At 41.7% G+C, this 60,948-nt stretch overlaps 1 protein-coding gene, 1 non-coding gene and 1 pseudogene across 2 annotated transcripts; all 3 read right to left on the reverse strand.

Moving 5' to 3' along the window:
- Positions 1-23,228: 23,228 nt before the first annotated feature.
- Positions 23,229-25,100, reverse strand: LOC150012795 (60 kDa heat shock protein, mitochondrial pseudogene; annotated as a pseudogene).
- A 5,869-nt stretch (positions 25,101-30,969) lies between these two features.
- Positions 30,970-57,840, reverse strand: HSD17B3 (hydroxysteroid 17-beta dehydrogenase 3). Its single transcript, XM_090275769.1, has 11 exons — positions 57,670-57,840; positions 52,947-52,993; positions 45,963-46,038; positions 44,138-44,245; positions 42,743-42,810; positions 41,363-41,398; positions 37,759-37,793; positions 36,595-36,676; positions 35,843-35,908; positions 33,534-33,683; positions 30,970-31,389 (listed from the first exon to the last, which is right to left on the reverse strand). The coding sequence occupies exons 1-11, from the start codon at positions 57,821-57,823 to the stop codon at positions 31,279-31,281; spliced, it is 933 nt and encodes a 310-aa protein (XP_090131895.1). The 5' UTR covers positions 57,824-57,840; the 3' UTR covers positions 30,970-31,278.
- On the reverse strand, positions 46,937-47,042 carry LOC150012797 (U6 spliceosomal RNA). The gene has a single exon (XR_016510935.1). It is a non-coding gene; the product is annotated as a U6 spliceosomal RNA (small nuclear RNA).
- Positions 57,841-60,948: the final 3,108 nt, after the last annotated feature.

Genomic DNA, 60,948 nt, shown 5'->3' on the forward strand with positions numbered 1-60,948 from the left:
AGATGGACTCCAAGGGATTATTGTGAAAGAGTCAGTCAGCTTTCATAGCTAGCATGGCAGAAGAAAATGACCACATTCTTCCATCAAAGAATTCATGATACCTTGTTTCTAACAACACCCTGGACCAGCAGGCTAACCCAGGCTAACCCAGGAAGGTTTTTTCACTGGGACACCAGCCACGTCTCTTGGGCAATGTTTAGGTCTTTACTTACAGGTCTGGTGGATCACTTCCACATGAAACCCTGGTTTTCTCTAAATCTCAGTTGTCAAATGGAGATATATTTACTTTACCCACTGCTCATGACTAATCTGAGATTCATCTGAGTTTATATTTAAAAACTGTGAAAATTTTAAAATGTGAATATTATTATCTTGATATTGTCTATGATTTTTCTTGAAGTCTAAATTACCCTTGTGAGAAGCTGTACTGTAAAAACTCACATGGCTTGAGGGTGCCATCCCCATGACACACAACAAGGCCTTACAAATGAGTCGGGCAGACCAGAAGCACAAAGCCATCTCCCATTTAGCTCTGGATTCCCTGCATTTAGAACAGAGAACCTAACCCAGCAGATGTTCAGCACAGGCAGAAATGCAATTAGTCCAGATGGCAGTGCCCAGTGGCTGGCTTCAGAGCCCATCCACATGCCCCCTCTACTCAGATACCTAAAACAACCCAGTGTGGTATATGTTGTTACTTTCAACTAATGGAGAAGTTAAATAAATTATTTCAAAATCACTCAGTAAGTAGTAGGGCACTTCTGAGTCCTAAATTTTGTTCTGCATCCACCAGTCTAAAGGATTTGTCTAAAGAGGGGCTCTGGTGAGAAGTCTGGTGGACAGCAGAATTCTGAGTCCTCTGTTACCTGTAGCAGACACGCCTGCGTGTGCGCGTGCGCACCTGCACACGCACACACACACAAACTCTAGAGGACTCGTAATAGTCCAGTGGCTCTAGGAATGATTGTGACAGGCACAAAACTGTAATAATAAAATGAAGTCCTCCTTTCTAGGGATGAGCTGGGCGAGTTCTTTAACCCTTTGAGTGCCATGCGTAATTCGAAATTTGGATCAACATGAGAAAAAATTATATCGATATATAACCTGAGGTACAAAAAAAAAAGAGAACAAAATATAAAATACGAATTATTCCATTGTTTTTACATTTATAGCCATCGGAAAAAAAGTCACTGGGACTGACACTGGCACTTTGGGGGAAATTTGTCAGCATTGCTCACAGCGACGTTGGCACTCAAAGGGTTAAACCTGGTTTAAAGCCAGGTGAAGGGGAAAATGCAGTGTCTTTGGGATCCTGGTCAAAAACCTTGGGTATAAAGTCCTGTGTTAGACTCTGTCTCATGTCTCCAGCAAAAGAACATTGTCTTTCTGGAGCAAGCGTTGTCTCAGATCTCTAGAGTAGAAGCCCCTGTTTCCAAACAAGCCTCTTGAAACATCTTAGGAAGGGAGGTATAAGGGAAAGAAAGCTGTTTCCCCATGACAACCAATGCTGCGATCACTAATAACTCACTGCTTGACCCAGCTGCTTGAGTACTCAGGAATCACCCAGCTCCTGAGTCACCATAGAATGCTCTGATGGGGAGTGGAGGAGGTAAAATCCATTTGAAGCAACACAATTTCACTTCCTAGCCACTGTCCATGTGACTGATAAGGTGCAAGACCCAGGGGACAGGTGACCAGCATGAAGGTCTCAGTGAGGAGTTGCTAAGACTTTTGGTGCTACAGTTGGCTAGCATTTAACCCCACCTCCCACCGAAAGAACCAAATAAACTGATAATTTTTTCTTTTCCTTTTACCTTTTAAGAGTATCAAAGATTGATCATTATCACACCAAATCTAAATGAAACCACAAACCCGAAGAGATAGCTGTGATTTGAAGCTCTTTTCCTCCAGGGTTTTGCTGAACTTGGCACACTTGAGCTCCAATTTTTAAGCCTTGTGGAGCTCTGGGGGAAAAGATGACACCTAAGGACCACCCAAGGTGGGAAGTCTAATACAAAACTGTGACCCATGAGGCTGCCCCACCCCTCCCCCAGAAGCTGCAAAGAAAAGCTGTCTCTATGCTGAGCAGGAGGGAAAATCTTTCCTGAAAAGTTGACCCACCAGGCTCACTCTTGCTGGCGTTTGCAGCCAAGTATGCAAAACCTCAAGCTGTGAATTTAGTTAAAAGTGTTCTAGAGGGACAGTGGCCTCGGGTGCAGAGGAAAGTACAGGTGCTCCCTGGAGACATTCCATCATTTTAAGCCTCAGAGAATCCCTACAAGCCCTGGCCTGGTGGTTCAGTAGTTTGGAGCATCATTCCGTACACTGAAAGGTTGCAGGTTCCATTTCTGGTAAGGGCACATGCCTAGGTTGTGGGTTCAATTCCCGGTCGGGGCATGTTGAGGAGGCTAACGATCAATAACCAAGCACACCAGGAAAGGGCATCAAGAGTGAGAAGCAGCAGAAAAAGGGTTAAGGTGCCAGGCTTTCACTTAAAGCTCATGGGGCCAATTACAGGAGAATCCCCAGGAACCACATCTGACCACACCAAGATGTGAGGACATTTTAGCAGAAAGAGACAGAGTATTATAACAGGGGACTGTCCCCAACAGGCAGGTACATATTAGTGGACTGGTAGCCTAATTCCCTGACATTGACAATGGCTGGAAAATTAAAGATGTGATCTGGGTGGCTTTTCTGTCCCTTTCCTCATTCCCTCGTTGCTTTCACTCACACCTGAATCACAAGAGAAGCTACTGCACACCTTATGTTTCCAGCTATTGGGGCCCTCTGCTACTCCCTGAATAATTGATCCACTTTGCCTCATTAAGGAGCCCACCAGGACCTGCTTAGTGCCCGAAGACCTGGAGGGGTCCCCTAAATCATGATACCCTCAAAATTAATCTGGCCAAAATTCATTCCATGGAAACTAATGACTTTTCTGCTAACCCAAGCAGTTTGGCTAATGGTAATCCAAAATCACTTTTATCTGCATCAAGATCTTCGCATGTTTTTCTGAATAACCATTTTCCACTTCATAACGGTGTCCATAACCCCATGAGGTCCAGCTTAGAAGCTATTTTCTTGACTCCTACAAATTTCACTCACACTGGAGTCAAACACCCACAGTACCACCTCCCCATGACTCCCAGAGCCAAGCAGCACCCCACCCCCCCCACCCAGCCCCCCATCACTCTCCCCACACCCCACCTCACCCTACCATGCACCCTGCTCTGCAGCAGTGCCCACCCACCCCTCCACTGCCTCGGGCTCACTTTGGACTCTACATTTCTCTTTATACAGACTCCACCCAGCCTGACTTCCTGGCCCTCTCAGGGGCATCTGTGCTCAGGTCTCTAACCTCTGACCTGAGATCTGAATGCCAAGTGGCAGCAGCTGTGCATAATTGGAGGCAGGAGCCTTCCAGGCAGAATGGGAAGCAGGTACACAGATCCTGAGGTGGGAGCCAGATTAGCAGGCCCCAGGAACAAAGAGGCCATTGCCCTGGATGAGTGAGGTGTGGTAGGAGAACAGGATGCAACACTAAATAAACATATGTGTGTAACAACATAGCTCAGGGACCAGCACTAGCATCTGCTCAGTAAAACTGTATTCCCTTGCATGGTCTGTCCAAGAGCACCCAAACACTCGCCACCTTCTTGCATTGAAAGTAAAGTCGGATGCGGCCTGATGGTGCAGGGCCAACAACAGGCAAGGGCAAAGCCCTGGACCCCACCCCACCCCCATGGACAGCTGGGGGAGGGTTTCAAGCAAGGAAATGGCTAGTCTGAATTATAGTTTTAAAAAATCATTCTGGCTACTCTGTGGCAAATTCACTGTCAGAGTGAGATCCAATAGGAGGCTCCTGCCTCAGGACAGTGGGCAGGGACAGTGACTTAGGCCAGGATAGTGGCCCTGGCAGCAGTTGAACTTGAGAGAAATAAGTGGACAGGATGTACTTTGGATGCAGAGCTCACTGGACTTGCTGACAAGTGGTGTGCATCTCATAGTCCCACCTACCCCACCCTCACCTCTCAGAAGTCACTCTGTCCCCCAGAACCTCAGAAGTCAATCTGCCATGTGCCAGCAGCAGGCAGGAAGTCTGGGGAGTTACCACAACCCAGCCACCCTCACTAATAGCTCTGAGTCAGTGACTTTCAAGCGTGATGTGTCAGTCGCCTGGCTGCCTTGCACCTTGGATGGCTAATTCGGTGATGTGAGTTTCCCTCAATTTTCCCATGGAACTATGCTCCCATCTTCCACTGCATTAGCTGGCTTAGTGCTCACCTGTTACTGGCCACCTTGCCCTCTTTCCTATCAGGTCCTTCCAGGAGGATGGGCAGGAAGTACCAGGCTCCCTGGTGCCATTCATGGACATACAGTTGGCCAAGGCCCTTCTTTAGTCTTCAAGTGAGGAGGGCCCAGGTTTTCTGAGTGGCTGCCTTCACTCTTCTTTTCTCCACCTGAAGGGAGGCCCCAGGGCACTGAGTTCTAAGGAACTAAAAGATTTCACCCACTTAAAACATCTCCCTCCTCCCTGTGCCAAACCTAAAAATTCTATTAGAATCTCACCTCTGCTTCAGGTAGTCTCCACAGTGCCCCACCCCCCACCAGGAATGGGACCAAGTTGGGAGGGGCCACTGAGTACAGCATATAGGAATACACTATCACTGGTGTTAGAGGATTAGCAGCAAAAGAGAACAGAGCCTCTAGTGAAAGTAAGAAGAGTAAATACTCACTGTGAAAATAGTGATAATGGGGGGTGGGGGGAGCAGCTGTTGGCTATGAGTGGCATTTTTCCCTTCTCCTTGACTACACTTGCGAAATTATCTAAAATGTACAAGGTGTATGAGAAATAGAATATTCATTAGATACTTACTGAATATGAAGGGAGAAACTGTAACTTCACCTTGGAGAAACCTGGCAGACACCACTTAATCAAGCAAGGACATTATGTGCCTCCTGACAGGATGTCCTGTGGGATTCTGCCCAGAGTAATCCTGAGAGAAGGTCAGATGAGCCCAAATTCAGGGAAGTTCTGAAAAATAACTGGCCTAGACTCTTCAAAAATGTCTAAATCATAAAAGAGCAAGCCAGTGGGGAGCTATTCCAGATCAGAGACTAGAGACCCAACAATGACCCATGGTGTAATCCAGGAAGGGACATCAGTGGGGCAATGAGAGAAACAATAACAGATCTGTAGATGACACAGTGTATCCACGTTCACTTTCTGACTGGGTCAGCAGCCTGTGGTCACAGCTTTAGGAAATACAGATGGAAGCACTGAAAGCTAAAGGGGCAGCATGTCTGCAACTCACTCTTAAATGCTATTCTTGAGGGGCTCCGGGGAAACGGTATATGGGAAGTCTTTCCAAAGTTTTCCACATTTTTGTAAGCCAAAATTTATTTTAAAAGAGTTAGTTTAAAAAATAATAATAAAGTGTGTATTAACTTGATAATTAAAAAAAATAAAAACTTTTCAGAAAGAAAATGTGTTCATATTCATAGGCTGTGCTACAGACTCATATGAGAGATTTTTGCTGTCAGCAAAGTTCCCAACAGCAAAAGCCCTGCCCTGCCCTTGAGCTGTCAGAGTGCCAGACACACACAAAGCTAGGCCTCCGAGGGACTTTACTGAAAGATAAGTGCTGATAAGGCCTGCAGGTCATCTCCGGCAGCCTCCGGCCCCCCAGCTAACTGAGAGGAAGCCAGCTCTTCAGTGCTCTGTCCGACATAAGCCAGAACAGAGCCAGTTTCTTTTTAAGTTGAAAGCAACAGCTGGTGCTCCCCCCAGGGTCTGAACAGCCCCTGGGCGGGGTGCCTGCCAGAGTGGGGACACTGTTGGGCCCCTTCCCAGGGAAGCCAAGAAGGTCACAGCCAAAGTCTCCTTCAGATTTACAAGGATGGCATTCTGTTTGGATCCGCTCAGGAAACCAGAGATGGTGTGTGTATGTGTAAGTTGGGATGGGGAGGGAAGGTGCTAGACTTATTAGGGAGATCGTTTCATAAGGTATATACAAGTCTATCCACTGTACACCTGAGGCTAATATAATATTGAATGTCAACTGGAATTGAAAACAATTTTAAATTTAAAAAACCAACATTATTCATTAAAAGGGTAAGCTACAAAAGCAACAAGTGACCTAAACCAGTGCTTCACTCATCAAGCCCAGTGCAGAGTAGACCTAGGAAAATGTGTCCTTTGCCAGCCTCTGGGCAATGCCCACCAGGCCTGGAAAGAGGCTGCAGCATGTTCAGTGGCGGCTGAACTTGGACGTTGCTGCTTGTAGGGCAAAAGACCAATTCCCTGGGCACCAAACTGTCCCCCACAACCAAGAAAGTTTTCCCCAGCCCGGCTGACCGCACTGGAAACAGTGTCCAGTCGAGGTCTGTGCCTGGAGCTAAACGTCTCGGTGGGACCCTGGACAGACTGGCCCCAGCTGAATCAACAAGAGCAGAGGCCATGCTTACATCAGATGCAAGACGCTGCTCTCCCCCACTTTAATTGGGGGGCCCCTCTATATCCAGCCCCCTGTTTTTTTAACTTACTGAAGATGTACCCATGAAACAAACCTGTTCTAATGCCACACAGTCATCCTGTGAAAGGGGAATTGAGTAAACTCTGAAGCCGAAGACGGCTGTCTCGCGTCTGGAGCAGTAGCGCGGAGGCACACTGCCCTCGTGCGGCGGCTCCGGGAGCGACAGGTGAAGCGGGCGTTTCCAGTGGGGCCCCTCACTCACCACCCGGATCTCCCCAAGATATGGAAGTTAAACTACAATGTGGCTTGTCTGCATTATAACTAAAGACTGGTGTGTGGGCATCTGGTCGATCTGAGGCTGGGAAGGAGAACATTCCAAATGGGGGGTTAAAACCGTAAGTTTAAGGTCTGGCTCTGGAACACTAGGCAAGGTGCTGGAAAGCTGTTCTCCTCTGCAGAGGGAGGGAAAAGGATTGAAAGCTGTGTTGTTTTCATCACAGGGTTGTTATAAAGATTACATGAAGTAATGCATGTGATATGTAGGTTTGACCACTGCCTACACATATGTGCACACAGCAGGATAGTAAGTGCCCAGTTTCCAAGGGATTGTAAACAAAACGCTGTTCTTTCTAACGGCCTCCCACACAGCTCAGTCCAGCTCCCCCGGGGTCTTTGGTTGTATGGAATGGGGATCCCACCCACCCCCACGAGGCTCAAGGATGGTGCGAGGTGTGCCCTGTGGGTTTCTGAAATGAGCCCTGGGGAAATCTCAGGATAGAACCAGTCCTTCAACTGCAACGCAGGCGTATTCTCCGGGGTGCCCACGTCATGCCTCCTGTAAGTGCACTTCCTCCACCTGACTCACAGCCTTGCTGTGCTCGTGACTTCTACTTTGGAGAGGCTGTGCTCGCCTTTAAAGTACCCTATCTGTTCACATGTAGCATTCACAAAACCTGCCACCGGCCTCAGGCTCTCCATTTCGCATCCCCAGGCTCCTGAACCAGAAATCTAATCAGCCCTGGTCAATGCTTAGAGCCAGGCCACTGGGGTCACTGAATGGACCTTACTCAAGTACCAGGAAATGGTGTGACTTTTCTTTAAAATGCTGTGCTGTTCTACAGAGCCATGAGACAAACAGCGAGGTGACTTGGGCTAAACACCAAGGTGGAACCTGGGAACAGTGAAGGCCACACCTCCTTCTTGGATGCTGACGATGTATGCTTTTCTCTCTGATTTTCCTTGAGTTCCAGGAATTATAAAGGTACCCAGCAGACAGCAGAGCTCCGTGACTGTGAAAGGTGAGGCCTACTACACTTGCCAACGTTCTGTAAGCCTCTGAGATGGTTTCCTGAGGGCAGACGGCTTTCCCAGGGACAGCGGTGGCCTTGATGGAGGGGAGCCAGGTAGGCCTGTCTTCCAGCGCCCCCTGGCGGAGCAGTGCCTCTGAGTACATCGGCGGGCGTGTTCTAAAACCCGCTGGGGAGGTGAGAGGACAGACTGACACCTCTCAGCCTCACTGAACCAGACCTGAGCCCTCGGCTTCATGCACTTCGTATGTCCTCGCCAAAGATAAAAAAGATTCCGATTATCAAGAACCACTTTTCCTAAATCCCATTCTTTTTTGCTCACAGCACAATAATAGCAAACTTCTGTGCCCAAACAGTGGCTGACCTTTATTTCCAACCCCATGTAAAAGAAACATCTAAAGCTGAGGCCACTAAGGCCATGAACTTGAGCGTGAGTACTCAGATTTTGGACTTGAGGAGCCTCACCTGACTTGCTTAAGTCCTAGCCCTGTTTCTCAACCTCCTTCAGGAGCACAAATCGCTAGAGGACTTGTTGAGCACTGGCACCTCTTCTATGTCGTGCTTGTCATGGCTGTAATTCTACCTTTGTTTCTATGGTGAATTGGTGGTGTCTCCCCAATTGGACCATCAGCTCCAGGACAGCTTCACCAGATCTTCAGCGCCTTGCACACTGACAGGTGTACATTAGACACACAATAAACACTTGTTTATTGAATGGGGGTAAAAAACTCAGCAAGATGACAAAACCTGTGGAGTAGGGTCAGAGTCATGAGACTGGGGATCCCAGGAGGGCAGAGGATTCTAATGTCCCCCAAAAGATGTCATCCAAAATGTCTTAGCCCACAGAGAAAGATCTGGCAATTTCTTCAGATATATTTCTCCACGCAGCACATCTTTATCCAGCATGTGCTGTGGGTACACAGAGTCCTATGTAGGCAATAAATTTGGGGAGGTGGGACTCACTTCCTGCCCTTGAGGGAAAAGAAGCCAAGTACATAAATATCTAACTACAGAGCAAGTGGTAAGGGGAGAGAGATGGCATTTGTTGGGTTCCTCTCATGAGCCAGATCCCAGAGACTTCACCAGCCTGTGTTATTTCACAAGAGCCCCAAGTGCCACATCTTATCTCCATCCTGCAGCTAAGAAACTAAGTATAAGAGATTAAATAATATTTAATAGTCACATGTACCTAACTCTAAACTTTATATTATTTTCCCGGCATCATGTTAAAGAGATGCCAAGTGAGAAGTAAATTCTGAGAGACAAGATAGAGAGAGAATTTGAGATAGGCTTTGATGTTAGGATTTCAACTAGCAGAGATGCTAGGGATGTTCTAGAAGGAGAAAACTGCAGGATATTGCAGCAGCCCACAACTCAGGTATATGGGATGTTTCATCGTGTCTCAGCTGGAGGCACTGCATTTCAAATCCTCTCCACCCCCGCCTGCCTCCACCCAGCTGACTGGCGTCCCTAGAAGCACTGCCTTCATCTGTGGTGGCCCAAGAATAGTCTCAGACCAATAAGGGGCCTGTTGCTTTGCAATCACTGGGGAGTTAATTAAAAACTCAGATCCCGCAAGAATGTGGAGCAGCTATGGAATCCTCACACATTGTTGGTGGGAATATAAAATGGTATTAACTGCTTTGGAAAACAGTTTGTTAGTTGCTTAAAAATATATAAACATATACCTATTATATGACCCAGCCACTCTATTCCTAGGTATTTACCCAAGAGAAATACAAATATGTGTCCATACGGAGACTTGAATATGAATGCCCATAACAGTTTCATTTGTAATAGCCCCAAACTGAAACACCCAACTGTCTATCAACTGGTGAATAGACCAATAAATCAGTGTACAGCCAATCCATGGAATACTACTCAGCAGTAGAAAGGAATGATCTATACACAAAACAACATTTCAGAATTATTATATTGAGTGGAAGAAGCCAGACCAAAAGGAAGTACATACATACTGAATGATTCCATTTATATAAATTTTTTAGAAAATGAAAATTAGTCTATAACGGCAGAGGTCAGATCACTGGTTTCCTGGGATTGGTATGGGGCACAAGGAAGTTTGGGGGACTTCATTTGCTACAGTGGTCATAACAAAATACCATAGACTGGGGTAGCCTAAACAAGTTTAACAGGTAGCAAACAAAATTGTGGTGATCATGATTGATTTGGTGATAGTTTTAAAACCTATCAGATTATACACTTTTAATATGCACAAATTTATTGTATGGGAATATCACCTCAATAAAGCTGCTTAAAGAAACAATAACAACAAACATCAAATCCCTGGGCTGTACCCCTCAGAGAGGGGCTAATTCAGACGGTCAGGAATATGACCTGCAAATCTCTATTCCCAACTTATCCTATGACTCTAGTGTACAGTCAGGTTTGGAAACCAATGGTTTATGTGGACCAAAGAGGAGGGAGCAGCAGCCCAAAGTCCACACCCAGCACAGTCCTCCACACCCAGTCATTCTCAGAAATGTTTGTGGACAGTCAACTGCCTGGAGCCCTGACAAGCAACACCAAGCAGAGGAAACACAACTGCAGAGGCAGTTTAGGAAAGTAAACCTTTCAAAAACAGCATCTCCCCACATCCTAAGCCACCCCAGTAACATGTAATCCTTAAGTAAAAGTGTGTGTCTAGCCTCAGCTCCCACTCTCTTAAATAGAAATCCTTGGCCATAATGCTCTTTCTCGTCTTTAGGAATTAATTCATGCCTTGGTCAGTAACACTTCTACCACTGCTCACTACACAGTGATTCATGACCATAAGTCTTCTGAGAAATAAAACATCCTTATCTAGTCCATATTGCTATCATTATGGAGACCCATTATCTTAGAGTTGCTGAACATGCACACATTGACCAGCAGGGGGAGTAGTGGCTAGATCTTTACAGCTCCCTCTTAGCTACAGAAAACTTCCCGGCATGCATTGTGTTATCTTTCTGGGTGGGAGGTAGTCAGTAAAGCATTTTCGTATTCAAGATCATGTTGTAATGGTTCTGGTCTTGGTTCTGACACTTAGGGTAGAACTTTGGCAGTCTACTTAACTTACCTGAGCTTCAGTTTTCTTATCTATCAATTTAACATAATAAGATCTTTGGGACTGGCTGCCATAAAGCACTGATGCTGTTAGTGTAGCAGCTCCCTCTCCTTCAGCTATTCCTGTTACCTTTACACTATTTAAAACTTCTAGTGACATTTCTTAATATGCATGAGTTTTGTTTTGTTACTGTGGTAGTAGGCAGAAGTTTAGGTTCAGGTCATGCAAATCAGGCCCATTCCAAACACCACCTACTTGTCAGCCACTAGGCTTAGAATAAGAGCCACACATCCCATATCAAGACACCCTGCTTTACTGGGTGTCTTGGTGTGCTTAGCTGCCATAACAAAATACCCAAGACAGGGCAGCTTAAACAACAGAATTGTATTTCTCATAGTTCCAGTGCCTAGAAGTCCAAGATCAAGGTGTTAGCAGGTTTTGTTTCTTCTCTTCCTTCGGCTTGCAAATGGCTTCCTTCTCCCAGTGACCTCCCATGGTCTTTCCCTCTGTGTGAGCACCCTTCCTGTCTCTCTGTGTGTCCAAATTTCCTCTTCTTAGAACGATGCCAGTCAGATTGGATTAGGACTTGCCCTAATGGCCTCATTTTAATTTAATCACTCCTTTAAAAATCTTATCTCCAAACACAGACATATTCTGAGGTTCTAGGTGTTAGGATTTCCACATATGAAATGTGGAGAGACACAATCTATCCCATACCACTGGCAAAACTTGATAGGAAAAATCAGCATTATTCTCACAAGATGGGTTCCAGGGCCAGGGCACTCTGCTGGAGACTTAATGTGAACTTACATTCCAGAGGAAGGTCTCCAAATTCCATTGCCCTCTGTTGTAAGGAAAGCACCAGAGGAACCAGATCAGCAAAGAAATATGCAAACCAGTTAGACACAAGTTTGGATTTGGTGCCAGCAGTTTAAAAGTTATCAGGGAGAGCTAACCACCCAACACCTAGGGATCTGAGGAGTCATAGCCCTTCCAACCCAGGGAGGGGAAGAGGCCAAGGATCCTGTGGGAGACTGAGCCTAATGCAGTACCTCATGCTGGGAGAGGTGAAGTCCCAAAGAGTTAATTGTCCAAGCAGAGCAGAGCAGAGTCCCAAGTTCATTCTGAACAATTCTGCAACTTGTGCCAGACGGAAAAGGAGTGTAGAAAAAACCTTGAAAATCTTACACTTTCTTTTATTTCCCTTAATCCTACAGTCTGTGTGGGAAAGATTCACTGCTTAGCATTGCAGACATCCTCATTCATCTTATAGAACATCATCTTCTAGACTGACTGAAATAAAATAAATTAGGATGAAAAGAATAGAGTTCAGTAAATGTGAAATAAATAAATAAAATTGTATAAGCTAGCAGTCATGCTTTAGGTCACTATCCAACGAGTAGAGAAGAATCAGGCAAAAGAAAAAGAGAAAAACATTGATTAATTAATAGGTATGTGTTAAGCTGACTGTATCAACTAAGAATCATCTCCAAAAAATACACTGATCCAGGGTAGTTTTAGAAACAAGTTCTTTAAAACCTTCCAGGTATCAGGAAATGTCTTTGTTATATAAACTGTTCTGTAAGTTATAAACAAATGAAAAACTTCCAAATCCATTTTATTAAATTAATGCAATCCTGATGCCATGGCTGGTGAGAGGATCAATTACACTGGGGAAGACAATCTTCGTTGAGTTAGATCTGACTTGTTTTTTACTAACTTTTGGCATCTAAATCCAAAAATGACTCCAGTTTTTCTCTCTCACGTCAACTTTTTAAGGTACAGGATAACCCTCCCTTTGTCACAAAAATCATACAAAATGAACATATAAAGGAAAATAAAGAAAAAATTACCTGAATATACTGTTTACTTAGAGTTATTTTATTTATATAAAAGCTATATATTGTTATGGTAAGTCAAATTGTGTACAAGTAATAAAGTTCTGCTACCAAACATACATATTAAGGTATATTATCTTTTCAAATGACAGGCTAGGAAGTGCCAAAATGAGATATTTGATACAGTCTCATTCAATTGGCAAAGCTTTAACAGATTGCTTCATGAGACCCAGTTTTATGTGAAGAGGTGGGAATAGAATGTTCTTTCTGTCAACAAGTGGCTCATGTAGAATGTTTGGATCACCAGGTTTGAGGTCAGATCTTGGAGGCCAATTTGACTCCACCCAATGCTTCTCATGAGCTCTGCTGTCCACATACACAGAAAACAGGGATACTTGGTGTATCCGCATTGCTGACCAAGAAGGAAGCAGACCATTTTAAGGTCAACACAGATGATTCAATTGTTCTTGTGATATTGCAATAGATCAATGACTCTCTTTGTGTCTTCATATTCTTTGCAAAAAAAAACTGAATGGCCAATTGGGACAGCACCAGATAAATTGCCATTGTGGAGGAGGACACACTTCAAGCTCCACTTTGAGCTATCGATGAACAGTTGCCATTCAGTTGCATCTAGATTGGAATTCCCGATTCCTCCATTAAACCATGTATGTTATGGCAATACACAAAGCCACTGTCACTTCGAAAGTACTGCAGAAATATACTTTCTCTTGATCGAAAGTAGGATATCTTTGCTCCTTTTTCAAGGAAGTTTTTCTCATGCAGTCTTGATGCTACGAGTTCTGAAGCCTTTTTGGATAGTCCCAAATTTTGTGCCAAATCATTCAACTCATGCTGATCAAATCTCTTACAAACTGAGTCATCTTCAGTTTCAAAATCTTTGTCGTTGCTGCCACTTAGTACTTCACCATACTCCTGTTTTTCAAAAGCGGGTAATTCCATGAAAACTGGCACTGGCATTTCAGCTGAATGAGGCACTGGGTGTATAGCTAATGGTAGAACAGGATACTTTATTTTACATTATTTTTCTTGTTATATCCTGATGTTTTCACTGTACAAAAGTTACAGTCACTTGAATGATCTCTGGGCTCTCACCAAACCATAGGTATACCAAATGGCAATTTATCTCGTGTTCCCTTCGTCCACATCCGTAAACTCACGACACACTGCTTGCACACCTTGTGAGGGGCCCAAGACTTATCTTGATTACCAAGTTTTTAAAATATGCAAAATAGGTTTGCCTGAAAAATGCACTGATGCTTGTCCTTTGACTGGGAATGGTGAAACTGCCACATATAGAACAAAACGAATCAGGGTTGTTTAGGCACTTACGATGAGAAATAATAGGCAGACATAATCTGAAGGAAAGGAAATAAGTAGGTATGTAAATTAAAAAATAAATTCTGCTAACTCCTTGTATACAAACAAGAACTCAGACTACACTTCGGAATACACTTCACTATATAGAGCAGCACACAACCTCTCACCACACTGTCTCATGTGTAACTGAATAGCCTAGACAAGTATAAACCTGTCACTGGTCTCCGAGGTTGTCCCCCACCCCTCCCCACTCAAGTGAGGTTTTCTCTCAGCCAACAGGAGAGCACTAGTTTTTCCCCTGATCCAGGCTCCACCTAGCCTAGAGTGGTCACATTAAGATAAGCTATATGGAAAAAAACTTGACGTGATAGAAGAAAACTAACTGCAGTTTTGAAATCAGCATGGCTATTTAAGTCTAAAGCAGCTGAAAAATTGAACTCAACAGGAATTATGTTAAGAATTGTTCCTCTGTGTTAGCAGATGTGTTCTGCAGCAGCCAGTAAGATAGAAAGAAACTAAGGTGTGGTGTTATGAGGTCACATGAAGAAAGTGTTCCAATAGAGTCAATGGGTGACCATCAAAATAAGAGCCAAAAAGTGAGCACTGGATTAGCAGCATAAGGGTCATTGCCAACCTTGGCAAACTTAGTCTCCATGGACAAGTGAAAACAGAGGCTGATTGGACAAGGCTGAAGAAAGCATGTGAAGTGAGGAAGTAGAAATAGTGATGAAGGAAAACTCTTTTGAGAAGCTCCATGAAAGGCACAGAGAGAGAACACAGAAGTTGAAGAATAACAAAGAGATGAGGAAGGAAGATTTTTTAATGGCACATACTAGAGCTTGTTTGTATGACAATGAAAAGGATCCAGGAGTGAGAGAGAAACTGGTGGTGAAAAAAAGAAAGGAGGTAATTATATGCAAGATGAGAGGGAAGCCAGAGGACCAGTGGCCTTGCATGAGAACAATGACTTTTAATCCACAATAAAGGGAGGGAAGTAGAGAGTGTAGATATTTGGTGGTGTGCAATCATGATGTGCATAAAGCTTTTGCTAAATATCCCGGAATATTATGTGGCCATAAAAAGTGATATTATATACCTACAGCTAACATTTTAATGAATGGTAAAGACCTGAGACTGAGACTAAGGCAAAGATTACTGCTCTCATCATTGTTCTTCAGCATAGTGTCAGAGGTCTTAACCAGTGCCATAAGGCAAGAAAAGGAAATAAAAGGCATACAGATTAGGAAGAAAAAAAATAAATAAAACTGTCCTTTTTATATTTTAGGTGGATAATTACTTATGTAGAAAATTCAAAGGAATCTACAAAAAACTATTCTTAATGCTAATAAGTGGTTTTAGTGAAGTCAGAGGATACAAGATCAGCACACACAAATTAATTGTGCTTTTTTTGTACTAGCAATGGGCAATTGGAAATTGAAATTAAAAACACAGTACAATAATAATTGCTTGGGGGGGAAGAGAAGAAAGACAAAAAATGTTAGGTATAAATCTAACAAAACATGACAGGATCTTATGCTAAAAATTGCAAAACTTTAATGAAAGAAATCAGAGATCTAAATAAATGGAGAGACATATCATTTTTGTGGATTGTTAAGACTCAACATAGTAAAAATTGCAATCCTCCTCAAACTTACCTATAGGTTTAGCACAATTCCTATGAAAAATCCTAGCAGGATTTTTTGTAGACACAGACAAGTTATATCTAATATTTATATGAAAAGGCAAAGTAACTAAACCACTGAGATGATGTTTTAAGAGTATAACCTGATTTTAAAACTTACTATAGCAACAACGATAAAGATAATGTGCTTTAGCAGAGACACAGACACATAAATTAATGAAACAGAATAAAAAGTTCAGTAATAGACCCACACAAGAATGGCAAACTTATTTTTGGCAAAGATGCAATACCAACTCAATGGAAAACAGATCGTTTCTTTTAACAAATGATATTTGAACAATTCGACATTCATAGGCAAACACATGAACTTCAATTCAAACTTTACCTGTTATACAAAAACTCACTAAAAATGAATCATGGATATAAATATAAAACTTTCAGAGGAAAATAGGAGAAAATGCTTGCGATCTATGATTAGGCAAAAGAAATTTTTTAGCTATGACACCAAAGGCACAATTCATAAAAGAAAGTAGTGATCAATTGAGCTTCACCAAAATTAAAATGTTTCTTTGGCAAAAAACCACAAGCCACAGACTGGGAGGGAGATTGCAAATCAAATCAGCAAAAATCAAAGTGCTTGTATAAAGAATACATAGGAAGCTTTCTAGCCTCTACAATAAGAAAGCAAAATATCCAATTAGAACATTGGGAAAAGACTGGAACAGACTTTTACCAAAAAAGATATATGGGTGGCAAAAAAAAAATTCATAAAAAGATGCTCAATATCATTGATTTTTAATTAAAAGAAATAACTACACGAAGTAAAACAAATAAAAAACCAATGTGTTTTCTACAAACTCACTGGGTCACTCTGATGAAGCCCTGAGTTACCAAGATCTCTATGCTGTGAGGAAGTCCAAGCTGTGCAAAGAGGCTTCAATTGACAGCCCCAGCTGAGGTCCCAGCCAGTAGTAGCTCACATCAATTGCCAGATGTGAAATCAAGAGGCCTCCAGATGACACCAGTCCTCAGTCATTGTCACCTCCATCCATGAAGACTTCCCAGCTGAGGCTCCCTGTGTCTTAAAGCATACATAAACCTTTTCCACCAAACCCTGTCCTAATTTATAACCTGAAGAATCCATGAGCATAATAAAATAGTTGCATTAAGCTGCAAAATGTGGGAGTACTCATTACCCAGTAACAGTAACCAGAGCAAACTGGCATTCTTTGTTCTCTCTGTAAAACAGATTGACTGCATATCAGTGAGTGTGCTTACTAAATATCTACTACCAAGTGTAAAGCTCTTTCTCTCCGTTATGTACCTTTTCATTTCTTCCTACCAGTTGCATTCTGTGCTTACGAAGAAACATTGCGTTGTTCCCAAACTTCTGTATGTTAGTTGTATTTATTATTATACATATACAATTGAACAAAAAAATTATATAAACCAATAAAATCTAGGTATGAAAATTAGTATTATAAAAACTAAGGTGAATGCTTTTGAAAGAATCAATAAAGGCAAATTGATAAAAATATTACAGAAGAATTAGATGTGGACAAGATAACTATAAGAAATTGTAGGGACTTCCGGCCAAGATGGAGGCGTAGACAGACATGCTGCGTCTCCTCCACAACTAAGGAGGAATACAACTACCTCAAAACTAGAAACAACCAGAAGTTCCAGATAACCAAACTGCATAGAAGTCCAGCAAACAAAGATATAAAGAAGAAATACTCATCCAGACAGGTAGGAGGGGCGGAGCCAGGGCAGAGAGGATGCGATGTGGTGGTGGCAGCTGTGGCGGCAGCGGCAGCAGCAGTGGCAGTGGCAGGCCAGTAGAAATCGCAGTCACAAGTTTTAAAAAGTCAGGAGGGACACCTGGGGAGCGTTCCCAGCTTCTCACCAGACTGCCCAGCTCACTGTTCCAGCACTGGGGAAAATCAAGCCTCATTGCTTCTGACTATGCAGACCAGTGGGGGTTGGAGTGGAGGTAGAAACTGCCGGTCTCAGCAGAGTCTGCTTGTTTAAAGGGCCCCCACAGTCTTAGAACGTCCTCAGACCCACCAACACTGGTAACTACGGCCAGGGCAGCAGTCCGGTGCGGAAGTGGGAGAGGGGCCTGGAAAAGGGGTGAGTGCTGGGCAAGTGGCATTGTTCCCTCTCGGACCACTCCCACACACACAGCGCCATAACGTGGTGAAACAGGTCGCCCTGTGCTGACGAATCCCTAAGGCTCCATCCCTTAAAATGTAACACCATTGACAGCTCTACCTGGGACACGGAGACAAACAAACACAGGAGCCTGTCAGAAAGAGGAGACAGAGAAGGATGGCCCAAAAGGGGAAAGGAATCAAGGTTCCAGTGGGAGAACGAAGCAACAAGGAGATAGCCAACCTAACAGATGAGGAGATAGACAACCTAAAAGACACAGAATTCAAAACACTGGTGATAAAGATGCTTACAGGCTTGACAGACATGCTTGAGTACAGCAAACGCATAAGAGAAGAAGTGAAGGCTATGCTAGGTGAAACGAAGGAAAATCCACACAAAACCAATGGTGAAGGGAAGGAAGTCGGGGTTCAAATCAATGATTTGGAACATAAGGAAGAAAAAAAGTCAACCAGTGCAGAACGAGGAAGCAAGAATTGAAAAAAAATGAGGAAAACTTCCCAAATTTTGTGAAGGAGATGGACATACAGGTCAGAGAAGCACAAAGGGTCCTGGGTGAGCTGGACGCAGAGGGGACCACACCAGGATGCATCATGACTGAGATACCAAAGGTGAAAGATAAAAAAACAGAGTTCTGGGGGCAGCAAGAGAGAGGAGGAGAGTTGCCTACAAGGGGTGCCTACAGGACTGTTGGCTGATTTCTCAGAGTACACTTTGCAGGCAGGGAGGGACTGGCAAGCAGTATTCAATGTGATGAAAAGCAAGAATCCACAACCAAAACTACTCTATCCAGCAAAGCTATCATTTAGAATGGAAGGGCAGATAAAGAGCTCCCCAGACAAGGTGAAGCTAAAGGAGTTCATCATCACCAAGCCTTTATTATATAAAATGTCAAAGGGACTTACTTAAGAAAAAGAAAATCAAAACTATGAACACTAAAATGACAACAAACTCACAACTATCAACAACTGAATCTAAAAAATAAAAACAAAACCCAACTAAGCAAACCAGAATAGGAGCAGAATAATAGGTATGGGGATCATTTGGAGGGTTATCAGCTGGGAGGGGGAAGGGGGAGAAATGGGGAAGTGGTGCAGGGACCAAGAAGCATAATCAGTTGGGACAAAATAGACAGGGCAATGTTAAGAATAATATAGGAAAGGGTGAAGCCAAAGATTCTTTATGCACGACCCATGGACATGAACCAAGGGGGGTTGGACTGCTGAAGGGAAGGGGGGGGGTACTGGGCAGAGGGGAACAAAGGGGGAAAAATTGGAACTACTGTAACAACATAATCCATAAAATATACTTGAAAAGAAAAAAAATTGTAGGAGGATTTTGAAAATTCGAAGAGATTATGCATTCAGATTGCTCTTAAATGTCTTTAAGTTCTCATTTCTTTTTAAAGAAATAAAAACTATATCTTGTAGTCAATGGGTGATTTATGTAAGAAAGACAAGCTGCAGTTCCAATCAGTGGACCCACACTTAAAAAAAAAAAAAAAAACTTAGCCTTACATCAAAAGATTGGCGAAGAACTATACTTTTATGTGTTTTAAGTTAAAATAAAATGTTTAATACACCTACCCTTTGACCCAGTAAATTCACTCCTGGGTATAAACCGAAGAGAAATGAAAACATATGTCCACAAAAAATCTCTAGGCAAAGATGTTCATAGCAGCATTTGTCATGATAACGCAAAGAGAAAACCAAATGTCCATCAAGAGGAGAATGAACAAACTTTGATATATTTCTATATGAAATAATACTCCACAGCAAAAAAATAAAACGAATGCAACAACATAGGTGAATCTCACAGACATGACACTGAGGAAGAAGCCAGACATAAAAGATTCCATACTGTATGACTTTATTTATATAAAATTCTGTCACAGGCAAAACTAATCTATAGTGACAGAACTCAGGAAATGTTCAATATCTTGAAAGGATTATGGATTACACACTCTCTCCATTTGTCAAAACTGTAGGGTTAAGATTAGTGTATTTTAATGTATGTAAATTTTATCTAAAGAAAACAGAATTTGAAAACTTGATTGGGGATGGGGAAAAGATGAAGTTAGAGACAAAGCAAGAATGGCAAATGTTGGTAATTGTTGAATAATACCATGAAGGCACATTATACTATTGTGCTTTCTTTGTGTTTGGAATTTTCTATAATAATTTAAGTAAAAATATTTAAGGTATGTGTTATCCTCTATTTTTTCCAGATTTAACCAATATTTTGTTGTTTTTTAATCAACCTTTTTGATGAGCTGCCCAACTCCTTGCCCCAGCCTCTACCACTCAGGTTCCTGCATGCTCTCTCCAGAAGGCTAAGTCACACCTCTAATGTGAGGTTGGCACATGGGAGCTTTTAAAACCATAGCCAAGACTGAGAAGCTACTGCTCTTTACCACAGAGCCTAACTCTTTAAAAATATCTGCTGACTTACGGTCAAGATGGGGCATAGGTAAATATGGCTTGCCTCCTCACACAACCACATTAAAATTACAACTACAGAACAAGCATCACTCAGAACTATCAGAAATTGAGTTGAATGGAAGTCCAACCACTACAGAATTAAAGACACCACATCCATTCAGACTGGTAGAAGGGGCAAAGACAAGGAACAAGCTGGACTCATATCCATGTGCAGTGAATAAAAATTCAGGAGGGATAGCTCAGGACTGAGGAGTCCCAGCCCTATACCAGGTCCCCCAGCCCAGGGTTCCAATGCCAGGAAGGTAAGTCACTATAACTTCTGGCTGCAGGAGTCAGCAGGGACTGAGTCCATGGAAGAAACTTCCAGAGCCTCAAGCAGTTCTTCTTAAAGAACCAGCACACAGACTTACTCAGACACAATCCCTCTAACTCTGGCACCATGGTAGCAGCTTGAAAGGCACCAGTGGCATACAGGGAGGAATTAAAGTGTCTGGCATTAAGGCAAGAGCTGGGGGACAGCTTTCCCCCAGACAGAAAGGCAGGCAGAGGCCATTGTCCCTTTTCTGAACCCTCCTTCAACAGAGCCACAGAGCCAGCAGGCAGGTGTCATATCTGAGACTCCATCAACTTGGCTAACACTGTTTGCCCAGTCCTGGCCATCCCTTGAGACTCTGTCCCACTTAACTTATGGGCCCACCTCAGTGACTTTTCCATACTAATAGCTGGTCTTGACTCATGTTTCACAACTCCCTGAATCTTCCCAAACAAGCAACAGTCAGCCTCAATGAGCCCCCAGCCCCTGTACATCTTGCTAAGTGGCCGCAGGCATGGCTCTAGCAGCAGCCAGCCCAGATTCACAGTTTGGCTTTGTCTGAGAACCTCCAAGCCCAGCACAGGAAGCAGCCATCTCAGATTCCTTTGTAGCTCACACAGGGTGGCCCTGGGCAGAACACAGGTGAAGACTGATCTTGGCCTGCACCACCCAGGAAACCCCAAAGCTGTGCATCCAGTGGACAGCTACAAACCACATCAAAGCACCACCACCCTACCCTTGCACAGCTGATCCTCCACAAAAGGTAGAGGTTGGTGGTCAGTGGTAACAGCCAGTCCCTGTAGCTGACTGGCCTAGATAAATCCCTCCCATTGACTGGCCAAGAGAAATCAAAGCTCAACGGCAAGAGGAGGGGTACTCAGCCCACAGGAAGGGTGCATGTTGTGTACCCAGCTTGGGTGATAGGGCAGGCTGTGCCACTGGAACCTACAGGACACCTACTACATTAGGCCATGCTACCAAGACAGGCAGTCATAGCAACTCTACCTAATACATAGGAAAAAAACAAAGGGAGGCCACCAAAGTGAGCAAAGAAACATGGCTCAAATAAAAGAACAGATCAAAACTCCAGAAAAAGAACTAAACGAAATGAAGATAAGCAATCTATCAGATGCAGAGTTCAAAACACTTGTTATAAGAATGCAAAAGGAACTTAGTGAGGACCTCAGCAGCATTAAAGAGATCCAGTCAGAAATGAAGGATACACTAATTGAAATATTTAAAAAAATTTAGAGGGAAACAACAGTAGAGTGGATGAAGCTGGGAACTGAATCAATGATTTAGAACATAAGGAAGCAAAAAACAACCAAACAGAACAACAAGAAAAAAAAAAAGAAGAATCTAAAAAAACAAGGATAGAGTAAGCAGCCTCTGGGACAATTTTAAGTATTCCAACATTCCCACCATAGAGGTTCTGGAAGGAGAAGAGAAAGAGCCAGAAATTGGAAGTCTATTTGAAAAACTAATGAAAGAAAACTTTCCTAATTTGGTGAAGGAAATATATATGCAAATCCAGGAAGCACAGACAGTCCTAAACAAGATGGATGCAAAAAGGCCCACTCCAAGACACATCATAATTAAAATGTCAAAGGTTAAAGATAAAGAGAGAATCTTAAAAGCAGCAAGAAAAAAGCAGATAGTTACCTACAAGGGATTTCCCATAAGACTCTCAGCTGATTTCTCAAAAGAGACTTTGCATGCTAGAAAGGATTGGCAAGAAATATTCAGTCATGAAAAGCAGGGACCTACACCCAAGACTGCTCTACCCAGCAAAGCTATCATTTATAATCGAAGGACAGATAAAGAGCTTCCCAGACAAGAAAAAAACTAAAAGAGTTCATCATCACCAAACAATTATTATATGAAATGTTAAAGGTACTCATCTAAGAACAAGAAGATCAAAACTATGAACAATAAAATGACAACAAATATATATCTATCAACAATTAAATATAAAGTACAAATTAAGCAAGCAAAACAGAGACAGAATCATGCCTATGGGGAGGGTTTTGATCATTGCCCAATGGGAGGAAACTATGGGGGAATGGGTGAAGAGGTGAGGGGATTAAGAAGCACAGATAGGTAGTTACAGAATAGCCACGGGGATGTTAAGTACAGTATAGGAAATGGAGTAGCCAAATAACTTATAACATGCCCCATAGACATGAACAATGGTGGGGGGATTGCCTGAGGGGTGGGGAGTGCTGGGTGGAAGCGGACAAAGGGGGGGAAATCAAGACAATTGTAATAGCATTATCAATAAAATATAATTTTTTAACTTTAAACAAATTTTTATTACACAAAGGTCACATAATTGGATAATTTCTCTGCTTTGTACACAATTATTCTTACTCTCCACAGAAAGGCTGCTTAACTTCTCATCAGGTGATGGCAAGCACTGAAATCCTGATTTTAACAGAATAGTAGTAAAAATACCTCAGTGATTTTAGTTGCAAGCAGTATATTGGTACATGGCTCTTGCACTTAGTTATCAGGAACGTACAAATGTATTTTTATTCAAAAATGCAAAATAAATTATCTGTAGGCATGGACAATGACAGCAGTAAACCATTTTGTTTGTCAGCTGAAACCAGTGACTGATGGTTATAGTGATTTTCTTAAACACCAGCCAGCCTTTTCTTCAGTCATGTCCTTCAACTGACATCTCTGAAGTCCTAGGTAAGGAGCACCACCTTGAGCTTCCTCTGACAGTTCTCACTAATGATGGTAAAGCACTGTTCCAGGATTAGAACATACCACCTCCCATACCACCTCCCATTCCACCCATCCCAGCCATCCCAGGGTCTTTCTCTTCTTTAGGAATTTCTGTGCCTACAACTTCTGCTGTTGTTAACAGAGAGGCCACTCCAGCAGCATCCAATAATGCAGTTCTTACAACCTTAGTTGGATCAATGATTCCTTTTTCTACCATGTTCATAAAATCTCCAAGCATAGCATCATAACCAACTTCTGAGGAACTTTGCATAATTTTCTCAGCTATCAACAATCCCTCAACACCTGCATTCTTAGCAATGGTCACTGCAGGAATTCTGAGTGCTTTTTAAATAATTTCTATACCAATTTTTTGATCTTCATTAGCTGGACTTAATGAGTCCAAAGCTGGAATGCACCAAAGCAGGGCACAACCCCCTCCCAGAACAATGCCTTCCTCAACAGCAGCTCATGTAGCATTGAGGGCATCTGTTACTCTGTCCTTCTTTTCATTCACTTCAACATCATTTGTCCCACCAACCTTCAACACAGCTACTCCATCTGAGAGTTTTGCTAGACGTTCATTTAGTTTTTCCTTTTCATATTCACTAGTTGTGATAGCTAACTGCTGGATGATTTCTTGAATATGATTTTCAATTTGAGCCTTGTTACCTTTTCCTTTCAAGAGCATGGCATCATCTTTGGTCACAATGACCTCTCCAGCTTTTCCTGTCATGAGGCTGAACATCTTCAAGATTTAGAGTCAATCCTTCTTCTCCAAACACTGCACCACCAGTAGCAATAGCCACGTCTTTAAGCCGGTTCTTTCTATTGTCACCAAAACCTGGAGCTTTGACAGCTACAACCTGAAGACCAACTTTTAGCCTATTCAAAACAAGTGTACTTAGAGCTTCTCCATCAACATCTTCAGCAATTATGACCAAGGGCTTGCGGTGAGAACTGGCAATTTCAAGAACGGGTACAATGGACTGAACACTAGAAATTTTCTTTTCACTTAACAGAACATAGGCATCTTGGAATTCACATTTCTGACCTTTTGCTGTATTAATAAAGTATGGAGAAATATAACCCCGGTCAAATTTCATGCCTTCAATAATTTCTAATTCATCATTCAGTGTTTCTCCATCCTTTACTGTGATGACGCCCTTTCTTTCAACCTTTTTCATTGCATCAGAAATTATGTTGCCAATTTCTTTGTCTCTATTTGCAGAAATTGTAGCAACCTGAGCTATTTCTTCAGGGGTTGTCACAGGTTTAGACTGCTTCTTAAGTTCAGAAATTACAGCATCGACAGCTAACACCACACCTCTCCTGATTTCCACTGGATTAGCACCTTTACTAATCTTCTCAAAGCCTTCCTTGGCAATAGAGCGCACCAGGACAGTAGCAATGGTGGTGCCATGACCAGCCTCTTCATTTGTATTATTGGCAACATCCTGAACAAGTTTAGTGCCAATATTTTTATATTTATCTTTTAAGTCAATGGACTTTGCAACAGTCACACCATCTTTTGTTACTTTGGGACTTCCCCAGCTCTGTTCAATAATTACTGTTCTTCTCTTTGGCCCCATAGTAACGGCTACAGCATCGGCTAAAAGGTCTACACCTTGAAGCATTAAGGCTTGGGCATCTGCACCAACTTTTACATCTTTGGCATAAGCCCGAATGAGATGAGGAGCCAGTGCCTTGGACACTGGCCGAATCTGTTGAAGGACTTTGTGTAATCGAAGCATTTCTGCGAGGCAGCGGCGGGGTGTGAGTGAGGCGAGGTAGGCTGTCGACGGCGAGTAAGGGACCAATAAAATATAATTTAAAAAATAAAATAAAAATGTTTGCCTTGTTTTATAATTTTCATGTCTGAAAATATCATTAAAATTTTAAGTGAAACATGATGTGATGTAACAAAAAAACATGAATTTTTTAAAATTCGTATTTATTAATTTTAAAGAGAGAGAGAGAAAGAGAGGGAGGGAGAGAGGGAGAGGAGAGAGAGAGAGAGAGAGAGAGAGAGAGAGAGAGAGAGAGACGTTGACTTTTTGTTCCACCCATTTATGCATTCATTGGTTACTTCTTGTATATTTCCTGACGGGAGAATGAACCTGCAACCTTGGCATATCAGGACAATACTTTAACCAACTTCACTACCCAGCCAGGGCAAAAACTTGACTTTTTATTATCAGACAGAGCTAGAGTCAAATCCCAGGTCCAGCATTGTTAATGCACGTAACAACTATCTAATGTTCCTGAATTTCCATGATTTATCTGTAAAGGGAGGGAAAACCATGCATAGACTGCTGTTGTCTCCGCATATCTGTTACCCTTTTTCCATAGTAATAGAAATCTTGAGATGTGTGTCTGGTGTTGCGGAGCACCGGCTTTCCTTGCAGCTAAGTGTGACTGCATGACTAAGTTCTGCTTATGAGAAATAGAAGAATGTATCATGCCATAGCTCCTAGGAATCTTCCTTAAAATGAAACTGGCATACACTCTTTGCTCCTTTTTGCCATCCTTTCCTTTCATCTTGCTGCCTGAATGTGGATGTGATGGCTGGAGATCCAGCCACCATCTTGGATACCCCAGGAATAGAGGTTAAGCTGGCAGGAACCTGGGTGCTTTAAAACGTCATCCAGCAGAGCTGCCATTCCTGCTCTAGGCTGCCTTTCTACAGACTTTTATACAAAAAAACAACAAATAAATGTCTTCCTTTTTTAAGCCACTGTCAAAGTCTCTATTACACAGTTACAAGTTCACTTGTGAACTTAAACCTAACTAGTACGATACCTACTTCATAGTGTGCTGTGAGGAGTGAAAATGTCCAGGTTATAAAACATATTAGGTATCAAAAATAGTAGCAAATAATTGTTGTCATTACATTCTCAGTAATAGTCTTGTTGGTTTTCTATAACCCACTGTGGGTCTAGAAGTAAGTAACACATAGTAGGTCTCAACAAATACTAATGGGAGTGAATTGAAAATATTGCACTCCAGTTTTTATTATTGGAAGACATATTGATCCAAAGGGGAATAATTAAAAAGTATAATGGTTAATCATTTGAACAGGCAGTATTTAACATAATTCTAAAACCAAGACTTAATAGGTGAAAACAGTGGTTTATTGAGACAAACACCCTCATAAAACAAAGGTCTAATTTTCTCAACATTAGCACTATTGACATTTGGGACCAGATAATTCCATCTTAGCTGCAGGGAAGGGAGCTGCGTTGTGCAGTATAGGATATTGAGACGCATCCTTGGCCTTTGCCTATAAAAGATACCAGTCATGTTCTGGCCAGTGTGGCTTAGTTGGTTGGAGTATTGTCCTGTAATCAAAAGGTTGCGAATTCAATTCCCAGTCAAGGCAGATACCCGGGTTGTGGGTTCCTTCCTCAGTTTGGGTGCATATGGAGGGCAACCAATCAATGTTTCTCTTTCACATCAATGTTTCTCTCACTTCCTTTCTCACTTCCTCTCTCTCTAAAATTCAATGAAACAATGTCCTTGGATGAGGATAAAAAGAGAAAGCAAGAGATACCTGTTGCATCCTCCTTCCCTAAGTTGGGATAACAAAAAATGTGGTCAGATATTACAAAATGTCCCCTTCAGGGATAAAATCACACCCTGTGTTGAGAACCACAGATATATTTATACAACTTTTCTAGAAACAATTTGGTAATAAGTATTAGGAACTCTAAAGAAATGTTTAGATATTTTCATCCAGAATTCCTACTTCAAGGAAAAAAAATCAGAAATGTAAAAGATGCACACACATCAGTAAAAAAGTGACTACCTCCTCTAAAAATGAGCAAACAAGCGGAGTATTTATTTCTCCAAAGAAGACAGAGAAATGGCCAACAAGCCCCTGAAAAGGTGTTTCACATCACTGGCCATCAGGGAAGTGGAAGTCAAAACGACAATGAAATATTACTTCACACCTACTAGGATGGCTATAATCAAAAAGACAGATAAGAACAAGTGTTAGTGAGTTTTTTTATCCTCACCCGAGGATATTTTTTCATTGCTTTTAGAGAGAGAAGGAAAGAGAGGAAGGGAGAAAGAGAAACATTGATGCAAGAGTAAAACATGGATTGGTTGCTTCCTCTAGGTGCCTAGACCGGAGATCACACTTCCTGACGGGAATCAAACCTGCAACCTAGGCATGCACCCTGATGGGGCATTGAACCCACAACCTTTTGGTTACTGGACAATGCTCCAACCCACTGAGCCACACCAGCCAGAACAGTATAACCACTTTGGAAAACAGCTTAGCAGTTCCTCAAAAGTTTAGAGATAGTTACCCTACAACCAAGCAGTTCCACTCCTCGGTATATTCCCAAGAGAAGTGAGAACACATATGTACACAAAACTTATACATGCATGGTCATAGCAGCATAATTCATAATAGCCAAAAAATGGAAACAACCTAAATGTTCATCAACTAATGAACCAATAAACATGGCCTATCGATACAGTAGAATATTACTCAGCAATAAAAAAGGAGTACTTATACATGCTACAACATGGATGAACCTTGAAAAAATTATACCTTGTTGAAGAAGTAAATAACAAAAATCCACATATTATATGATTGCAGTTATTTTAAAAGTCCAGAATAGGAAAATCCATAGAGACATAAAGTAGATTAGTGGTTGCCTGGAGCTCAGGAAGAGGGATGTAGAATGAGGAGTGACTGCCAGTGGGTATGAGGCTCCTATGTGGGGGTGATGAAATGTTCTAAAACTGTTATAAAATTGATTGTGGCAATGTTTGCACAACTCCATGAATATAATAAAGATAATCGAGTGTACATGTTAAGTGAGTGAATTGTATAGTATGGGAATTAATAAAACCACTATAAAAATATTCAAAACAACAATGAGGTGATGCACATGCAAGGATGTAGATTGTATGTTATCGATAAGATTATAAAATCAGAAAATACCTAAATGCGAAGCAAAAATAATGGTAAAATATATTACATTTAGTCATGTGAATAAGTATTAAGTAACAATTGCTAATCATCTTTTAAATACTTTTCAATACCAGGATATCTTATGCTATAATAATAAGGGAAAAGAAAAAAATGTAAAATCTGCGTGTAGACACACACACATACATACGCACACACAAAAAAATTATAAAAGAAAATCTGCAATCAATGAAGAACGCATTGGGTGGTGAAACAAATGGTGATTTTTATTTTCTTCTTTTTCTTCTATACTTATTATATTTCCTACCAAATATATGTTTATAATCAATGAAATTATTTTTTAAAGTTTGACAACCTCCTTTATTTCAACAAATTTTATTTCCAAAACTTACTTGAAATGTATGGACTGTAAGAGCTTAATAGAAAATTAGACCGTGTAGTCAAACTTTTTTATTTTACTGATGAAGTAAGCAGAATGCAAAAAGCCTAAGTATCCCGGCCAGTTGTCAGCCATCTTGTCAGAGTATGTGAAACTCAAACAATTTCATTCCTCTTCTCTCTTCCTTTTCTTTCTTTCTTGATAACCACCCTATATACACCCAAAGGTAGCTAAAACAAACAAACAAATGAAAGAACAAAAAACATGAGGAATGGACCTTGGAGGCATTATGCTAAGACAAATAAGTCAGAAAAAAGAAAGACAAATGTCATATGATCTCACCTCTCTGTGGAATCTGAAAACAACAACAGCAACAACAATACAGAGAGCAGATTGGTTGTCACCAGAGCGGGGAGTGAGTGTGATAAACATGGGAAAAGATGGTCAAAATGTACAAACATCCAGTATAAAATAAATAAGTCCTGAGGATATAATGTACAGCATTGCGACTATATTTAATAATACTTTATTGTATATTTGAAAGTTGCTGAGAGCAGATCTTAAAAGTTTTCATCACAATAACAAAAAATTGTAACCATGTGTGGTGTTGGGTGTTATCTAGACTTGTGGCGATAACCTTGTAAAATTTTACATCGAATCATTATGTTATACACCTGAACACCTGAAACTAATATAATGTTATATGTCAATTATATCTCAATTTATTTAGTCAGGGCTAATTTTTTTTTTTTTTTTTTTTTTTGAGGGATTTCTTTCCCCATATTAAATTCTGTTCTAAAATTCCTGGAAGATTAGCTAGTAAGATCCAACAATTTCTCTCCCAGACCGTTAGAGGGCACTAACAAGTCAAGCCAGGCTGAGTCCCAAGCACAGTGGATAAACTACAGTGAGAATAATCATCTTTTTTTGGCATCAGAAGCAGACAAAGATTATTAAAATCATGCTGGCCCTGGATGACCATCTTCAGCTTTTTCTGGCAAGCATTAGCTAAAGGAGTCTTTTTGAAATGGGGCATTCTGGTTCCTATCCCACAAGAACAAGAAATGAATGACACACCAGGAAACAGCCCCAGCAACAGCTTCCAACTTTTTTCAGAGCAGCAGCCCATAATCACCTTATTTCCCTGCTCCAAGTGCTGTCAGAGGGATCCTCTGGCCTTCAGCATGCTGGGAGGCAGCACAGATGGAAAGCTGAAAGAACAGAGTGATTGCTTCTATCAAAACGACCAGCTGCTGATGGTCATTTGGAGGGGTCCCACACCCTCCAAACAAAAAGAAGAGAATCACACAAGAAACAAAAGCTCAGTGCTCCTCAACAAAAATTAAAGTTCAATGAAATTTGGCAAGCCTCCCTATTCTGAAATGATTCCCAGACAATGGTAAATTGGGAAAGTGGTCAGTGTTGAGTGAAGACACGTGGGCCTGGCTGCAAAATCCAATTCCTCACCTCTTTTCACAACATACGAAAGTAAAAAAATGCCGAGTTGGGAGAAATATGGCTCACCCCTTTCCATTAAGTCCAATTAAAGAACCTCATCCCAGACAGGTAGGGCTCTATTATTGTGCTTTAGTCTACATATGCTGGCAGATGACTCATGTTCAAATCCTAGCTCTGCCACTCACTGTTCAGGTGAACCTGTGCAAGTTACTCAGTTTTTCTGTGCCTCATTTTCCTTATCTTTAAAATGAAGTAGATAATAGTGATAGTTCCTACTTCCTAAGTTATGAAGATTTACATAGTCCCTGACACATTAGTGCTCAACAAATGTTAACTATTATGTAGTGCTAGTGGTGGTGGGTATAAAAATTTTTTAATATTGAGCTTTTCTACCCTTGTTTATACGCCAGTCCATCATCTTTGGGCCTTTATTTTGAGGAAATTATCTCTTAATTTAAAGAGCCTTAAACAGGTTATAGATAATCATTCAAATCAAGCCAGAATTAGTACATTAGGAAAACCCCTATGTCACACAACTAAATAGTATTTCTAAAATTTACCCCAGGCTGTATAAGCTAAAGTATATTTCTTTTTTCACTTAAGCTGCTGGCTCTGGCAGTTCTTCCCCAAAGGCAAATTTACCAGGGTTTGATGTGATGGCTTAGAAGTGCGATGTCTACACTTTTATAAGTTGCTCCATCAATAGTTGAAATATCACGTAATTCCTCATAACCGATACATGCCAGGACAAACACTAAGAGTAAGATTAATTAGTGTGGTTCATTATGTTTTCCAAAGATGGTCACAACAGTATTTCCTATTAGATGCAGGGCAAAGAAGGGTCAGAGTACCCTTGCTGTTCCTTAACTAACTTTAATTCAAAGTAATCAATATTCCAAAGTGACATATTTTGGGGAGGCCGGCCCTGAATCCCATCACTAGTAATCTGGCTTTATCTGCTCAAGGAATCTTCAAGGCTGGTCTCCATTTGTCCTCTCTTTTAACATGAGCAAAATGACACAAAAGCTGTATTCTAGGTACTGTATCTGCGGCATGCCCCTCCAGCTTCAAAGTGTGTGGGGTGACGGTCTGCTTCTTGGTCTTCTGCAGCCTATGAAGAACTTGTTGAAGAAAACAGTGCTGGATGGCCTAACAGCCCACCTAAACTATCTGATGTTGGTGTTCCGCTTGAGATAGTTGGTGTAATGAGTCAGGACTAGCTTCTTGAACATGCTGCTGTAGATGACACACGATGGGATCAGGCACAGAAAATTCGCCTTAAATAGACAAAAACATGAGTGTCTGGGTGAAAAAAAAGAGCAAGGAAGTTATTACTAAAACATCTCAGTTTATATTCATCATGTTTTTAAATGTTTTTCCTAACTACTAAAGTTAAGTCCCAAATTCTTTTAGTACAGTCATGTGTCACTTAACCAGGAGGAGACATTCTAAGAAATGCATCATTAGATGATCCTGTTATTGTGCAGGCATCATAGGGTGCACCTGCATAAACCCAAATGGTATCTCCTGCTACACACCTAGGCTGTATGATATAGCCTATTGCACCTAGTCAACAAACCTATATAGCATATTACTGTATTGAATACTGTAGGCTATTATAATCGTCGGCAGCCGTCCGTCTCGAGAGACGATGGTGTAGCTTCTTAAGAGTCTATCTGCACCGCCGAGAATGGCTGTGCAGTCCGACTCGGGAGTGACACGGTATCTGTCTCCTCCCGTGTTGAATCGACATCTTGCGATGACGCTGGAGTGTCCTCTCCAGTGGAGCTGAAGCTACAGAGCCTGGGCAGGGTGATATGGAGGGTCTGCTGTTGCCCATGCAGCAGACCCCCCCTCTCTTCGCAGCTGAAGGGTCCAAGGGAAAGACAGAGTCAATACAGCTTGGTTTCAGGTGCGCCGCAGGAATTGCCGGTGTTGACTACAACGTCAAACCGCCTTAGGGACTCCGGCTCCGGATTTTCCTTCGGGGTTTACTCCCTTAGCCTTTTCCCTGAAGAGGTATGCCGCAAGGCAGCGGAGGTTTTTTGGAGTCAGAGTTTTCCTTCTCTGAGGCTATTATAATACACAGTAAGTATTTGTGTATCTAAACATAGAAAAAATACATTGAAAAATTTTTAACATGGTTACAATACAGTATAAAAGATTTTAAAAGCTGCATCTATATAGGGCACTTAGCATGAATAGAGCTTGCAAGACTAGAAGTTGCTCTAGGTGAGTCGGTGAGGTAGTAGCAGGTGAATTAGAAGGTCTAGGAAAATACTGTATGCTACTGTACACTTAATAAATACTGTATACTTAAGCTACTCTAAATTTATTTTTAAATTTTCATTCTTCAATAATAAATTAAACAGCTTACTATAACTTTTATAAACTTAGTATTTTTAACTTTCAATTCTTTGGCAATAACAACTTAAAACACAGACACGTTTTACAGCTGTACAAAAATATTTTCTTTCTTTATATCCTTATTTTATTAGCTTTTTCCTATTTTTAAATTAAAATTTTGTTTTGCTTTTTAAAATTGTCTGTTAAAAACTGAGATACAAACACACATACTAGTTTAGGCCTACACAGGGTCAGAATCCTTAATATCACTGTTCTCCCCCTCCACATCTTGTCCCACTAGATGGTCTTCAGAGGCAACAACACGCATGCTGTTGTTATCTCCTATGAAAACGATGTCTTTTTCTAGAATAACTTCTGAAGGACCTGCCAAGGCTCTTCTTGAGGAAATATCACTCTTTTCCGAAGTATGTCCATTATGCTTTGTTTAATTTGTTTCTTTCTTTCATCATAGATGTGTTTGTAAGCAGATAATGCAACATGAACATTCCTCTCTATAAATGAAAACCATTTGGTGTTTTTTAAAATTAATTAACAACACAAAACACAACAACACATTTCTGTCCCAGTTCCAGCAACTCCTCATTAGTCAATTCTTTAGGAACCACTTCTAGGAGCTCCTTATTGTCATCCACATTCACACCGAAGTTTAAGTTGTTTGCCCTCTCAACCGCAGCCTTGTTGATTTTGCACCCATTTTTGGCAAATCCTTTTATTTAAATAATGGAAATCAGCAAATGCTACAAATTGAGGTGTCTTGTTTTACTTTTTTCTGGAGAGCTAGAGAGTTCATTATTTACCAGCACAGAGGGTCAGAGCTGACGGCAGCCCCACGAAGAGGCTCCTCGTGTCTTGGTCAACTCTTCCCAGGAGCTCTGGGAGCCACCTCACCTTCTGAGGGGAGAGGTGAGGCAGCCAGGGGTGAGATCTGCAAACTTGGAGGTTATTTATGGGCTGAGCACCCAGGTCTCCAATAGCAAGGAAGACCTAGCTCAACCCTGCGAGAGCCACCAGCACACCTGTCCTCACTCGCTGCAAGAAAGAAGTTATTGATTACCAAGATTTCATGGACGAGGCAACCACAGGTTTCATCTCCAATCATTACATAATTTAGTGATTCTTTAACAAATTCATCGGCAGTCTTGGTTGTCATGCTGGTATTGAGACACTTTGTCATTGGGGTTGAAACAGCATATGGGGTCAGCACCTACAATGGGAAATAAAGCCATAACACAGGAGCAATCTGCCCAACCCTGAGACATGAACCCCCATTTCACCATTCCTTCATTTCCAACTCTGTTCTTTCTTTAAAAGGTTCAGGATCCAAAACGATAAGGGAGCACTGAAAAAGCGTAGGGTTGGCACAGAGCAGGCAATCGGGTTTCTAGTTTCACTCCACCACTAATCCAAGGGGAGGCCTTAGCCACACACCACCAGCTGGTCCAAAGGCATGACTGAGGACACAAGGCATCGCTCAGAACATGGCTGCCAGACTTTGAAAATGAAAGTGCAGGACACTCAGTTAAATTGAATCCAGGAAAACAACAACAAAATAATTCAGTATAATTCTGTCGCAAGTATTCCATGGGCTATACTTATATTTTAAATGTTATTTCTTATTTATCTGAAATTCACATTTAATTGAATCTCCTGTATTTTATCTGGCAGCTGTATCTCAGAAGTTTATTTCTAACCTATATAGCCAAAGTTGGAGCAATTTAAAGCCCTCTGGGTTCTTACTTTCACACTTCAGTTGGGAGCCAGGAGTGGCAAAGATCTCATAATCTGTCCTATTACGGTAAGAAAAATAAGCCAGCCACACATTTCACCCTCCATATCTGACACCGTGTTTCTACCCATGGTCTCACCACTTGTGGCATGAGGTTTCACAATGCGGTTTTTTACTTTATTCCTGGACATAGAGACCTTGGCAACTTCAGAGAGAAAAAAAGATGCATGCTTTTTGTTTGTTTTATTTTTCTTCAAATCACATTTGCAATTTTTATCTTATCACATTTTCTTCGCACCACACTTGAAATGACATTGTTCATAATTGAATCTGAAACAATCAATCCAATTAAATTTGTTCTCATGAAAATGAATGTGGTTGTTAATTTGCATAACACTTTTCCTACAAAGATCTCAAAATGTTACTCTTAGAGAGACATAGGAGCATGTATTCCCAACCCATTGGCTGATATGGAAATAGTATTTTCATTCCTACAGTGAGATTTGGTTGACAAAACACCTTATTGTAAAAAATAGTGGTGAGACTTGCATACCTGTTTATTCATTAGATCTTTATAATAATCTAGAGAAGTGAGCAGGTGTTGTAAACCCCTTTTTACAGATGGGGAGGCTGAGGCCCATGAAATTTAAGCAGGTTTTCCAGATCACTCAGATGATAAGAGGCAGAGCTGGAATTCAAAAATCAAACTCAAGTCTATACTTCCTTGCCTGTTTAACAAATTTTTATTTATTGAGCACCAATTATTTAAGTGCTTGGAGAGGCCAGTTGGTTTTTGAAAGTTTATAGAGTCTTTTCACCTTCTCATACTTGCTAACGCCAAGGTTTCTGCATCAAGGAAGGGGCTCCCTTCCCTGCCCACCTCCGCCCATCCCTGCTGACCTGCGGAACCCACTGCCTTGGCAGCCACAGCGTCTCAGGACCACAATTATCAAGATCAAGATGATGCTAAGACTGTCACATGGCTAGTAAGCAAGTAGCTCTGGTAATCATTAGTGTTGTTCCCCAACTATTTCTAGTTCTTTTTTCCTTTGTACACAGGACAGAATTGCACTTCCCTGACCCTTGTGGTTAGTTAGGTGGGTCCATGTGACCAGATCTGGCCCATGAGTATGAGCAAAAGTGACGTGTCTTTTCTGAGCCAGAGCTTTTAATTATCAAAGCAAGATCCTCTAAAGCTCCTACCATTTTTTCTCTGGCAGGTCAACTAATGATATCCAAAACAGCAGCCCCATCAGCCTGGGTCTCTGCGTCACAACAATGAGCTAACCCCCTGTGGCAGCTCACAGTGAATGTGCATCATGAATGGGAAACAGATCTCTGTGGTTTTAAGTCAGTTTCTGTCTTGATGCAGCATCAGGTAGTAAGAAGTTCTCAGCGTCCTGAGCGCTCACTCACCTTGCTCCAATTCCTGCTCCAGCTCCCAGGCATGGGGGTGGGTGGCAGCAGGTGGTACCATGGTGGCCCAGTGGCCACCAATGGTCGCCAGAGCTCCTGTGTCATCCAGACCACCTTCCTTCTGGCTGCATTTGCACCGCCAGTCTTGCAGGAGGCAGTGGCCCCAGCTTAATAGGGATCTGGGGTTCCTATTCCCATGGACTCAGAACTGTTAACCTCACCTGGATAATGATTCCCTTCGCTTTATATTCCTCTTGCAGTGCCTTGGAAAAGGTGCATACGAAAGCCTGGAGCAAGAAGAAGAAACACCTCAGGGCCCAGAGCTTGCTTTCTCTATCAGAATCCACTTACTCAGATTTTTAAGGGCACCACAAGGAACCTACCACTTTATCTTAAAATGGAGCAGCTTCTCTTGATGGCAGTTAGAATTTCAATTCTCAGTCTGAGAAGAGGCTCCTCAATCAGTGGGAACATACATTTTGGGATCAATGCACATAAGTGACCCAACCCAGGGGAGCTATCCCTTGTGTAGAGCACCCCTTCCTCTGAGAATTTGTTTTTAAGACTAGGGTCTGGGGACACCTGGCTAGACCTCCAGGGCAGGAAGGAAACTACAGTGTTACTTGCTGGCAGGAGGCAGCAGGGCTCCCCAGCAAGGGGGCGAGGTGAGGGCTGGAGGCCCCCCCGGGGCTGTGCATGCCCGGCTGTGCTGCTTGCACCAGACACTTGCTGACTAAAGCTCCACCCTGTACACAGGAGAGTGCCTGGGGAGGTACCGAGCTGAGGAGGGCAAGGGGGGGGTGGGGTCAGGACAACTGTAATTGCATAATCGATAAAATACACTTAAAAAAAAAGAAGAAGAAGAAGAGTGCCTCCTGTCTATCCACCAGTCAGATGATCCAAAAGAAAATGCCAACTGGAAAAAACAAGAGGAAAAAAGAGAAGGGGACACAAAATACATGTTATCACTCACCTTGGAAGCTGAATACATGGAGTATAGAGGCCAGGGAAAGAGGGCCACCCCAGAGGAAATGTTCAAGATGAGCCCTTTCTGCCTAAAAGGCAAAGAAGCAAAGTTTTGGTTCCTTTGCTGCCTATCACACCTTGAGAAGGAAGAAAACAAAGGGGCTCATGTGAACGTGGGGGAGACTCCATCTTCTAAGCTACCAGGTGCGCTATCTGTTCTGCTTCCAAGGACTGGCAGTGGAACTTCCCTTTGTCGTGGACTATGGCACCATACAATGATGTTACTCGTCAGTTAGTTGACATCAGGGCTCGTGACTGGAAACAGGCTCCGGTGCAGCAAAGGTTCTCCCACCGAAATTCAGAAAACCAGCTGAGCTCAGACAAGATCAGGGGAAGAGATCCTTCTCTCTCAAATGTGGCCACAGGAGCTCAAGGTCCCCTCTGACTCATAAAGATGACCCACAAGACAGATGCCATATGTCTCGGGTGGAATTTGACAGTCTATCATCTGCTCACACAGGCACCCCACACAAATCTCTGGGGTCCTTAATTATCCTTTTGAAATTTAATCTCTTTAATTCATCCCAATGAGATGGGTTCGATTCAGAAAAACCAAGAGACTGCACTTTAGAATCCACAGCCAAGCCCCTTCTTCCTCTAGGGAAGATAAAACTATCTACCATTTGTTTTTAATGAGTACCATCTGAAGAAGAAAAAAAAACAGCTCCCAAATGGGTGTTGTAATAGGGTGATAGAAACATGAAATAAATGGAGGCACTGATGGCGTGGTGATTTTTACCACTAAATTAGAGTATTCATTCTGACAAGAGCTGAAATTCATAATAACAAAGAGATGGTCTTGGTCTCAGGCCAACTTCTGAAGTTTCTTTTATGCTCAACATAAATTATTTTTTTAATACGATGTGTGCTGAATCTGCTGTTCTCTTCTTCCCTCCAGTATGTGTTACATTTGACCCTCAAATATGCTTATCTGTTTGCAAAGCTGCCTAGCTCAGAACGTTATTTTTTTTCTGCACTCTCTATGTCCTTTCACCATGGTTTTACCATTTGTCATAGTAGCAGTCATATGAACTCCGCCCCCCAGGCTCCACGTTGACTGTCAGACCCGGGAGACCTTGCTGCTCCACTCCTTTTCAAAGAAAGGCCTTACCTTGATTCCATGTGTTTCAGGACTAGCTGTGTCATCTACAAGAAAAGGCCAAAGTTAAGCCTCAACGAAGTAAGGAAACAGCAATGGGCAGGCAGTGTGACCTGGGGGAGCGGGTGTGGGGGGGAAGCAGGAGAACTGCTTCATCTTCTCAGATGGCCTTGGAAGTCTGCTGGCACTTACTGGAGGTAATTCTGGCCACACCAGAGTCTGGGTGGAACCCACAGGAGGCAACCTAGACAAATAGCAAACTGCTCAAAGGCTTCTGGTTTCTCTCCCATAAAGCTAAAGTCTTCCTGCAAAATGAGGACAGTGGGAAATTATGGAAATTGGCTTCTGGTTGTGGGACCAACACTGAGATTCCCCAGATACTCCTTCCTCTGGGAGACAGGCAAAAGTAGACTGGTCACCATAAACCTCAGCTGTGAGTTAGGATTGGGGGACCATCAGGAAAACACACAAGTGTCCATAAGCATCTCAAGGGATGAGGTGGAGGACATCTGTCAGTTCAGCAGCAGCCACATAAGCAACCTGCAGGTGGTCTGTGAAATATCTCCCTAGACACAACACATGTCTGTCTGTCTGTCGCAATTACAATATTAAGAAGTCCCTTCTCCCTCCCAACTTTTTGCCCCCCAAAGAGGTCTTCTCTGCAACTTCTGGAGCTTAAATGTCCCATGAAAAGAATGTTGCACATCCTAATTATAAGGCACACATTTTAAGAATTAAGGAGGAGGCAACTGTGTGCACTAAAATGTTCTCAAATGTATATTTGAGTGGACTCGGTCCCTGCCTGAGGAGCAGGTTTGAGATGGAGATAAACCACACGGATGGGGAGAGGCAGAGAAATAAAAAAGACTGGGGGCCAGAAGAGAGGTTTTGCCTGTTTCTCCATGTTGCCTGGAAGCCCTGCCACCACTCCGTTCCATAGGCCCTTGAGCCCATCTGCAGGAGTCTCCAGAACAATATTTTCACTGCACTGGGTTAGCAGCAAGGGTGGGAGTGCTAGGGCGAGTGCTCCCTAGAACCCACGCGCCTGCCTCCTGAAATCCTGGATCTTAAGGGAGGTGAGAGAAGGATAAGGGCTAGATTTTATCGCCACCCTTCCTTGGCTTTTCCACCTTCATTGACGGTGTCAGTGGAACATGCCTGCATATCCTCGAAGTGTCCTGAATGAATTCACTAGCCTCCTTGGGCAAGTAATACCAATTAGAAAGATAACATCAGACTTTGTGTGTCTCTGTCACAAAGCTCCCAATATTTAGTCTCTGATCTCACCTTTCTTTGCCATCAAACTCATCTCTAATCTCTGCCCTTGACAGAGATTGCTACTATTTACAGATGACTCCTTTGGAATAATTAAGTGATACTTGTCATGCTTCCAACCAGCGTGGACAGCCGAACCTGTGGTGTGTTTTCTCTGTTTTTAGGGAAATTAGTATCAAGCAATATATAAAACAATTTTTTAGCAAACCCAATTTCTCTGCTAAAGTTAGTCAGAGGTTATCAAATACATTTGGGAAGCCCTGTGACCAATGGGTAAAATAATGTGAAAAATTTTAGTGGTAAGACTGCCAACAGTTGGATATATAAAACTTACAATTATATCAACTGGGAGTTTTAAAAAGCCATTGATTGCTCAGCAAAAAAAAAAAAAAAAAAAAAATGTGTGTACCAATAAAAAATGAGCAGGAAACTATAAAATACCAGTATGCTTACAGAAAAATAACCAATGGAAAAAATTGTCAGCCCAACTTGGCCCCCTGAAAAAAAATTCTTTTTGGTCTTCTCAGCATCCACCTCCTCTCCTTAGGTTGAGAGCAACTGATTTTCCTTTGGGAAAGGAAAGTCCATGTTTTTAAGATGAGACAGAACCTCCTCCTGCTCCCCAACTAGGGTCCAGATCCATGAAATCAGGGATCATACCTGATTCACTGCTGCAGGTCCACTGAGCCTAATGGAATGGTCACAAGGGCTGCCACATGCAGTTGAGAATTCGGTGCATTGAGCCAATTGCCCAGCTGTGGTCTACGTAGGAGCTGAAAGCCTGGGGTTCACCCACAAGCCATTTAGAGGGCTCTTGCCATTCACAGGAAAGGAAAACATTGTGTCCACACAAAAGTACCATCTACTCACCAAGCAGCATGTTGAGTTCACGCTCAAGCAGCACCTGTTCCCAAACTGTCTGCCCCAAAGGGGTGCTTTTTTCTTATTCAATCAAGGGCACAGTATAGAACAGCCTTGTGGTAGTTATATCTATAAATTCTTATGCTGCATGGCACCTGACACAACACTTAGTCCAACGCTTTTTTTTCTAATCCTCACCAGAGGACATGCTTATTGATTTTAGAGAGAGGGGAGGAGAGGGAGAGAAACATTGATGTGAGAAGGAAATATCAATCAGTTACATTTCCTATGCACTCCAGCCAGGTACTGAACCTGTGACCTTCTGGTTTACAAGATAACTCTCCAGCCAACTGAGTCCCACTGGCCAGGGATTAATCTAATACTTTTAATAGCAGACAAAGAATCTGAAATTCAAGGGAATTAAATAGCATGCCCAACACTGTCCAACTAGTAGCTGAGCAGGGATCAGAAATACATATGAATGTGAACTTCAGTTCAACAAATACAAGGGGGAGGACCAAAAAAACATAATTTATTATTAAAAATTGTGTATTTATTCTTACATGACTGAACTTCAGTCACCTTCAAATTACTTTCCATTTGATGCAATACACCTATCAAGATGTTTTTTCCACTGCTCAAAAAAATTTTTGAACTTGTCAATTTTGATGGCTTTTAGTGCTTTTGCCATTTTTGTTTTACCTCTTCCACTTTGGCAAAACATTTCCCTTTGAGGACTTTTTTCATCCGGGGAAACAAAGAAAATGTCACTTGGGGTAAGATTACGTGAACAGGGAGGGTGGAGCATGGGAGTCATGTCATTTTTGGTCAAAAACTGCTGAACACTCAGCACAGTGTGGGCAGGTGCTCTTGTAAATTAACTATAATGAAATGGGCAAATGTATTGAAACAATCTTCAAAAAAATTCACTGAAGAACACAGCCTCTCACAACACCAGCTGGTACACTGATACCAATGGGTTTCTACAACACTCATCTCATAGATGAAGCCTGTACAACAAGGGGCCCACACTTTAGAAGGTAATTTTGGGTTTTTTTGGTTCCCCCCTCATATTTATTAAACAAACAAGAGTCCATTAAATCCATGCCATGCCCTCTGTCTTTTTTTCCAAACAATGGGTTTTCTTCTATTTACAAGAATAAAATGAAGACATCATTGATTTTTTTAAAGAAATCACCTTGGAATCCAGAATCAGTTTCACCATCACAGGTCTGATATGCTCTGACATATGACAAAACTGTATGCAGAAATAGGATTTAAATACTAGTGAGAATGAATTCATCATTGTACTTGATGAAAACAGAATAAGACAATTAAAAGGCCACTACATGACCTCTCAATCAAGTGCAGTTCAATTTCAGAGAATTCTCCTTCTACAGGGGAGGGTCAATCCTCCTGAGTTGCCACATTCTGATAGCTGCTACATTTTAATGCATTAGCACACACATTTATCACATACCTTCACTACTGAGGTGATGTTACAATGGATGAGGCTCTGTAATAAATAATCATAACCACAAATTAGTCAGATATTTCAGAAATTCTCTTGATATGCAGTCAGTGCTAAAGAACCATAAAGTGGGAAAAGCACGTGTCTGAGCTGTTTCCTCACTTGCTTAGCCAGCCTATTAGGCTCCTAATTGATGTTCAGCAAGTATGTGCTACAACTGGGAAACATCTGACCTCGATACTGTGTGCTTCTATAAAGTGTGATCTTGAACAGAAGTCCATTAAGAGTGTCCTCAAAGACTTCAAAAGGAATATGGACACAGTTTTCCAAAGGGACATTGTTAATTTCTAGCTGCAGGAAGAGAGGTTAGCACACTTGGTCTAGAAGACAACAACATAGAAAACAAGAAGGCAAATGATTGTATAATACAAGGTAGAGGTTCTGGGCTGCAGAGGCCAGATAAAGAGACTACTAGAATCACCCGAGACAGACCAAGAGAGAAAGAAGGACAGACACAGAAAGAAGCACAAATACAGACATAAATAGAGAAAGAGAAGCAAGAATGGAAACTGCTTAATGGAGAGACACATATTTATGCCAGAAGCAAAAACCACAGAGCTAGGGGTATGACAAAGAAGGGTTTGGTGAGGATATGCATTGATGTCCAAGCAATCTGGCATTCTATTTCCATGCAGTAGACTCAGGGCTTACATAGGAACATAGGAATACCTGCAGAATTATGAATGGAAACATGACGCATGACAGCCTGCTCAGAATTGGTATAAGCCCATGACCTCAAAAGTCAGGGCCTGGGGAAGACTTAACAAATAGTACCTTCGAGGACTGCTAACTGCATAACAAATGTATTCGTTATCAACAAGGGTAGCCATGGTTCTGAGCCAAGCTTGCTTCACTTACAATATCCTCAGCCACAGAGTTTGTGTCATTGACTTCCTTCACAGTGAAAATTGAACAAATTTTATTACCTAGGAAGATGAAAGGAAGGAAGGAGAGAAGGAAGGAAGGAAGGAAGGAAGAAAGAAAAAGAAAGAAAGAGCTAGCCTTCTCCCACTTTCATACGCAAGTGCAAATTTTTCAGGCAGTACTACCCCTTATAAAGCAGAGCACAGAGCCCAGAAGACTGGGACAGCAGGTAGGGAAACTTTGATATGCAGGGAAGGGGGAAGAGGACCTCATCCTAGAGATGGTTGTGGGCAGCGGTACCCTTGATGTGTGTCAAGTACTAGGATGAAAAGAAAGGGAAACCTCCAGACATCCACCTGGAATTCAGAGTTTTGACCAGACACCCTTCCCAGGCCCTGGTAATGATCCAGCCGGAGCGCCCAGCACCTGGTGAGAGGACATTGTCCCCAGAAAGCGTAGACATACCTGGATTTCATCTGGTGTATTAAGGAAAGATGTCGGGAGAAGGCTCGGAAGCATTCCAACATTGTTGACTGACAGGGAAAGGCAAAGCAAAAAAATGTCAGAAGAGCCAGTGGCACATGTTTATTGAAAGCCTCAAAAATAAGCACATTCAACCCAGAAATTTTTCTCTTGGAAAGCATTTTTTAAGAAAATATATACAAAAAAAAAATTTATACACAAGGTTGTTCATTGCAACATGATTTGATAACAGTGAGGAAATGTGAGGGAAATACTGTGGTCTGATAACAAGAAGCACATTGAGTGAACCATGGTGTGGCCGAATGCTGGAACACAGTGCAGTCTTTCCTAACTATGGCCGCTGAGAGTCTGAAAGACGTGGGAAAACGTCTGTGATGTATATATTTTTTAAATGTCACAAAACTGTAAGTTTAATCTCGGTTTTGAAAATATGTGTAAATATGTACAATGCATGTAAATATATGAAAGTATGTTTCTGGAAGGGTATGTACCAAAATGTTATCTCAGGCTGTCAGGGTTTTAAGAAATTCATAATTCTTTTATGTGCTTCTCTACTCTTTCCAGTTTTTCTACAATGATGTTTTATATTTTTATTAGTAAAAAGAATTAGTAATTCTTTTTTTAAGATCATTTGTTTATTTGGAGAGAGGGTAAGGTAGGGAGAAAGAGAAGGAGAAAAACATTGACGTGAGAGAGAAACATCAATTGGTTGCCTCTCACATGTGCCCCAGCCAGGCACCAGGCCCTCAACCCAGGCATGTGCCCTGACCAGTAATCAAACCTGTGACCTTTTGCTTTGTGGTATGACATCCAACCAACTGAGCCACACTGGCCAGGGCATATTTTTTAAATTCAGCAGGAAGTTCAGAAATCAAATCTTCCTTGTATACACAATACAAACACTGTACTGTGTATGTAGTTATAAAATAGCTTGTTTATAAATCGGCAGAGAAAAAATATTATCTTGTTTCCTGAATAAGGTAGTCAAATCTCAAATAACCACACTGACTTGCCATTTCATGGATCAATCACAGCAATACTTGTTTGCTAAATGAGTTCCATTAAGCCAATGTTTCTGAGAGTCCCTCTTCCTGTCAAGTGTCAATATCAGTTCCGTGAAAGAAAATTTATTTTAACATTGGGAAATGTGGTCATGAAGGTTGAAATGTGTGTAAATCTGATAATTCTAAAGCTATATATAAATCCATTCATCCTGTAATGGCTCATGAAGAATTGAGATTTAATATTCATTTAATGCTACAGCTTAAAATACAGTTACGAGTTAAGTTTAAGCCACCATGGAATAATCAAGCCTCACTAAGATAATTATTTCACTGATGTATTTATTACAAACTTCGAATTTTACAATCAACTTACCTAAAATTCCGATTTCTAAGCCTTTAAGTTTTTCTTTAATATATTCATAGATGTCGTTCTTAGTAAAATCTGCTTGTATAATTTTCACACTACTCCCTGTAGTCCGCTCTGCATTAGAAACAATAGTTATTCGTTAATGAACAGGAGTCCAAATCCCCTTTTGCCTGGGAGTTCCCCTGGTGCTCCCACACAACCAGAGCAGACATTGGGGAGCACAAGCCCATCTCCCCATTAGAAACAAGAAATAGCCCTGGATAAATGCTGGTATGTGCTGAAAGATTTGTGAATGGTGGTTTCTGTGTGAGCCTATATAGTAATGCATATAGTATATGCATTACAACAGATTTAATGCAGTGATTCTCAGTGTGAGTGTCAGACAACTTGCTAGAAACACAAAATCTCAGGCTCCACCCCAGACCTACAGAACCAGGGAAACCTGGGAGTGGGTGTGGTGATCTGCTTGCACATGCACTTCAGGTGACTCTGTTGCACGCTCAGCTTTGAGACCCCTGGACTAAGAGCAGTGACAGCAAAGAGTGATGCTGCTTGTGCCAGGTCAGGTCCCCACTGCAGAGACACAGCAACACTCTGTATTTGTCCAACACTTTAGAATTCATAAAGCATTTACCTACAACATTATTTTAACCCTCTCTTCAGCCTTGTAAAGTAGGTATTATCCCCACTTTCCAGAGGAGAAAACTAGGCTCAGAGATGCTAACTACCTTGCCCAACGACACCCACGCCCTGCTCCCACCCAGCCAAGGCTCCTTCCATTCAAGAGCACTCAGGCAGTTATGAAAGCAAAAGACAGATTTCACCAGCTGCTGCCTGCTCTGCACTGAATTCAGACCCAGTATTTCTGGGGCAAGTGATCTTGAGGCATAGTTTGGGGGAGAGGGAATGCTTTCAGAACAAAGACACTACTTGCTTTGCAAGAGGACAGTAAAAAGCACATTTTGACGTTGTGAAAGGAACACTGAAGTATGTCCTAATCCTGGTCAAAGCTACTTCTGATATGCAGAAATGAAACAAAAGTAGAATTCATTGGTCCAACAACACTGAGCCTTCGAGATGTGATTGCTCAGCCCTGGGTCTCCTATGTCCGCCTCCTAACCCTAACCTCCCCCAGGAACACAGACTTGTCTCCCAGAGAACCGGCCATGGTCTTCACGCGTCTTCTTATAATTAAAGACTTATTCCTTTGAGTTAGGGAATTTACCAATTACTAAATTAATAATTAATCATTAAAATGCAAAATGGGATGTTATGATCCTTATTAACTAAAAGTACTTCAGAGAGGATTATAATACTAAAATATTGCAATATGCATGCTGTCTCCTAGGACTGTAAAGTATAAAATCTTCACAACCATACATAGCAGCCCTGGATCAAATCTTTTTTAAAAACCTAACAACCACCACTAAGCATCACCCCTCACCCCCATGCAAAAGGCAGAGTGTAGACACAGGGAAGTGAAGTCTCAAACACAGGTCTGCTTTTGAAGGGAGTGGCAGACGTAGCCAGGAAGCTGCAGATTCTGCATGAGGAGGTCCAGTTCTAAAGATAAAGACACTGGACCTAGAGACAGAGAGAGTAGACCTACTTGTGCATGAGTCTGATCCTGCTTCATCGAGCCCAAAGACTCACTGGTGAACTAAAGCACCCACTTAGCAGCCTGCACTTATCTTTGTAAACTGAGCTCCTGCAGAAGGACTAGCGCCCCAGACTCCAGAGAACAGAAAAAGGGATGCTCAACAGGCAGAACTGGAGCAGACCTGACCAGTGGGCTCCACACACTTCTCCCTTATTCCTTGGGGTCACTCACCAATCTCCATGGCAATAGCCTGTAGTTTTTCCAGCGTCCGGCTGATCAGCACAACATTGAGTCCTTGTCTTGCTAGCTGGTGGTGGGAAAACCAAAGAAGACAAAGCCGATCAGCAGACAAGAAGGCTTGATTTAAAGGTGAACTGGGGCATCAGCCACTGGTCGCAAGGGGATATGTTTGCATCTCCTGAGTGTAACTGTGCAGAATGTGGCAAAGGTTTCTGGGTTAGGAGCAAAACAGCCACACTGGGTGAGACCAAATGTAACATACCCATAGTAGTTCATGTGTGCACGTGTTTATGATGTGTCGGGAACTATTCTATGTTTCCTTTCGTGCAGATTCCCACAATCTGAATGCCCTTTCATCGGAAACTCCCGGGATGGGATGTATGCTGGAAACCAGAATTTGAAGGACGTTATATTATAATTTATGTATCAGGCTCCAAGGCAGCACCCCTTAATAAAAAAACATATTTCTGCCCAACTTTTGAGCTGCTTCCTATTCACAAGGACATTCTTCTTGTGGTTCACTTTACACAGGAATGGTCATTGACCGGAGCCCTTTCTCCTTGTTCTCCGGATCCCAACAGCACAGAAAATGGAATAGGGAAGCGGAGGGTAAGTGGATGCTTCCATGAGATCAGCAAGGAGTTCTCTTCAGAAGAGATACTGCCTAGACTCCTGGGGGCCGAGTGACACAGTACAGAAGTGGTATGCATTAACATGGTACAGGGGTCACGTAAACTCTGTGTGCTGGACATCACACCTAAACATGCTACACCTGAGGAAAATTACAGCTTTTCCTGAAGACAAAAGGAAGAACCAATGTTCATTTAAACAGAGACTGATGCCATTTGAGCTAGTGACAAAGGACCCAGTAAGTTAAAAATCTTTATGGCTTTAATTAAATGATTTGTACTGTTGTTTTTCTAATTGTGGTAAAATACACATGACAGAACATTTTCGATGTTAATGAGTATATGAAATGTTTCATGAATTTGCATGTTACCCTTGCACAGGGTCAAGCTAACTTCTCTGTATCGTTCCAGTTTTAGTATATATTGCATGCTGCCAAGCAAGCACGACGCATTATGCTAAGTGAAAGAACCAGTCACAAAAGACTACCTATTGTGTGGTAGCATCTATATGAAGTATCCAGAAAGGATGAGTGGCAGCCCAGGGCTAGGGATGGGAATGAGGGGGCAACTGGGACTGGGCATGAGGGAGCTTATTACGTGATTGTATTAGAGTGATGGAAATGTTCTAAAACCCGAAGGTGCTGGTGATGAACAATTTGGTAGATTTACTAAATGTCATTGAATTGTGCACTTAACACAAGTAAATTTTTTTTCTTTGTAAGTTATGTCTCAAGAAACTGTTTAAAATATAAAAATATAAAAATTAACTGACCCATATTCATATCATATCATCTGAATTTTTTCTAAGTAAATTACATTCACTCTAACAGATGATCTTTGGCCATAAAGTCCCTGACCTGGAATATGTACAATAAGGTTTCCACTTTATAAAAAAATAATCAATCAATATCCAGACATTTAAAAAAGATAATTAGAGGTGATTCTCTGCATCTGTTGTTCCTTTTAAATAGTCAATTTCCTAGTATACTTAAACATGGCCTACACAAAAATATATTTAACAACCAAAGCTGGAACACAGCTATGGTTTAAGTGAAAAATAAACCACAGGAAATTTGTCAAAGACTTGGTGACCATTTTGATGGACCCTAGATAAAGCTCCATTCTGGCCAGACAGAGCAAAGGAGGGGAAGCAGGAAGCAGATTCCCTAAAAGAAATGCATCTTCAGCTGTGCCTCTCTCACTCTTCCCTCTGAAAAACAACCACCACAGGAAAACTAACCCAAAAGGGTGAACCCGAAGGTCAGCTAAGGATTCTGGGTGACAATGACGTGTCAGTGAAGGTGCATTGATTGTAACAGACTTCCCGCTCTGGCTGGGGATATCGATAATGGGATAGTTGTGCATGTGTGGGACCAGGGCACATATGGAAAATCTCTGTACCGTCAACTTCTTTTATGGTCAACCTAAAACTGCTCTGAAAATAAAGTTTACTAACAAACTTAAAAATAAGTAGAAAATTAAAAGATTTAAAAAAATAAACACCAAGGACTCTCGTGTTTCCAGGGGGATGCTGCCAGTGGTATCCTGGAATCTTCTCTTTCTTCTCTATGTGGAAAATCCCCACCCCCCCATCTCCAGCCCTCATCTTTGAGCCTTGGGATCCATTCTAGGATGACTAAAATAGTAAGCACCTTTGTCTCAATTCACTTCATCGGCCTCCTGAAGGGGAGATTGTCCATTAAATGGGAAACAATTTGTATTTTCAGTACAAAGGATCCTCTCTGCCTGGTGGGCTTTCCATCCTCTCAAAAGCCATAGACATGTTTAAGTTCCCTATGAAGTGGTCTGGGTTGGCGGGGGTGGGGCGGTGCAAAGAGCACTTGATTGTCTGGGCCAGCATTGTTCCCTTTGTCCACTTGAGCAGAGCTCGATCTCATTTACAGAATGTCCAGCTTGACAGGCTCCATATGTGGGTTTTGCTGCCCACCTTTTTCCAGGAGTTAAGCCACAGAAGCTCTCTCTTTCCCAGAATTCACTGCAGGGCACCAGCCTGAAGACTGGCAGCTGCCCTGATGAATGGGTCCTTCTCCTTCTACTGTATGTTAGGGCCGGGTCAAGGAAAGTACTTGTTACTGCTGATCTATAACAGGTGGTGGGACTGCCAGGGAAGACAGAGCTTCCTCTGGGTGACAGTGAATAAAAGCAGAGGCTTAAATTCAGGTGCTGAAGGAGGAGAAATGACGTGAAAGACAAGGTGGAGCAGCAACTTCAGAGGCGCAGAAGGCAGGCCTTCTTTCATCCTCTCTCGCAGGTCCATCTCTCTCCACAAGTTTTTCCCACCTGCTTCCAGTAATACTTGAAATTCCTTCAGCAAGAGGTGAAGCCTCTTTTGCCACTCTAAATATAACTGCAGAGTAAGTTAAAATGCAATATAGAATAGGCTTCCAGAAAGATGGAGTGGAAGTATGTTTCCCCATTCCTACCATTACATGCAACTGCAAAGTATGACCTGAACAGAATACAGAAAAGAAACATAAGACGACTCCAAAAGAGGAAGAGAAGACCAGGTAGAGGGCTCACATACCTCCAGCTTCAGAACATCAGCAGGTGCAGACAGAAGTCCCAACAGAAGCCCATTCTCTCTAACCAAAGGACCAGCGAGGAAGAAAACTTTAATCAAAAACTGCTTTACTCCAGGTAAACAATTCAAAAAAAAATTGTATGGCCCCACCCCTGCCTGCAAACACTGGGTGCTAAGCCAAGACTTCCATCTCACTGAGGCTGCTGTAATGACGGCCACAGCCCCCATCCAGGCTGGCATCAGAGAAGGCCAAGACGGGAGCTGGAACTTTCATCCCACCCACCCCACCATGTCAAAAGAAACCTGAACTTCTACTAGCACTTGACAGTGCCAAGGCATCCCTTTCCCTCTCTCCCTTCTCCTAGGGTGGTGACAGGGAAGGCATAGAGGACAGTCAGGACTTATACCATGCCCCCATGGTAATGAGGCCGTCTTCCCCAAGCCCCATTGGAGGCCTCCTGGGGAGCAGTAAGGAGGCACTCCTGCCTTTCCCATCCAGAGCGACATAACGGGGAGTCAGCACCCTCACCCACACCCAACAGCAACTAGCAGGAGCACACTCCAATGAAGGCCAAGTGGAAAACCCGAGCTTCTATCTCATGTCGTAGGAACAAGTCAACCCCTACTCCCCTGCTGAAGCAATGCTGGTATAGACCTAAAAAGGAGATTTAAATAAGATCCAGTGTCTCTAATATAAAACTAAAAATGTCCAAAATGCAATCAAAAATCACTCTTCACACCAAGAACCAGGAAGATCTCAATTTGAATGAAATAAAAACAATCAATGGATGCCAACATTAAGATGACACAGTTGTTAGAATTATATGACTGGGACTTTAAAGCAGCCATCATAAAAATGCTTTAACAAGCAATGATGAACACAATTAAAACATATAAAAAATAGAATGTTTTAGCAAAGAAATAGAAGATATAAAAAAGGGGCAAAATGTAAATTATGGAGCAAAAAATTTGCAATAACAAATATTAAAACCTTGATGGATGAGCTCAGCAGCAGAATGGAGGGGACTAAGGAAAGAATTAATAAACTTAAAGATAAAACAATAGAAATTGCTCAATCTAAACAACAAAGAAAAATACACTGAAAATAACAAAAAAAAAAAAAAAATGAACAGCATCTCGGATGCTCATTGGACTGTAAGAAAGATCTAATATCCATGTTACTGGCATCCCAGAAGGAGAAAAGAGGGTTGGGCACAAAAGGTATTTGAAGAAACAATGAATGAAAGATTTCCAAATTTGTAAAAAGACATAAACTTACAGATTCAAGAGGCCGTGTGAACCTCAAACAAGATAAACCCAAAGAAATGCATACCAAGGAACGTCATAACTAAACTTTCAAAACCTAAAGACAAAGAAAAGAGTCTTGAAAACAATGAGAGAGAAAATAACACCTTACATTGAGGGGAAAAACAATTTCTCCCCCTTCCCATCTCATCAGAAACAATGAGGCCAGGAGCATGTAGCACAACATTTTTCAAGTGCAGAAAGAAAGGACTATCAACCATGAATTATCCAGCGAAATTATCCTTCAGGAATGAAGGGTAAGTCAAGTCATTATCTGATGAAGGAAAACAAAGAAAATTAGTCACTGGCAGACTCACCTTAAAAGAATAGCTAAAGGAGTTCTCAAAATAGAAAGAAAATAACAAAAAAAAGACTCTTGGAACATCAAGGAAGAAGAAAGAACAATGGCAAGAGTGAAAATATGAGTAAGTACAAAAGGAACATATGGGAAAGGAAACACAGTTTAAACATCTAATGATAATAATGGCTAAACTTGAATGTTGAAGAGCTTTCTCTGTGCAAAGCATTCTGCCCTCCTCATGGCATCACTTAACCTTTGCAAAAGTCCAGGTGGGATTGTCATCACCTCCAGTTCATTGATGTGTAAATTTTGCAGTGAACATCAAAGTCAGGGTTTGAAGACAAAGATGTCTAATCAGTTCCCAAACAACGGATTCAGTCCTCATATCCCATGCTCTGCTCTGCTTTCCCTGGAGTAGCACTTACCAGGGAGGCAAGAACAGGCTCTCTGGAAGGGAGACAAAAGGCTGCATGAAGGAGAGGTAAGGAGCCCAGAAAACTGTCTAACGGCTTTAGAAAAGAACAAAAAGAAACAAAGGAAAAGATTATACAAAAAAAGAAAAGCGAGAATTAGTCTAGAACAAAAACAGAATTTAGAACTTGAGAGCTCTTGGGAGGTATCTTTTGTGCTGGTGAAGACTAGAAGCCTGAGAAGGATGTGCAACTTGTCCAAAATCTCCAGTTAGTGTTAGAGTGAGGTCTGGAACCCAAAGCTCCTGATTGCCCCCCGCCCCAGGCCATTGCTTTTGAAAGAGTAAAGAAATGAATGACTAAGAAGACCTCCCACATGGATCTCCTACACGGAGAAACAGAAGTATCTGAGTCTTAAGATATCAAGGGCACCATCCAGATAACTGAGAGGTAAGTCCATGAATCTTTTGGATGAAAGATTAGGCCTTTTCCAGAAACCTAGTCTAAGGTAGAAAATAGTTACATAAAAGATGATACAATTTTAATGCAAATAGCTAGAAAAGCTTTCCTTCTGATTTTTGGGTACAAAAGACATAATGTTTCAGAAAGTGGTTGCTGAGTGGTCTCCCCCACCTCAACACTGAAATATGACCACTCACCTGCCAAGTTCTGGGCACCACTCATGACCAGAAAGGTGTCATATACAAATGAGGATAAGAGCAAACAATTGAAGCAGAATGTCGGTACCAAAGAAATTGTCAGAGGATGAAGGATGGAGGGACAGACCCAAAAGACCAGTACAAGGGGCTTCTCTAGCTGGCATGGTTTAGGTTTTTAAAGTCCCAGAAGTTTCCATCAGGTGTCCCCCATACACCTGGCACTGTCCATTTCACATCAGATGGTTTAGCGTCTGTCATGAAGAAGGCATCTGGGGACAAGGAAACACGTGGGTGCTGTGCTGGTGTTCAATGTAGTTTTCATCACTGCAGCGAGTTTCATATTTTGAAGGTGTTACTGGTTTTTTAAAAGCCATCCTCATGATTTCTAAGATTCTTTCTATTTCTTCTTTTGTACTTTACATGGTTCTAGAGGTCAATGTAATGACACTAGGAAGAAATAAAGTATGTAGGAATTTTAAGAAACAATATTTCATTAATGGAATTTGTAATAATAATACAAATAGCATATAAAAGTACATATGCTATAAATGTATTTTTAAAGGTTCTAATCTATTATCTATCTATGTGCAGAGAAACAGGAAGCCTGGAAAGAAATACTAAAAGATGCTAGTCACATTCCAGTGACTCTCAGCCCTATCAGATCCTTTATATAATATTTGGTAATGCCCATTAACCTTCTTGAAATTATACTCATAGATAACATGTCCTGCCTACACAAATAATTTTTTAAATCAATATATGCCCTAACCATAATGTAAAGAATAAGTTAAAGTAGTTCATATTTTTTTTTAATTGTGTTTAAGTATAGAAATGCTTGTGGTACAGCTACAACAGAAAATAACAGCGCCCCTTAAAATTTTTTAAAAACTCCTAAGGGAAGATGCTGCCACCTTTGAATATCATTGGTTTGTTTGTTTGTTTGTTTGTTTGTTTAAGGTATCAAGAAGTGAGATTATGACTTTCAACTGTCCTTTTTTACAGGAAATATTTTCCTTCATAAATGAATATCTAGCCTTTATAATCAGACACTAGTGCTTGGGGTGGGTGTCACATGACCACAATGTGTTCAATACCAGAAGCAGAGAAAGTCTCCAAGAACCCAACTTACCTCAAATGCATAAGCTTTCCCAATGCCATCTCCTGCTCCAGTGATCACTGCAAAAAGCAGAAGTGGTTTTAGAGGACAGAGCTAACCTTCAAGTCCTCTTTCTAGCTGGCAACGCTTTCTTGCAGGCCTTCTCTCTGGGACACAATATTCTAAAGCAGCACCCTTCTGCTCCCATGCCAACCCTGCCCAACTAGGAGGCTTCCAGCCCTCAACTTCCCTCATTGAACATTCAAAATGACTTTTTTTTTCACCTGAGGGGTTGGTGAGGCTGGAGAAAACACACTCCAAAATGAAATAAAGAACCTCAGGCAGGGAACATTTCATTCAGACCCCATAAGGCTCAATTCATCAAGAGCAAGCAATGCCCCCTACTTTCTCTACTCACATATCCACTGTACTGCAAGGACATTTCAAAGTTCCTCCTCAGAGTCGAGTTCTCCCCCTTCCCATCTCCACCCCCAGAGATCAATGGCAATCAAAGCCCAGGGAAGGTAAGGAACTTAACAAAGAGGAAAATACAGAAATTCAAACGGAGGATGAAATAAAATGAAGGGATCTGAAGAGTCTGTACTCAATGACCCTATTGTTTCATATATAATAATCAGATTGGCCTTTTAATTCTTTTATATACAACACTGCATACATATTTAATGACTGAGCTCTAGGATAGACCTCTTTCAGTCACAATTTCAAAATGCACTACAATCCAGTAAATACATATCTGTAATTTATCTTTACACCAACAATTAAAAAGGTATGCTTTCTAAAAGTGTGAACAAAAGATACACATACATTTAGCTTATTTGAGAGTGAAAGTAGACCAAATTGTACGAGCTTCCAAGAGCACAATGGCCAAAGCACCTTGATTTCAGTAAATGTTAGTGATTTTATCTGTTTAACTATGTACTGTTAAGTGAATCCACACATATTACCTGTTCCTCTTAGTAGAAGTATTTACTATGCTGTGGGGTCAATGCATGGCCCTTCCCCCTCCCATGACTCAGGGCTGGTCAGATGGCCACTGGCCAGAAGGAATGTGCATTGTTTTGGGAATGGATTGTAACTCTTTTATCTCCTTTTTATCTCCTTTTGGGAGATAAAGGAGTTACAAATCACTAACAATTATTGAAATCTCTAATAATTGGATTTTCTCCCCCCTGCTTAAAATACATTATCTACCTAATATCTGCCTATGCTCAAAGACATTTTACTCCTGCTAATGATAACATTATTCACACTGACTCAAAAGGCAGGTTAAAATTATTCGGGGTGGGGGGGGGTTGTATGTTTTATTGATTATGCTATTACAGCTGTCCCAATTTCTTTTCCCTTTGTTCTCCTCTACCCAGCTCCCCACCTCCTTCCATCAGTCCCACACTCCTTAGTTCATGTCCATGGTTCATGCATATAAGTTCCTTGACTTTACCCTTTCCTATAGTATTCTTTTTTAAATAATAATTTATTTGTTTGTTTGTTTATTTGTTTATTTATTTAGAGAGAGGGGAAAGGAGAAAGAGAGGGAGAGAAACATCACTGTGTGGTTGCCTCTCACACATGCCCCCAACTGGGGGCCTGATGTTGCAACCTAGTCATGTGCCCTGACTGGGAATCAAACCAGTGACACTTGGCTCGCAGGCCGATGCTCAATCCACTGAGCCACAGCAGCCAGGGCTTCCCTTTCCTATACGATTCTTAACATCCCCATCTATTCTACACCCTCCTACTATGCTGCTTAATTTCTACACCATTTTCCTCCTTCTCCCCTCTCCCCCCTCCCAGCTGACACCCCTCCACCTGCTTCCCATACCTATGATTCTGTTTCCACTCTGGTTGTCTGCTTAGTTTGTTTTTGTTTTTATTTTTTTAGATTATGTTGTTGATAGTTGTGATTTTATGTCATTTTAATGTTCATAGCTTTGATCTTCTTTTTCTTAAATAAGTCCCTTTAACATTTCATATAATAATGGCTTGGTGATGATGAACTCCTTCAGCTTTACCTTGTCTGGGAAGCATTTTATCTGCCCTTTTGTTCTAAATTATAGCTTTGCTGGATAGAGTATTCTTGGATGTATGTCCTTGCTTTTCATCACTTTGAATATTTCTTGCCAGTCCCTGCCTGCCTGCAAAGTTCCTTTTGAGAAATCAGCTGATAGTCTTATAGGCACCCCTTTCTAGGAAACTCTGCTTTTCTCTTTCTGCCTTTAAGATTCTCTCTTTATCCTTAATCTTTAGCATTTTAATCACTATGTGACTTGGTGTGGTCCTCCCTGGGTCTAGTTTGTTTGGGACTCTCTGTGCTTCCTGAACCTTTATGTCTATTTCCTTCCTCAAATTAGGGAAGTTTTCCTTCATTATTTTTTCACATAAGTTTTCAATTTCTTGCTCTTCCTCTTCTCCTGGCACCTCTACAATTCAGATGTTGGTGCGTTCAAAGCTATCCCAGAGGTATGTAAGCATCTCCTCATTTTTTTCAATGCTCTTTTCCTCCTTCTGTATTGGTTTACTGTTTATTTCTTCCTTATGTTCCAATTTGTTTATTTGAACCCTGGTTTCCTTTCCTTTACCACTAGTTTCATGTGGATTTTCCTTCATTTCACTTAGTATAGCCTTCATTTCTTCCTGGTCCTGCTTAATTTTTTCTGTCAAATCTGTGAGCAGCTTTATCACCAGTGCTTTAAACGGCGCATCTGTTAGGTTTGTTATCTCCTCATCTGTTAGATTCACTATTTCCTTGTCTCTTAGTTCTCCCACTGGAACCTTGATCTGCCCTCCTCCCCTTTTGGGCCCTACTTCTCTGTCTCCTCATCTTGACAGCTTTCTGTGATTGCTTCTGTGATTTAGGTAGAACTGTCACACCTGTTATAAGGGGCAGAGGCTTAGGTATTCATTAGTGCTAGTGACCAGTTTTGCCACACTGTGACACTGTATGTGGGGAAGGGGTCTGAGAGGGAGCAGTGCTGGTTGCCACCGCTTTTCCAGGCACTTCTCCCCCTTCTAATACTAAACCAGCTGCCTCCTTTGAGAGACTGGCAGTTTCTTCCTCTGCCCCAACCCCCCACTGGCTTTCACAGTCAGAAGCAATGTGGCTCTATTTTCTCTGGCGCTGGAACCATGCACTGAGCAGTCTGGTTTGGGGCTGGGATCAATCCGGTCTGGGACTGGAATTGTTTCCCAGGTTTAAAATGTATGACTTTGCTTTTGGCCACAGCTACCATCCCTCTGCCGCTGCCAAGCTCCGCCCCTGCAACCCTGCACCTCCATCTCTCTGTCGCAGCTCTGCCTCTCCTACCTTTCTGGCTGAATATTTCTTCTTTATTTCTTTGTTGAACTTTTATGTAGTTCGATTTTCTGGATCTTCTGGGGCTTTTTAGATTTGAAGTGGCTGTCAATTCCTTCTTAGTTGTGAGGGAGACACAGCATGTCTGTTTATGCCTCCATCTTGGCCGGAAGTCCTAAGATTATGTTTTGAGTCAACAAATGCTCTAGTCTCTAGCCTCATGTGACCTTTTTCTGGAGTGTGTGTTCTTAGAAGGGCTCTGCCCAGCACCAATGGGCAGCACTTGCACAGAGTTCTAAGCCCCCTCAGTGTGTAGGCATTTGCATCTGCATGGAGCAGACTCAAGTTAAAGCACCTAGCAAGTTCACTGAACCCAGCACATCACCCTGGGAGTGAGCAACTATTCATACACACACTGCAAATGGACCAAGCAACAGTTAAAAACCTATTTTTCATTCCTAACAATTTTCATACGGCAAAAATTTTTATTTCCATTCCTAAAGTTGTAAGATTGCCAGCGTTAGCAAATAAGGATACAAGATGCCCAGTTAAACTTGATTTTCAGGTAAACAATGAATAATTTTTTTAGTATAAGTATGTCCTATGCAGTGTTTGGGATTCATATACTAAAAAATTACTCCCTGTTTATCCGAAATTCAAATTTAACTGAGTATCCTGTATTTTATCTGGCAGCTCTATAGGGTTGTTTACAATTCCTCCTATTTAGCCTGGCATGGTATTCCTAAAGCTGCTTAATCTTTTTTTTTTTTTTAAGTCATTAGATTTCTTAGTGCCCAACTTGGAAATGTAACCTTAGTACTTTATTTGAGGAGATGCTGAAACCAGACTCATGCCTTTTACCTTAAGCCCAATCTTGGGCTAAAATTCCAAGTGGCAGTTCCAGGAAGTAAGTCCCATTGGGAGGCAGCAACTAACCTAATTGGGACTCACAAAAGACCCAGATTCCACTTAACTATCTTAAAAAGGTGCCTCCATAGAGACTTTGTCTTGATTTTGTAATATGATCACTTCCCAAAAGCGCTTGGAAAAAAATTTTTTTAATAAAGTGAATTAAAATTATTTGGATTTCAAAATTTTGAAACACCCTGTAACAAAATGATGGCTCCAGGCTTTTGGAAATGTGGAGAACAGGATGCAGCAGTTTCTGTAGCATTTATTACTTATATCATCAGAAGCTCCACAAGGAAGAAAGCTCAGCTAGAGAGGACAAGCAGACAGGCACAGTCTTCCCCAGTTCACCTCCTCAGACCCCACATCTTGTTTTCCAGCAATTCAAACTTTACTCATGCTTTCCAGAACCCCCCAACTTAAAATCACCCAAAGGAATTACATCTTTGCTCTCAAAGGGAAAAACTATGTGTCTTTGAGACACAAATAATAATAAGCAAGAGCAACAGAAACCAAGAGATGGAATGCTTTCTTTACCTGCCCACTGTCCCATTGACTTCAAGAAAGACCTTGGCAAAACTTTCCGGAAGTGCAGGAAAACACATTTGAAGAATCTCATCCACTTTACCAGGTAGACCAGGCACACCAGCAGCCCTACAAAGACAAAGAAGTGTTCCAGGGCCGCCCCCATGATGGCACCACGCAGACACTGTTGCAGACCTGGCAGGGGCTCCGCAGGCCTACGGGGCGTGGCTCCCGGGAGGCAGATAGTTACTGTCTGGAGTCACCCAGTTGGATCCGCTGTGCAGAGACCTTTAGATTAGAGTAACTTCTTTGCACAATCCTCTGATTCACAGACTTTGGAATAAATTATTCTTTCTAATCTCCTTATAATGCTATTGGGTTTTTATGCCCATGGGGGAGTTTATGAAGGAGTAAAAGACGGACACGAAGAAAGATAAAGCCCAGACAAAATTTAAATGGCAGCCCAAGATTCTCTCCCTGATATCTTTTTTTTTTTTTTCATCCTCACCTAGCACATATTTTTAATTGCTTTCAGAGAGAGTGGAAAGGAGAGGGAGAGAGAGAGAGAGAGAGAGAGAGAGAGAGAGAGAGAGAGAGAGAGAGAGAGAGAGAGAGAAACATGATCAGTTTCCTTCTCATATGTGCCCTGACTGGGAATTGAACCTGCAACCTGGGTATGTGTCCTGACCCTGAATCAAACTTGCGACCTTTCAGTCTGTGAGATGATGCTCCAACCAACTGAGCCACACTGGACAGACTATCCCTGATTTGGAAGCTAAAAAGGATGCAGTATCCTGTAAGTCATTTATTCAGCAAATGCGTGTTGACTGCCTACCAGGTGGCATCTCTGATCAAGGCACCGGGAATATGAATATACAGTAGTAAGCAAGACTGGGGGGGCTGCGCTTCTAGAAGGGGAGATGGATGATATGCAAAGAGCTAACACAATGGCATATATCAGTGCTGTGAGAAAGTGCTACTGAATGTCCTGTTAGAGTGACTAGTGATCAAATACTCTAGCCAGGGTGTCCAGGAAGTGATTCTGTAAAGATGTGGTCCATTGAGCTGAAGTTTGAGTAAGAAAAAGGTGCCAGGAGAGATGAAGCTCCCCCTCCAGGCTGAAGGAGCAGCTAGTGCAGCTGCCCTGAAATGAGAACGATCCATGAATCTGAGGACTAAATAACATAGCCCAGTATGGGACTGGTCTGGAGAGAACAGGGAAAGAAAAATAGTGTGGTGCAGGTAAGAAGAGCCAGATCCTCTTGGTGAGGAGTTTGGACTTCAGTCTACAAGTAGTGAGAAGCCATTGAAGAGGCTTAGAAAATAGTTATATAATCTGAATTATGCTTTTAGATAGTCACTCTGGGTGCTGAAGGAAGATGGCCTTTTGGGAGTAGAGATGGAGGGTGGGCATGACAACCAAAGCAAGGAGAGTGAGATGATGGCAGTCATTCAGGAAGAATGTCCCAATGTCACACTTACTTAGTGATGTTACCCAGTCTCTTGACTCTAACAGGATTCTCTGTATGCTGAGGACTGTCAAATGTACAACCCCAATGATAATCCAGGCTTGCCATCCAGACTTGCATATCCAACTGCCTGCTTGACACCTCCATTTAAATACCTCGTTTCAAGCTTAAGACATCTACAACTGGCTTCTCATATTGTCTTTCAATATCATAAACTTCATCCACTTGCAGACTTCCCAATCTCAGGAAATGACAACTCTTATCTTCCAGTTGGTCATGTTAAAAATGTTGGCGATACCTTTGACTCCTCTCTTTCTCTCACATCCCACAGCCAATTTGTCTCCTGTTGGATTTGTTTTCAGTTTTAAATTATGCTGAACAACACTGCTATGGATATTCTTGTATTTGTACTGGCCACACGTGTGCAAGTTCCTCTCTCTCTCTCTCTCACACACACACACACACCGTTTCTGGTCACACATATTACATATGTACAATTTCAATTTGATTTTTACTAGTGTATCAGTCAGATCCACTTAGGATATACAAACCACACAGCAATTTGAACAGGGGCTATACAATATAAAAAATTATTAATTACGTATAAGAAATTTAGCAACTAAAAGGGCATAAAAGAGAACTCAGAAGAACATCCAATGGCTGAAGAAGATTATCTAAGAAACAAACAGACTTGGAAGGCAGCCCTGGACCAAAGACTGGGGTTCAGACCTTACTTGAAAGAGTGTGGTTGCAGACAACCAGATGGTGAAGTTCTCGGGGTTGCCCTGAGACAGCTGTTCACAGTAAAGAAGATGAGGCTGGTTTCAGGGAAGTGCTGCCTGGGACAGGAAATCCCCACTGGAATGCTGACAAAAACCTGCAGGAAGGTAGCCAGTGAGGGTGCTGCTGAAGTCACTGGGGTGAGCTCTATTAGGGTGCAATTGAGGAAGAACTAATATTTATTTTTACACTTTTGAGTCTTTCAACGTATAAACATGGCATTCGCTCCTTTTAGTTCTTCTTAATATCACTCAATAAATCTTTATAATTTCTTCCAAAATTTTTGCCCTCATAAAAATTTATATTAAGAAAAATATCAAAAACATAAAAGTAAGGAGACTAATTTAATGGATCCTATCTACACATATTATAAGTAACTATAATGGCAGTTAATAATAAAACTTACTATCATTTAATGTCCATTGTTGCTTTGTACATACCCACTTTTACCCCATTCCCAGAATGGCAAGGACCCTTTACTTATATAATTGAGGTAACATTGATTTATAACATTATATACATTTCAGAAATACAGCATTATAATTCAACATCTGTATACACTACAGCGTGGTCACACCAAAGGTCTAGTTTCCATTCGTCACCATGCAACTGACCCCCTTCACCCACTTTGTTCTCTTACCAACCCCTTCCCTCTTGTAACCACAATCTGTTGTCTGCATCTTTGAATTTGTTTTGTTTTCTTTGTTCATTTACTTTACTTAGTATATATAATACCATAATGGAGGGAGTGGTAGGTGCATGAACATTACTAAAATGTTCATCAAAAAGTTGCTTCCAGAATTAAAGCACAGCCTGCATCCTAAAATACACATGTTCATTGCATTCCTCCAAATGACCATTTCCAACTTGGAAAAATTTAGTATCTTTTCTCTACCAGTTATAGGGAACACAATGTAAACACTGTAACTGTAAGAGAATTTCTGTAATAAGTGGTGTGATTCCTGGGTTTTGCCGACAGAGAAGCAAACAGTAATAATCAGCTTGGCCAAGCTGGAGCCAAATATATACTGAAAGAGCAAAG

This window comes from Furipterus horrens, unplaced genomic scaffold (assembly GCF_987537825.1).
Source record: "Furipterus horrens unplaced genomic scaffold, mFurHor1.1.pri manual_scaffold_4, whole genome shotgun sequence".
Lineage (NCBI taxonomy): Eukaryota > Metazoa > Chordata > Mammalia > Chiroptera > Furipteridae > Furipterus > Furipterus horrens.

Bases quoted from the DNA above. Each gene is read 5' to 3' on its own strand.
- HSD17B3 (XM_090275769.1), bottom strand. From the start codon at position 57,823: ATGGGGGCGGCCCTGGAACACTTCTTTGTCTTTGTAGGGCTGCTGGTG. The intron at 52,994-57,669 runs GTAAAGAAAGCA...TGCTTTTTGCAG, and splicing joins GTCAATGGGACAGTGGGCAG to TGATCACTGGAGCAGGAGAT. The intron at 35,909-36,594 runs GTGAGTGATAAC...TTCTTGCTCCAG, and splicing joins CCATGTATTCAGCTTCCAAG to GCTTTCGTATGCACCTTTTC.